The 72,089-nt window shown below is 36.8% G+C and overlaps 2 protein-coding genes across 5 annotated transcripts; one reads left to right on the top strand and one right to left on the bottom strand.

The window, feature by feature from the left end:
• Positions 1-13,084: 13,084 nt before the first annotated feature.
• LOC132267298 (uncharacterized) lies at positions 13,085-16,651 on the top strand. Of its 2 annotated transcripts, none has more exons than XM_059768435.1 (3): positions 13,085-13,344; positions 14,511-14,744; positions 16,438-16,651. In XM_059768435.1, the coding sequence occupies exons 1-3, from the start codon at positions 13,330-13,332 to the stop codon at positions 16,483-16,485; spliced, it is 297 nt and encodes a 98-aa protein (XP_059624418.1). In that variant the 5' UTR covers positions 13,085-13,329; the 3' UTR covers positions 16,486-16,651. The 2 variants fall into 2 exon arrangements, with proteins under 2 accessions (XP_059624418.1, XP_059624419.1); XM_059768436.1 differs by lacking the exon at positions 13,085-13,344 and adding an exon at positions 13,973-14,238.
• Positions 16,652-41,098: 24,447 nt separating this feature from the next.
• Positions 41,099-69,068, bottom strand: LOC132267297 (UDP-rhamnose/UDP-galactose transporter 6-like). Of its 3 annotated transcripts, XM_059768432.1 has the most exons (7): positions 68,782-69,068; positions 68,598-68,656; positions 49,576-49,743; positions 43,655-43,839; positions 43,336-43,536; positions 42,702-42,863; positions 41,099-41,621 (listed from the first exon to the last, which is right to left on the bottom strand). In XM_059768432.1, the coding sequence occupies exons 3-7, from the start codon at positions 49,703-49,705 to the stop codon at positions 41,292-41,294; spliced, it is 1,008 nt and encodes a 335-aa protein (XP_059624415.1). In that variant the 5' UTR covers positions 49,706-49,743; positions 68,598-68,656; positions 68,782-69,068; the 3' UTR covers positions 41,099-41,291. The 3 variants fall into 3 exon arrangements, with proteins under 3 accessions (XP_059624415.1, XP_059624416.1, XP_059624417.1); XM_059768433.1 differs by lacking the exon at positions 68,598-68,656; XM_059768434.1 differs by lacking the exons at positions 68,598-68,656; positions 68,782-69,068 and adding an exon at positions 64,381-68,560.
• Positions 69,069-72,089: the final 3,021 nt, after the last annotated feature.

The raw sequence follows: 72,089 nt of genomic DNA, 5'->3' as shown, positions 1-72,089 counted from the left end.
GGACATGTCATTTCAAAAAGGGGAATTGAGGTTGACAAAGCCAAAGTGGAATTAATCTCTAATCTCCCTCCTCCAAATTCAGTCCGTCAAATCTGTTCCTTCCTTGGACATACCGGCTTCTATCATCGCTTCATCAAAGATTTTAGCAAAATCTCTCGGCCCTTGTGTAATCTTCTTGCCAAGGACGTTCCATTTGATTTTGATGAAGCTTGTATAGAAGCTTTCGTGAAACTACGCACTCTTCTCTCATCCACCCCAATCATGAAACCGCCTAATTGGTCTCTTCCATTTGAAATCATGTGTGATGTATCCGATTATGCATTAGGTGCGGTTTTGGGCCAACGTGTGGAAAAACTTCCATACGTCATCTATTATGCTAGCAAGACTCCCTCCGATGCTCAGTTAAATTACACCACCACTGAGAAAGAATTACTAGCTGTGGTGTATGGCTTGGATAAATTCCGTTCCTATCTTCTTGGATCCAAGGTTATTGTCTTCTCGGATCATGCCGTTCTTCGGCATTTGGTCACTAAAAAAGAGACCAAACCCCATCTAATTCAATGGATACTCTTACTTCAAGAGTTTAACATTGAAATCCAGGACAAAAAAGGGACCGACAATGTTGTCGCAGACCATCTATCTCGTTTACTCATTAAAAAATCTTCTGAATTTGCTGCAGTCTGTGATTCCTTTCCGGATGAGCAACTTTTTCAGATTTCTCATTCCAATTTCCCTTGGTATGCGGATATTGTCAACTATCTAGCGATAGGAAAAGTTCCATCCAATTGGTCCAAACAAGAAAAAAGACCGGTTTTTCTCCCAAGTTAAGCATTTCTTTTGAGAAGATCCGGAGTTGTTCAAATATTGCTCGGATCAAATCATCCGGAGATGCATTCCCGACAATGAAACCACAAGTGTCCTATATTTCTGCCATACTCTTGCTTGTGGGGGACACTTTAGTGCCAAAAAGACTGCCGACAAAGTCCTTCAAAGCGGATTTTATTGGCCATCCTTGTTTCAAGATGCATACAATTTCTGTAAATCTTGTGAGCGATGTCAACAGCTCGGATCCATGTCCTGGAGAGACATGATGCCCCTCACTCCCATCTTAATCATAGAAATTTTTTATGTGTGGGGGATCAACTTCATGGGACCATTTCCATCTTCTTATGGCTATGAGTACATTCTTGTAGCGGTGGATTATGTTTCCAAGTGGGTTGAAGCCGAAGCTACCAAAACCAGTGATCATAAAGTACTGATCAACTTCATTCAGTCTAACATTTTTAGTCATTTTGGTATGTCCCGAGTAATCATTAGTGACGGTGGAACTTATTTCCAAAATCGTTATCTTAAATCCGTCCTCTCCAAGTACTCTGTCCTCCACAAGGTTGCCACACCTTACCATCCTCAAATGAGTGATCAAGTGGAAGTATCTAATCAGGAGATTAAGCACATCTTGGAAAAAACGGTTCGATCGGACCGCAAAGATTGGTCATTAAGACTAAACGATGCGCTTTGGGCTTATCGGACAGCTTATAAGACACCCATTGGCATGTCGCCATATCGACTTGTCTTTGGCAAAGCATGTCATCTCCCTGTTGAACTAGAGCACCGTACTTAGGCCAAAAAAAGGCTCAACTTTGATCTCAAACAAGCCAGCTCTACTCGTAAATTGCAACTCAATGAACTTGAGGAACTTTGAAATGATGCGTATGAAAGCGCCAAAATCTATAAGGCAAAGACTAAAGCTTTTCATGACAAGCACATTGTCAAAAAATCTTTTGCCCCTGGACAAAGAGTTTGGCTTTTCAATTCTAGATTGAGACTCTTTCCCGGTAAACTCCGTTCACGGTGGGATGGTCCATATGTCATCACCGCTGTCTTTCCTCATAGTACAGTTGAACTCTAAGATCCTACCAATGGATCTCTCTTCAAGGTTAATGGCCAACGGCTTAAGCCTTACATTGATGGCATAATCCATTTTTGAAAAGTTGAGAAAGTCCTATTGACGGACCCAATCTACGAGGATTAGTGAGCCATGCAATGCCTGGTTCGTCTAGCTATCGACAATAAATTTAGCACTCATGGGAAGCAATTCTTCCAATTTCCAAGCTTCCCTCCTTCAAGTTGCCTTGGCTAAAAAATTTTCGAAAATTCGCTAAGCATAGCCAAAATGTGACCTCTTACAGAATTGTCTCGAATTGCATTCCAAAAGTCACATGCGGTTTTCTTAGTCATTTTAAGGTCTCGGTGCAATTTTCGGACTTTTGCAAGGTCATTCCGGCAATTTTCTCGACGAATCCAAAGATAACGGGAGATTCGGACCTCAAGTCTAGCGTTTTTGAAAATGCACTTCAATTCCTGTTCCGCAGGTTCTACGAGGTATCACGGGTCCTTAAATACTTAAACTTCCAAATTCAGTTGTTTTTTACCCTGGCCCGGCCTTGCAAAGCCATCTTAAGCTGCACAAGGCAGCTGCAGAGAGGCCCCACGGGCGCCCGCCGTGCCACCGCGGGTGCCCGCCAAATGAGACAGTACTAAGCCAGCTTCCGCGGGGCCTCGCCAAGCCCCCGCATGCCCCCGCCATCCGTTCCGCGGGCGCCCGCCGCCTTCGCAGGTAGGGTTTTAAACGGGCTTTCAAGGCCATTTTTCCCTCTTTTTTTCTCTCTTTAACCCTTCTCCCTCTCTACTTTCGCCCCCATCCCTCTCAAACCCTCAAACCATCCCACTCTCTCTCCAAATTCCTCCCTAATCCTCTCATCCATTCATCTCACCCATCGTCATCCTCCAATCTCCATCCTCATCATCCATCATTCAAGCTTGAGGAGATTGAGTCCTACACCTTGGGTAAGTGTTTCTACCTCTCTTTTTCTTTAAATTTTTGCACTAAGGAGGACGGGATTCTTGTTCTGAAGGATTGGTGATTGTTGGGTTGTGCTTGAATCTCCATTGCAGGTTAAACTTTTGGGGTTTTTGCATCTCTAACCTTATTTTTGATCTCTTCCCAATTCTGTTGCACACCAGGTGTTCGTAGAAATTCCCGAACCAGTTTTCTTCATTCCAATGGCTCCTAGGGTTATTTCCAAGCGTGCTCGGTCATCCGAGTGCCCTTCTAATGCTCCTCCGACCCTAAATTGGGCTGAATGGCCAATTGAAACCGATGCTCGATTCGACATTGCAAATACTTTCGAGAACAATTTGGAGACCGCATGGTTCGTCCGCGAATTGAGGGCCCGTAGCCTCGCCTCTCTTTTCAAACCACGCGCTCATTCTTACTTCCCGCGTGTGGTCCGTCTGTTCTATGCCAACATGGTCCACTCATGTGAGGAACCAGACAAAATCAAAACCACCATTGATGGCTATGATTATGAATTCGACCTCGATAACCTTGCTATGGCTATGGATTGCCCCTTGGTTTCGCCGGTGGATGAGGCGGGCCTCGCCCTTTATGTTGAAGGTCCTGATCAGCTTACCTTAGTGGACATTGTGGAAGAAATTTATCATGGTCAATTCACCGGCAACAGAACCACAAGCACCAATAAATCTTTCTTACCATGCCGGCTATGGTTTCTCGATTCGGTCCTGGCCAAGAATGTCCTACCCGTGCCAGGCCATTCCGAGCAGAAGGGGAATTTTTTGAAAACCCTCTACTATGCTGAGAAGGAGTGTTGGTTTTGTGTCACACAGCTTGTCTGGGACCAATTGCTAAAAATCTACAATGAATTAATCTTGGTTCAGTCGCGCACCACCACCACCTAGGCATTCCCATTTCCATACCTTATTACAAGGTTGCTCAAAAATATGGGGTTCCAAGCTCCCCATTGTGAATAGAAAGAGAAAGATGTGTTAAACTTCAACCTTGGGGTCTGGAAGTCCAGTACAACTCAGCTTCAGACGTCCCGTCAGGCCCGCATTGGTGACGAGTTGGATTGGGGTGCTCTGGCCCCCCCTGTGGCTCCTACTTCTCCTCCTCCTGATGCCCCCGCTTCTCCAGCTGCCCCTTTTGTCCCGCCGCCGGATGTCATGACTCGCGCCGACTATCTCGCCTTGGATACTCGTCTCGATGCCTTTTCCTTACACTTTGATGTTATAGAGGGTGCCGTCCAGAAAACTCAGGAGAATTAAGAGATTCTGCAGGCTATGCTCCAGTCATTGATTGACCGTGCACCTGGCCCACCTGGTGCCTCCTCCTCTACTCCAATGGTGGAGTGATTTCATATTTTTCTTCTTATTTCCCGTTTTAGTAGTACTTTTTAGACTTATTTTGGGCCACGTTTGGCATTTGCTTTTCAATTTTTCTTTAACACTTATAACTGCATCACTTTTGCTATTTTGTATGGCTTATAGTTTTTAGTCAAATAAATTGCAATGATTTTCATTGAATTTGGATTCATATGATTCTTGCCTTGTATAGATATCTTTTGACAGGTTTTTGAAACCAAGGTTTGGGGGCATGCTCCGGGAATTTACGAGCTGGCCTATATTTGCACCGCCACTCCAATCCTATCAACTTGGCACTATTGTTCCTTTTCCCCTTTGTTCATTCTCTTTGCTTGTCCTTTATTTTCTCACATTAGGGACAATGTGACATTCAAGTTTGGGGCTGCATGTGCATGCTATTACATTTTTGGTGGATGAGCATGTTATTGCAGTTTCAATATTCTTTACTCATTTGATATTTTTGCTCATTTTTTATGCTCATAAGTTAATAAAATCATATTATTTAAAGGGAACTTTTTAAAGGTTGAAGCATGTGCTTCATACTTTGTGTCCAAGACAAATTTTTTTGAAAATAAAGAAAAACTTCGTAATCGGTTTGTATAAAAACTTCAATTAAATTTTCATCAGATTTCACACTCTGTTATGCTTCACATTGCACATTTGCACACCGGAAACCTAATTGTGAGGTATGCAACCTAAATTGACCCTGATCGGGACTCAGTGATCTGAATTAATGACCCTAATGAATGGATATCCTTGGCATAAGTAAATATATATATATATATATATATATATATATATATATATATATATATATATATATAATTCAATGACCAATCGAAGTTCGTAGCCTTTTCAACTCGAGTTATTAAGCCCTAGGAGTGTTTCTACATTTAGCACCCTAAAGCCATCTGGCTTGGGAGTTATTGGCCTAACACTTGTTACATGGGTTGGTTAGAAAACTTAAAGAACTTAGACATTGCATGGTTGTACAAAAAATAAATAAAGATGGTTTGTCGAAATTCGTAGCCTTTCCAATTCGAGTTATTAAGCCCTAGGAGTGTCTTTACACTTAGCGCCCTAAAGCCATCTAGCATGAGAGTTGTTGGCCCAACACTTGCTACATGGGTTGGTTAGAAAGCTTAATAAATTCTCGACATTGCACGACCATGGTAGCTGATTTTTTTTTTTTTTTGAGCTGATTAATAAAATTGTCAATAAACAACAAAAGTTGTTCAGTTAATAAAGTTATGCCTTAGAGACTTCATTTAGAAACAGATTTAAGGATGTGAAAATGTATTCTTGAGATTGGAAAAAGAGGGTAAAGCCACATATTAGGAAGCCGGCTCACTTTCACTGAAGTCAGAGTTCATGTTATTCAAGAGATGACAATTGAAGTGTTTACATAGACCTTGATGATTGATGCATTTAAGTTGAACTTGTTTTGCCATTTTGTGTTAAGGCTTCATATATACAAGGTAATCTGCCTAATGTCTATCTTCAAATTTTTCTGTGCACCAAATCATAGTTGAGCTTTGTCAATATTTTTATTTCATGATTGATACATGTGTTAGCATTTCATTGGTCGTCATTTGCATTAAGCTCTTTGTCTTGTTTTGCTAAGGGACTAGCAAAATATAAGTTTAGGGGTGTGATAAGCGCCGAATATTACATATTCAAGCGCCCTTTCTTGCATTAGTTAAGTCCATTATTAGAGGATAATGTACAATTTTAATTCAGTTGTGTATTTCTTTCTGATTTCAGGTATTTTTCCCAAGAATGATCAAAGAAGCGGTTTTGACAACTTTCCGTTGAAATACGTACGCCGTGTCGGGGAGTTATCTTCGGGACCTAACCTTTTCAGTCGTCATTTTTGTGAAGTTCATGGCTTAGTGTTCATAGTGGAAGCCGCATCAGTGCTCTGGCTCGGAAAGGCTTACGAGAAACTTTAGTTTGAAGTGCAGGTGCAAGGCCCCCCGGGCGCCGCTACGCCACCGCGGGCGCCCGCCAATTCCCTCATCTCTCTGCCCCATTTTGCGGGGCCTTGCTGAGCCCCCGCGGGAGCCCCTACGCACCACTGTGGGCGCCCACCAAACACTCCAGTCCCCTGCAAGCCACCGCGGGCGGGCGCCCACCGACCTGCAGCAGGCAGCTCAACTGCCCCTGAATTTCAGCATCTTAGTTCCCTTATCCTTCTTTTGTGTGGTCTAGCTTCATGCAGAGGGGGGAGCTCAGGATTTTCAGTATGGGGAGTAGGGATTCTTAAGCTTAAGGTGTGGAAATGGAGAGGGATTCTTCATCTTCTCCTTCATCCTTTGTCTTCATGGGTAACTAACTCCCTATCTAGGGAGGTGATGAAGCCCCATTTTGTAAGCATTGCTGTGTTTTGATTTATATTTGGGGTATAATGTATATATGTAACTCTTCCATGAACTAGAGCACTTCATATGATGTAATGAATCTCTTTATCTATAAATGATCATTTTGAGTCAAATATCTTGTCTTAGATTATTTTTCTCTCATGATTATATTGCTACATTTTCATAGTGATAATGGGGATGAGTTCATGGAAGTGTTTTTATTGGCATGATATTTAAGAATTTTGATAATCTATTGCTTAGGGCTTTCCTTTAATAGATTCTTCTTGATTTCTATTTCATGTGCTCCTATTATGAGATTAAGGGCTTGATGATCTATGGCTTGGTGATCATGTCTAAGGTTGCATCCTAGCTTAGGTGACCAAAGCATGTAGTGCCTTAATAGGTTATTCTTGTATCTTGTTTTTATATATTTCTTGAAGATAATGTATCAATGCTATGTTGTTGCATTCCATGGTTATATATATACATTTCCCCAAGTAAATCATGTCCTGGTATGCTTATGGATGGGTAGTGGATTCACTTCCCTAGTTCCCATTTTAATTGTCTTTGCCTCTTTACTTCTTAACATTAATGTTTAATGCACTTTTCAATTCATAATCTTAGTGACAATCCAACAAATCCTTTATAACCCCCTTTATCAATCTAAAAATGACTCTAGACACCTAAGTTGCCATAAACTAACAGTCCCAGTGGTTCAACTTACCCGACCAATAGCCCTATTTTACAATGATTTGTGCTATTGCAAAGGATGATGTATAATTGACAACCGATCAAGAGTCTTAGGGTTAGGATTCACCAATAAGCCCATGCAATTAACCATATGCTTTCAATTAATGGGGAATTCATTAGTGTAATTATAGATGTGGTCACATTATCATCACAAAACACAATTGTAAGCATAGATTATCAACATCAAGAATGAATTGTCTACCTAATGACAATTAAACTAAAGTGTAGAACCCATTCAAGACTACGTCATAACCCACCATACACATTCACAAATGTATCCGATAAGAGCACAAATCAATCAAGAGGATAATACTAATTGTAATTAGAAGTATGGATTAACATAATCAAGCACAAATTGCCTACTTTACTACAATTACCTAATAACAATAAGCTAATTTGTAGAACAACCCATCAAGATTAAGCCTTTATCCATCAAATTAATTAACAATTGTATCAACTAAGTCTCATGCTATGGCCATCACTAAACACAACTAAAGAAGTATCTAGTGTAGAGTATAATTCTAAATCAATCACACACAGACATGCAATTTTCTTATAGAATCAATGGAAGAATTAACTTTCAATCATCTAATGAAGAATAAAATCCCTAATTAATCATATATAGACATACAATCAACTTGGAGATTTTAATGGAAGAATTAATCAATACAAGCCCTAATTTGTCAAATCAATCATGTATATATAAATAAATCACAAGGCCATATATTTAATTACAACATAATAATTCCCCAAGAAAAGAAAAACAAAGGTTTAGGTTACATGAACTTAGGGCTCATCCAAGCCTTAAGTGAAGAACTAGCTCATGGAGAAGATGATCATGGTGTCAATAAGCTCCATCTCCATCTTTTGGCTCCTTCTTCTTCTTCCTTCAATTGTAGACAAAGCCTCTGTAAAATATTCTTCCAACCCTAGCTTTCTCCTTTTTCCAAAGAGAACGTCATATCACGGTATAGAAAATAAAACTTAATAATGATAAAAATAAAACTCCTTAAACTAATAAAAAAACTAACCCTAAAAATAATGGGCTTATTTCCCTTAAGTAACAAACTCTAATTAAGTCCAATAAAACCAAAAAAAAAAAATAAACCCAAAAGACAAAATCCCGTAATGCTGTTAGGACCTGGGGGATCGATCCCCCAGCCTTAGGGATCGATCCACAGGGGGTATTTTTTTTTTGCACCTTTCTGCCAATAGTAGGGGATCGATCCCACAGTGCTAGAAATCTCTTTTAAGCCCCGTTTAACTCCATTTAGCCCCCAGGCTAATCGGTTTGCTTTTTGATCATTGGGAACATCATCAAAGGCCTGGAAAAAAGGTAGAATTGACCGCTTTTGAAGGATGAGCGCACTATACGAACAATGGGCTGCGGCCTCTTTTTGACATTTTCTAAGCTTTATCCAATTGTCTTTGCTTGACTCCAAAAAGGTTTTAATGGACCGTTCTTAGCTCATTTTAACTTTATTGCCCTGAAATACTCATAAACATAAATTAAGACTAAAACATGAAATTAAGATAGATGCAAAGATTGAAATACCCTAACTTAGGTGCTGAAATGTGTAACATTTAAGCACTTATCAGTTTCAAACCGAAACCTTAAGAGGCAAGTTCTATTTCTTGCTCTTTCCCTTTGACCTTTGTTTTGTGCATGCCTAGATAATCTCCAGGAATTTAATCAGACTTTAAAACGGTTATTGTATGCATGTTAATTCAGACTCTAAACTATTTTATGTATTGATTTATTGAGCAAATTGTTTCGGTATATGTTTTAATTCTTGTTAACGATGCATACTGGATTGTTTATGGATTTCTGGATGATTTGGGACATGGTCGGACATCTAGGAACTTAAACTAAGACATTACAGAGTGTTTTTAGCATCGTCGGAGGCGAAGACAACAATAGGAAGTAAGGACAGAGCCGGCTCCCAAGGGGATGGAGCCGACTCCCTAAGATTTTTGGCCATGGCTCTCTGTAAGAGAGAGAGCCGGCTCCATGGATTGAGGGAGTTGGCTCCCTAAGTCACAGAGCCAGCTCCCAAGGTAGGGGAGCCAGCTCCCATTGGTTAAGAGCTGGCTCTCAACTTTTGAGAGCAAGCTCTCATACTTAAAGATGTACTGGATGTGGTTTTGGGTACGGTTTTGATACTTTTGGGGTTCCTGGACTGTTCTGGGTTATTATTAAGGATTCTAAACATTGTTTTACAATATATTAAAACTCATATTGCATAATTAACATCTGTATGCTAGTGGATTTAATAGTATGGAATTTTAAACAATTTTGCATGTTGTTAACGGATGTAAATGATTTAATTGTCTAGTTTTCTTTTAGCAGTTTAAATGACTGGAACATGGATTTTAAATCTGTATTGGATATATAATAGGGTCATATACTTCTTAGATTTTATTATGCTTATTTTGGATTTTAATTGATGAACTATTAAATTTAGTTCGGTCAATTACGTATATGTTATCTTGAATTTTAATTGATGAACTGCTTATTCTGTTTTGTCAATTATTGGATTTGTTTTGTGGCTTATATACACCGGTATGGGACGGTGGCATATTAGGTATGAATTAGATCAAAACGCTAACTCCTACCTATTTTGGAATAGGGATTAGATTAACTATAAAGGTTAAGTCCTACCTATATTCATGTCAAGTCAACTAAAACAGTTGAATGACATATTGGATGTTTGTTTTTATATTCTGCATTAGGAAGGATATTATATATATGATTATGGTACCATGATATGAGCTTGAGTCTTAGAATTATGGTTAGGATGTGTATATCGCCTAGGATGGATAATTGAACATAGTTGATGTTCCCTGGTAGGTTTAGGCATACATGCCCACGTGATATGCGATTTGCATGTTACCTTCTATTTAGGCTGAGACAGAACTATTGGGCTAGCGAGTGTCCTATAGTGTGTGTATATATATACATATATGGACTATTTAGCTATTGTTGGGGTTATCTAGGATGTATCTACGTATCGGGTCTTTACTTGGACTATAGTAGAGTAAAACTTGTTTGTGGGCCTGACCCACCATCATTTTTCAGGTATTCGTCAAGAGTAGGGATTGTTCATGCTGAGCAGGGATTATCTACTTCACTCTTCCGAATTATTTACTTAGGAAGCATTTATGTTTCAATTTTCTGATGTAGACAGTTATTGCTGTCATTTGATTAGTTTTGGTTTTCCAGGGGTCCACAGAGTATGGATTCCCGAGTTGTATAAATTGGAGGATTACTTATATCAGAAGAATTTGTTAATGAAAATTTATTCTGAGGTTTTATTAAAGGATTATCATTTTAGTTTCTTTCAGTCTTTTATTTATTCTTATTTGTCATATTTGTATTCTGTGTTTGATTATTGCCGATTCGTTTTGATATAATCGGATAATCGGGCGTGGGCCTGGCCAACCCGCATCCAAAAATTCAGGGGTATCACATGGTCCGAGAAGACGGCGCCGTTCTGGACGAGGACTTTGTGGCGAGCGAGTGGTTGCCGACGAAGATGGTTGGCCGAGACCCTATATGTAGAGTGATGATGGGACCGTACTTTTGCCGAAGGTCTTTGAGGACGGGTTCAATCTCCGAAAATGACTTCCGTAGCCATAGAAAGTTTCCGATGATCAAAAAAATAGATGGTCCCGGCGCTTCTTTTTGTTGTTGGAAGAAGAAGAAGAAGACAAGAGGAGGTTGAAGAAAGATTTGATCAGTGCTGAGATATATAGTGAGACGAGGATGATGAACTAGGTCTCCATGATTATTATCTTCTACCCAAATGTGATGTGCAAAAGCAAAAAGAAAATGTAAAATGTTAGTTGGGTCAAACCCGAATAGTTGGGTAATACCCAATTTAAATCCAAGATACTTGTCATGCACTGATTGGGCCATGTACCCAGGTTGAATGAACTTCGTCCAACCTGGGTTGGACACAAGTGTTGTCCAAAAAACAATCACAAATAACTTATAAGAAAATATTTATAGTATTTATTAGGTCAACTATTCTATAGGGTAAGAATGTTAAGATGAATAGTAGGAGAACGACATTCTAAAAAAATGAATTTGGAGTAACATAAGATCCTAATTTGTTAGAGCATCTCCAGTAGTCTGTTAAAATACTCTTCTGTGTAAAATATATACACTGTCACGTATGATGTGTAATTTTATTTTATTTTATTATTTTTTTTTCTTTTTTTACCTCCAGCAGTCTATTAAGATATAGTAACACGTCATCAATATGTAAAATTGTTGTGTATTTTATACAACCTTTTTACACAGTCATATCAGCATATTTCCTTTCTCCTCCCTCTTTCTCATTCCATTAACAAATCAACCATATATTAAGTAGGTTTATAAAAATTATGTGGGGTCCAAGCATGATACTGGTTGATTGTTATTGGGAATATATTTTTACACAAAAGGTATATAACAACCTTCGGAGCGAACAAGGATCCTCTAAGTTAAAAGCCCTCTACATTATCATAAGTTGAATTACTTACACACTGACACGTGGCATTTTAAGTAAATCTATGGCTAAAATTACACCACATCAACTTATTTAATAAAACTTCAAATACTATGTCATTTAGGGCTACGGGAAGAAACCGTTGTTAATGAAAACTCCTTATTGAATTATGTGTTGAATCACATAACACGTTCAGGCAGAAATACCATTAGTAAAAAGTGTTTAATTCATCGAACCCTTAAAAGAAAATGTAGATCTTCGTGAAAATCCTAACAGGGAAAACCATAATGCTCAGGGTCGAGTCGAAGGATAACATCAACCTATGAAATATTGCTGTAATACTTCAAATATTCTCTTCCTTTCTTTCTTATAATCTAATCCATTAGATTTAATGTTTTTAATTGTTTTGATATTCTTAGTTGTTGTAATCTTCTGATTTTCCATGATTTACTTAAAATGTCATGTGTCAGTGTATAAGTGATTCAACTTATAATAATGTAGAAGGCTTTTAACTTAGAGGATGCTTGTCCTCTAAAGCTAAAAAAAATAATCCAAAATAAATTTTTGTGTAAATATATTATGATACATCAGATTTACACAAAAAAATATATATAAACACAACGATTGGAGATGCTCTTAGAAGAGAATAACTAGTCATTAACGTAACAACTAATCAAAGGGAGTAATCTAGTGTTACATTCTCACATTTTAAAGCATAATGCTGCATTTGGTGATTTGTTATAAAGGGAGATTTGTCCCATATTGGATCCGAATGGAAGAATGATTGGGAATAAATGGGTGGGTATGTAACATTACCCAACAATTTAAATTTTTTAATAAATGGGTAAGCGCTCACTCATTACAGTTGGTATCAGAGTCAGACCCGATCCTTGATCCGATACCATGCCAAGTGCCCGTTCCAAAAGACGTCCGAGTGAACGACTCGGGTAGACATGATGGCCCGATCACAACGAGATTCGAGTGAGGGAGAATATTACAAGTAGAGATTTATCCCACACATCCCATTCGGATGGAAGAAAAAAATACAATGTCCAATATATATTTCAAATTAAAACTAGTTTCCAATATTTTCAAATTGAATAAGATCCGTAATACAATTAAAAATCTAGAAATTAGAAAGGCACAACCACAAGTACTTTTTATCTCATTTAAGGCACAGAAGATCCTGACCATAATTATATACGCGATGCCAACACGGCTCCTATCCAGTGCTGTCATCGTGCTGTGAGCCCTTTCCTCCGCCACACGCAGAGTCAGTCGTATTAGTCCTTTTAAGACAGACCAGACCGCCTCTCTATATATTATACATACATACGCATACTAATATTTCTGTATCTGTATCTGTATCTGTATCTATATATATGTATCGCCTCACCTCAGCTTAATTTGACACTTTCTTCTACTACTACGTATTAGTGATTACATAAACCATCTCCAGAGGAAGCTTTAGATATATTTCTCTTCGAAACAGAAGATCTGATCATATGGAAGATCGCAAGGTCCATTCTCTCTCTCTCTCTCTCTCTCTCTAAACTCCCTTTCTCTCATTTCAAACTCTGTACTACTTCTACTCTTTCCTTCTTTGATCATGAAAATTGTATAATGACAAGCAAATCATTATTTGTTTGGATTAAAATCAAATTAGGAGAGTTTAATCGAACCTAAAGGTTTGGATTTACTTTTTCAGAGGTCATATATGCTCTTGCTAGACTAGTATTATCTATCTCTGTGCGTGTGTATGTGTTTTAATTGTTGTTTGATTGTAGTTTTAGGCTTTAAGCTTGCTTTAATCTTTGATTTCCCCCCAGATATGTTGATTATTTATCTGGTTGAAGTTCTTGGGTTTGCAGAGAATTGGGTTTTTTTTTTTTTTGGTCAAATCTTTTAATTGATTTTGTCAATAGCAATCATCATCACACTTGCCTAAATTGAGAAAGAATTTAGGCAAACTCAAGAAAGAAAAAAAAAAAAAAAATTCTTTTATTTTGAGTTTGGCTTTTTTGAGTTGAAATTATGTGGATGTCATGATGAGCCTCTGTTCATATCCTTATGCTTTGAAATTTTATACATGGTAAAGTGGTGTGTGGTCCCTGTGTCCAAATTTGAAAATTTTCAATCCTTGAATGGAGAATTTTCTTAAATATAATTTGAAAAAAAAAAAAGGAAGATATAAAAAGCAGAAAATTAAGTGGAATACAAGTTATACAACTGGGAAGCCTCATTTTTCTTAGGAGGATAAGCAATATTAGTCATGCAATGTGTACTGAACTGAGACAATATATATATATTCAACTCAAAGAATTTCTGGGCATGTCTACTTTCTTGTAGAATATAATAAGGGAGTATTGAACATTTAAAAGTTTTGAGGGTTAAAAAGATGTAAACTTCTCATGGTAGGTCATCAACAAAATTTTAAAAATGAAATATATAAAATTACTTCTTGAATTTTTCCAAAAAACATATACTTCTTCAAGGTTCCATGAAAACACAAACACACACGCACAAATGTTTCTAAGAAAATAGTTGTTTTTTTCTTTCCAAGAATGCATCTTCTTTGTAAGTTTTATCTATGAAAAATGCATCTTCAAGACTTTTCTTTATTGAGAATTGGAAGAAGTATTGATTCTTTTGGTGGTGATCAACTGTAATTTCCTATTTTGTGCAGAGGAACGAACCATGGCTATCAGTGCCCCAATTTGGGGACTGGGACCAAAAGGGAGAAGTGCCGGACTACTCTCTCGATTTCTCGAAAATCAGAGAAATGAGGAAACAGAACAAGAGGGATGTATCTAGAGCCAGTATGGGAAACGAAGAAGAGCTCATTGCCTCCTCAACCACCACCGATACAAATACGAGCCACAGTGATGATCACAATTACCATCAAAACCACTCTCCAACTGTAAGTTTTCTAAGCTTGACCTTATAGCTTTAGCAGATTTATGTTTTCAGTATGAACCATGCTATTCAGACCTAAAACCGAAATGGATGGCCGAACCCCACTTCACTGCATCAAGGGCAAGAAAATGAAGTTCGGACAACCATTTCGGCTGCCCTTTTAGCTATTTTTATCAATTTTCTTTTAAAACTATATGGATAGTTTTTTTTTTTCTTTTCTAAATCAGTATTTGATATAGTGTTGAATATTTAAATAAGGGCAGCAGTTGTTAGTTACTAATAAATATAGGACATATTAAATAACATTTATGATAGTGGTAGACTTGTGGTAGGACGGCAGGGGACAATTGCTAAGTTTTCAAACACAATTCATGTACCTCATACCATATAATAATGGACCTCCATGAAAACAACAGATGTTTTGCTTTTAATTTTGAAGGAATGTTATCCTTGTAATTGTTGTTACAATAATGGACGGGTCGAGAGGCTTACTATAACTTACCTAAGTCACATAAAGCGGGAGCGAAAGTAAGAGCGAATTTGAGAGTGGGAGAGCAAAAAGGGCAAAATTTAAGTTACATATAGTGAGAAAGGGAGCAAGAACTTACGGAGAGTGAGAGAAAGACTGTTGAGAAGGATTGTGTGACTTAGCTACTGACTTTACACATAATGTTGTCATTGATTTTCTCGATATGATACTTTATACATAATCTCTAGCACAATGAGAATGGGTTCCTTGGATTAGGTACCATAGCAAATAAAATTATTTTGTAAAAAAAATATTTTCATTAGGTGGGCATGACAACAATTGGCATCGCAATTTCCTTTTCTTTGGGAGAAGGTGGGGATGGTTTCATCTTACCTTGGACACACGCTAGTGGTGCACATGTAACCGATGTTACAGGCCACAGATTATTTGGTTGTGATGGAATTTGTTTTGGTATTCAACTTTAAATAAAAACATTTCTTTTTCCAGAAAAAGAAAACACTTTGGGTTGGGGAATAGCTATGGATGCGATTGTCAGACCAGACAAAATCTGCTGGCCAATTGAAAGGAAACAAGTGGGCATTGCTTAGTTGGTAGATGGCCTAACTCCCCCCGAGGTTATGCCTATTTTTCAGTCGCCTCCCCCTAGTTTGCCAAGAAAAAAAAAATTTTGAAAGGAAACAATTAATTCTTGAAATGACTTCTCAGTAAGATATGCTAGTAGATTGAATGAATGGGTATCTCTTGGATAAACTGTTTCATTTTAATTTCTGTTGGATACATAATATATATGTATATATATATATATATATATATGTATATATATATATATATATATATATATATTTTCACTTCTGAATGGAGGCACAAAACAAAAAATGGGACCACCACTTTGAAACATTCAAGTAGGCAAAATACGAGAGAGATACAGGTGAGTTCATTTATTGAAATGCAGAAAATGATCTTTTATGTTATATATATACAACTGGGGTGGGAATTGAAAAATTCTATAAAAAAACTGAATATAGCTGTCATGTTTGCTTGTGTGTCGGGTTAAAAATTGGCAGCCCGGACCGTATAATAATATCTCTTGAGAATTCACTAGCTTTTAGTGAAGCTAATTTATTACTGTAATTATCTAATTCTGAAAAGTGAATGTTGTGTTGAGTTGATTTGATTCTGATGAGATGTTTTTATTTTTGTTTGACAGACACGGAGGAGTATTTTCAGCTATTTCAATTGTTGTGCAAAAGCGTGACTCATGGAGTGGAGTTAGTAACTTATATGTAATGATAGGATGTGGAATGTGTATTGATTGCAAGAGACTATTTCTATTGTATTTGTTGCTCTTTCTTGAGATAAGTAGAATTTTGTGATGATTTTGATGTGTATGTGAATCTAATGGACTGGTTTTGCTTCTTCCACTTGGTTTGTTTGGTTAACTTTGTATGTGAAATATTTGGTATAGCAAATTAAAAAAATTCCAAAAATAAAAAAAATTGTATTGATAAGATAAGATCACGGGGATCTATTTTGATGAATCAATTTGTCATTTTGCTTTTGTGTTGTTTTCTAATAACTGTCCACTTGAGGTATACACGGCTGAGTGACGTTGAATACATGGGCACTGTCTTGCAAGTTGCATGCTGCTCCATGAGGTGAGAAGGTTTGACGTGCTACCGAAGGGTCATAATCTAGTGATATTTTTTTTATTTTTTAAAGAAAAAGATGGTTAACGAAGGTAATGCGGATATGTAAATTTCCTGTTAAAAAATGAGGACTAAAATGTTACGGGGAGTTGAAAGAATTTTAAATGCTCTACCGACGAGGTGTAACGGATGGGTGCTTGTCTATTTACCTAAAAGTTCGAACTATTGGGTAGTATTGCATATTCACCCATTTATACTTATGTCACTTCCCATCCAGATCCGATGTGGGACAAGTCTCCCTTTGTAACATTCTCCCCCACCCGAACTTGCAACGCCCTCGTTGCGATCGGGCCACCCTGCCTACCCGGGGTGACTCACCCGGACGCCTTCCGGGCCGGGCGCTCGGCGTGGCACCGGATCAAGGAGTGGGTTTGGCTCTGATACCAACTGTAACGGGTGGGCGCTTATCCATTTACCCAAAAGTTCGAATTATTGAGTAGTGCTGCATATCCACCCATTTATACCCATGTCACTTCCCATCCGGATTCGATGTAGGACAAGTCTCCCCTTGTAACACTAGGCCATTAGGTAAAACACCCTTCTTCTAACAAGTTAAAACAGCTTATCCTTGCATACAATATCTTCGAATTTGCAATTTTGAGCGGGTGTGTCTATGTTTGAGTCTTATTCTCCACCTAAAAAAAAAATTAATTTCATTGACACTCCCTTCAGGTTTGGACAAACATTACACTGAAATATCTTTAAAAAATAACTATCCTTCAGACCCCAAATTATTTTTCCGTCAATGACACCGTTAAAAACATACACAATTTTACTCCTAAATTTTTAATACTTCTTATTTCGAATAGACGATGGTGGACGATGGTGATGGTTGTGGGCCTGTAACACTGAGGTGAATAGTGAACAAAGGGTTGTGGGTTTGATAAACAGTAAACAACATAGGGTTTGATGAACAATGCAAAATGCTTGGACCTCTACTACTGGCTTGACACCATCCTCGCCGACGAGGTCTACAACATCTCCGCCCTGTCCCACTTCCATGCCCGACAGTATATCTTCTTCCAATTTCTCATCCAAAATTAGGGTTTTTTTTTTTTTTTTTAATTTTAATTTGTTGAAATCCCTTTGTTTCAGTCATCTCCATTTGAACTAGTTTGTTAATATATATATATATATATATAGATGTCTATCTATATATTCTTGATATATAAATGTATGTAATTGAAATCCTTTTGTTTCAGTTTGTAATTGAAATTCCTTTGTTTTAGATTATATCCAATTGAACTTGATTGTTATATATATATATATATGAAAAATGATAAGAGAACCGAACCAAACAACCGAATAAAAGATCGAATTTAACGTGGCTCAACCACGTCAGATTATTTTCTAAAAACATAACTCATACCTCTTCCCTTCTCTCTCCTCTCTTCCTCTAATTCTCGATTTTTCTTTTGTATTCAATCTTATCTTTGATTTTGTTTTTGTCTCTCTTTTGATTTCGTAAAATTGAAGATAAAATAAAAAAAATTAAATTTCTTCATGTTTTGCAAATACAGAATCACAAAACCAAAACAAAACAAAAAAGAAAAAGAAAAAGAAAATAAAAGCTACAACTGTTGTTTCTCTCCTTCAGATTTTGTATCCATAAAAATCAAATAGAAACTTTGAGAAGATTCATCCGTTTTTCTTCTCTGGATTAATGATAACTCTTGTGTGGATATTTACTTACTCAAAAAAAAAAAAAAATTCTACATAGTTTTCATTTGGAATTGGAAAGATTTATTCTTGGAAGATTTATGAATAAAGAAAAGTAGATAATCTTGAAAAAGAAGCTGAGGAAAAAGAATTTTGGATCTTGTCTCTAGAATACTTTCGAAATGTGTATCTTAAGAGAGGAGATGTATAAGAAGAATTGGTGAAGAACCAGACACAGAGAGGAGAAAGAACGAAGAGGAAAAGAGAGAAAAAGGAAAAACTTGGAAAGAAAAGATCGATGATAAGGAGTTAGGTAATGAAATTATTTGACATGGACAAAGCCACGTAAGATTCGATGTTTATTTCGGTAGAAACGTTCGGTTTCTCTATTTCTATATATATATATATATATATATATATATATATATATATATATATATATTATTGATATATAAACATATGTAATTCCGTATGCATTAGAATAACCATAAAGGGCTTAAGGTTCCATCAATTGTCATATCAATTCTTATTCAAATTATTGATTGTAACCGGATGAAATTTGGTAGTTCAACATGCAAAGAACTCAACAATGGTATTACATGATAAAATAAGAAAGACAACCATAAATATAAATTATTTTGGATGGTCTGATGAGTCAATTTGGGAAAAAAATATGGGTATTTTGGTCTTTTAAATGATTTTTAAGGGTTAAAGTGGATTTTGACAAAGTTAAAGGGTTACAATGTCATTTTACAAGTCAAAAGTGTTGAAAAATTATATCCTTGACATTTAAAATATAGCTAACCTTATACTAATATGCCATGAAATAATTAATAATATGTTAAAAATAATTAATTAAATATGCAACTCGATATTTAATTAAATATTTAAATCAAAATAATAATAATAAATAAAGAATCTGGACCAAGGCTAGTATTAAATACTATGTTCTTAAGACAATTTACGGTCGGAATGGTGTTGGCAGACTCTGTGGCGCTTGTCTCCCAAGATACAACGGTCTACATTCACCAGTAGCAGCACTATAAACTCGTGGATATGGCGAATCTCCTCCGTGTAATAATCTCTCCAACTCAAAAATGCATATATAATATATAAATGTTGAATTGGGTGCAATCCGAACCAAATGGTTCGGAACAATCTTAATATGGTTTGATGAAATTAGATTAGGGTTTAATTTGCTAGGACCACTTAACCTATGGTTTGAACACCACTTGGATTGGGTTCAAGTCTAAAGAGGGAGAGAGAGAAGAAAATGAATTGAACGAAATGCAAATGGCAGCCCAAGGGGGTATTTATAGAAAAAGAAGTGCCTTTTTCGAATTGAGTGTGTCTCTTCATCATTGGACACAATCATTTATATGTGTTTCTTCATCACTGGACACAACCATTTATATGTGTCTCTTCATCACTGGACATAACCATTTTATATGTGTCTATTCATCACTGGACACACCCACTACAATAGGTTGCAATGGTTCACATTGAATAAGTTATATCTGTTAGTTTTGAGTTGCATCTTTTCATCCCACAACCAACCAATGATCACACGTGTTCAGTCAAAGGTATCTGTTGATGATTGATGAAACAATTTTCATTCAAAAATTCTAACGATCCCCCATATGAATGGAAATTGGTTGTTTAAATGCAAAGATTTAGCATGCAGACACTAGAGAGAATATAGTCGGAAAGTTACCGCATTAGGATAGGTAGCTTTTGGCTTTGAACCTTCCCTAGTGTATTACTATTGGATTTATTGGCTAACCAATGAACGTGATGTCTTGAACTGTTTAACCGTTGATGTAAACCAAGACAATAGCAAACACACAGTTCCCTTCCTCACAGAGTTGGTTCTCATTGTTTTGTTCATTTTGGCCCTGAACAACTCCTGGTATTCAATGAGTGCTCCAGAAAACGTAGCCTTTATAGTTCTCATAGAAGCAGCCACACTTCATACTCATATAGGTGACTTCTTATTAAGAGTATCCTACCATACCCCACTTGAATTTTTAAGGTATAAGAGTTATTAAAAATATAGCTTATCCTAACCCTCGTTGTAGGCAGCACTGTCTCATCATAGAAATGGGTAGAAGATTTATATCTTCCCAGTGCTTCTGGTGAGTCACTCAGAAATTCTATTGTCCCTTTGAACCTGGATCTTGGGATCTCCAGTCAGCTAGGTTGGGTTTCTATTAAGGTGACTCATTAGCTTTCTGCTTTAACCCCATTTCCCTCGATGATCTGTACAATTGCTCTCTAATACAACCCTCAATTTTATATGTGGCCAAAAAGTTGTGTTTAGAAATATTACACTCTACAGAGATTTCTCCAGTTGAGAACATATATATACTTTGTGCCCAAAATTGCTTATTAGCAATATCATTTTCTTTAGTGGCACAGGTGTAGACTTACTAATAAGTGCTTAAATGTTGCACATTTTAGCACCTAAGCTAGGGTATTTTAGTCCATTCATCTATCTTACTTTCTCGTTTTAATTAATTCTTGTTTTTGTCTATTTCAGGTTAATAAGATTCAAACGGGCTAAAAAGAGCCTATTAGCTCCTTTTTGGAGTTAAGAAGAGAATCCGGAAAAAGTCAGAAAAAGTGCACTGGAGTACCTTCGAACGATCAAAGATTCAACCACGATCCATCGAAGCCTTGTCGATCCATCGAAGCCATGTCAGCATGGCAACTCAGCAAAGGATAAGGTCAACAGAATATATTTTCTTGCCACATCATCTACGATCAATCGAAGTATCCTTCAATCGATCGAAGTCCCTATTGGCAATGAGCTGTTTAATTCCCGAGCGTGCCCGAACTCCACCTAACTTATGGATGCGGGATTAGACCATGAAATGCCTATTTTCTGACTTGTTGCCTACATAAAGAGGCTTGTATTTAAATCAAATTGGACCATTTTTGTAAGGTTACCAACTTTTAGCTAAAATTGTTCAAAGTTTAGAAATAATTCTCTCTCTCTAGATTAAGATTTTTGGAGCAAAAGAAGAGGCAAGAAAGGAGAAGAAGATGAACTCAACCATAAAGATAGCCCTTGAGGGTTGGATAACAATAATTATGAGTGGCTAGATCATCCTCTTGGAGCTAAAGATAGCCCTAGACTTGCCTTCTAAACTCTAGTATTTTGTTATTTTTAGGGGATTCTTGTTGTAAATGATGTTTTGACCTATGATTATATATAGATCTTTAGTTTCTACATGATTTGTATGGATCAATTCTTTCAATTAATCTTTTATTTTATTCATATGTCTATATTTGATGGAATGGATGATTACGTCTTTACATCAGATTCTACAAATTTGATGCATATCTATATGTATTAGAATTGTGAATTTAGTGATGGTTAAGGCATGGGGCTTATTGGTTACTCTTGCGATTTGTTTGATGGATTATACTTATGTTTGATGGGTTGTTCTATATCATTAGCTTAATTAGTTTAATTTATTTGTCATTAGTATAATTGTAGTGTAGTAGTCTTTAAATTCCTAGATAGGTAAACAATCCATACTTGTGTTTGATAATCCATACTTGTTATTGCAAGTAATACATTTCTCTAGATTTTTGTGTGCATCAAATATGAGTTTATTGAATGGTTAATGGCTTAGCTTGATGAGTTGTGCTACACACTAGCTTAGGTAGACAATTTATGCTTGTTTTGTCATCTATACTTATTATTTCAATTGTTAGCACGCGCGCGCGCGCACGCATAAACACATACACACACACTTGTTTTACAACATTGAATCCCCTTAAATTGATAAATGCTAGATGTTTAGAAAGGTGGATCTTAGTAGTGAACTCTAAGCCCTAAGACCTCTCTCACATTCTTTACACCCTAATACTTTTAGCTTGTTTACTTTACATGTTTTTAATTGAATTGTAGTTTAATTCAACCAACCAAACTTCTCTTTGATCATTCGACGTACCCGAATTAGATTTCAAAATACCTTGCAAATCCCTTGGGACGATCCCTACTCACTTCATACTACCTAATATAAGTGTTTAATGGTTTTTATAAATTTTTAAATGTGGTGGCCACTTCACACATTCATACTTTTTACACTATTTTGAGCACGAGGCTTGGGACACACCACGTTTTTGGCGCCGTTGCCGGGGATTAGCAATATAAAAATTCTTGAAGTTGTTTAAGGACCTTTGTGAGCATTTCTTAACTCTTTTACTTAATTGATCATCGGCCTGTGTGGAGGCCTTGTTATTAGTGTTAAATCATCGGCCCGTGTGGAGGCCAATTTATTTCTTGCATTGTTTAAAGCATGGGAGTATGGGAACAATGTATGTGGAGGCTTGTTGTTGATTGATTTGTTGTGGTGAAGGAGAAGTACTTGCTTGTTGTTGATTGATTTGTTGTTGAGGACTTGTTTTGTGCATGCATGGTTGTAGGTCTTTAAATCTTCCTTTTGTTCCTTTGAATTTTAATCTTGAATCCATTGTGCGTAATTCAAATGGTAGAGGTAATTCTAGTGCAAATCTTTCCATTCTTGATCATTCCATTTCATCAATGGATGATAACATTGAAGACCTTGTTTATGTAGACCAACAAGTCATGTTCCATCCCAATATGCAATAACATGATAATATGCACGATCCACAACCACCTCTTGTTCCATAACCACCAATTGGCCAAGTTCCACTTAGAATGCCAAGGCCACTCTTCGCACCACCTCCCATCGTTCAAGTTAATCATAAAGCTCATGTAGAGCAACCAATTCTAAATCCTCCCATGGTTTTAAAAGATCACTATGTGCCCAATGAATACAAGTGCCCACATGCATTTGGTTTCCCTCATTTAGAGCACGTCATTATGAAATTAAGCCACAAACCATCAAAATGCTTCCGAACTTTTATGGCTTAAGCAATGAGGAACCATACAAGCATTTAGATGAGTTTCTTGAGGTGTGTTCCACCGTGAAATACATGTACATACTGTAATGACCCGGTTATTTTTTCTTCCATTCCTTTTTCCTCAAATTTTACGGATTTTTTTTTTTCGTTGTCTTCTCTTTTTTGAGTTTGGTTTTTCGTCTCTTGGTGTCGTCTCAAGTGCTCAAAAATGGTTTCTGAGACTCTTTTCTTGAAATTGACAACTTCCTTTGAGGACCGAGTCATTTTCACATTTTCACTTTTGTGACACTCTCACATTTCGTCTTTTTCCCGTTTATTGTTTTTCTTTGCATAACCTCACTTTTTGTGCTCGGATATGATTCTGGCTTTGCACGCACCCATAGTATTTAGTTTCCATAATATCTATATTCTCACTTTTGTAGAAAAGCATGCTAAGTGTTTACTATTCTTGTAAAGGGTATGGATGCATAACTTTTTTGTAATATTCTTAACTTGTAGAGTTTTATTGTAATTAAATAAAGTAATTATTTTTCATCTTGGGGACCATTTTGTAATTTAATTTAGAAGATATTTTGGAAAAAGACCTTTTTGTAATTTTAGGAAAGTGTGACAAGTGTCACACACTCATTGGTCCACTTGTTGACATTTGTGTAGGGACACTTTGATGCCTTGGATCATGACATGTGGAGGGTGGAGATTGAACCACTTGTTGACCTACGATAGGTGCACTTGTTGGCCTGGATGGTTGACAAGTGTAGACTTAGGATTAAGCCTACAATGGATGCTTGGATGAGTGACAAGTGTATGCTCCAAATTAAGTCTTGTAATTAATTTTGGACCACTTTGGGATTATGATTTTTAAAGAGGGGTTTTTGTGCAATTGACCAAGACTTGTGTGTGTTGACCTTGGTGTAAGACCACATAGTGAGTGGAGGATTTCTATTTCTTCTACTCACATTCTATCACACTTAATTTCTTTCTCCTCCCTCTCTTGTAAAGAAAACCCTAGCCTCCATGGATGGAACTTGAAGCCTTAAGCTTTGACCTTGATTTTGAGGGCCTTCTATTGATTTCCAAGCTTGACCTTGGGAATACTTTTTGTTACCCTCATCTTCCTCTTCATAACCCTAGAAGGGTTTACCATTTTGTGCTTGCTAGCCTTGTATTTAAGAGGAACAATCCTCTTATGAGGTAGGGGGTGTTATAATTTATTTTCTAAGTGGCTTTATTTGTTTTTGTATGAATATATAAGTTATAAGTATGTTCTTTTGTCAATTTGAGAAATAAATGACGTATCATAGTTGCTTATAACTCATTTTAGACTTGGTTTATGGCATAACCATAGCTTGATCTTTAGTATATATTAAATTGGGATGATTTAAATGAGTTTTCAAATATAGAGATTAAATAGATTTAATTTGATTTAAATTCTAGTAAATTGTGTTTTGCTTGTATTCCATTTTAGACTATATCTATGGTATGACCATGACTCAGTGCTTGATATATATTAATTTGGGATCATTTGAACAACTTTTGAAAATTAGAGATTTAATTAATTTAAATTATTTAAATTCTATATGATGATGTCTTGCTTATTTTGCTCTTTTGATTTGATTTATGTAATGAGCATGCTATGTTGTTTAACATATATTAATTTGAGGTTATTTGAAATTGATTTGAAATCTAGAGAATTTAATTATTTTTGTTTAATTAAATTCTATCTAATAGCTCCATGGATCTAAGTGTGTTTTAGAAATTGTTTCTATATTTAAATCATGGACTTGAACTTGTTGTATATTCATTTGGTTATGTTTTAAGCATAGGATAACATTGTTGTTATGTTTTAAGCATAGGATAACATTGTTGTTATGTTTATATTCATGGGAGCATGTTTTCTTTATGGGATATATTGTTGCCTTGTGTCATGAGTTGCACACCTTGCATTTGACATCTTTCATCCCATATTAGTTGTGGACTTAGAGCATGTATTGTATGTGTTTCCAAATTTGGTTGTGCATGGTAGATAGTTGATTATCTTTTATATACATGTTACTATATACGTCACTTGTTGATTTTGGAAACTTGGGGATATCGTTGTTTAACTACGGCTAAGACATGGTTCTAGTACGGGGGAATGTCCTCCTATAGTCTAGTGCGCACATAGGGCGGTTACCCGTGGGCTAGTAACCCTAAAGTAACTTTGGTGTCGGTCTGATCTGGCGTGATGTCCAAGTATACACCTTGTTGATTTTGCAATTCATTTCAAGTTGATAACTAGATGATGTTGTAACTTGTTGTTCCTTATATGATTTCCTATTTTAAGTTACAAGATGTTAACTTTGAGAATTCGTGCCTTATACGTTGTATTGGAAGTTCTAATGTTAGTTAAATTGCATCGGTATTGTGATTTGTATTTTGTTGTTCTAATGTAGCCTAGGACGATTCCTTAGACTCATTTGAAACATAGATGCTTGGTGGCATGAACCATCTTAGTTGATTCGTATTTTAGATTTCAAGTTGATGGCTTTGAGAATCTATATTTTGTTGCTTTGAATAGCATGTTCTTATATTGTTTGGAATTGCATGAAGGATGTGATTTATGCTAGAAATACTCTAAGGTAGCTTAGGATGCTCCCTGAGTCTCACTTCGACATAGACGTTAGGTGGCAGACCCTTTTGTATTGTTCAAGTTAATGTAAAAATCTATAAAGAAATCGAGTCGATGCATGCTCATTCCCTACTAGTAAACTTGTTTACTCATCTCAAAGTTACTGGGGGTTTTGTTCAGGTACGAAGACTTGGTTCGTCATGTTTATCATTGCTTGGATGATTGTAGACTTGAAGGTTCTAATTTTTGTAAAGGTTGGCTTGAAATGCAACTTGTAGCCTTATTTTTCAAAATATGTATATTTGATTCCATTTATGTAATGTGTACATAAGTACACTCTATGCAATGTATTTGACTTGTATGTAATGAGGCCAAGGGCCAAAGACACTTATGTGATATGTATGTAAATTTTTAACTTCATTGTTGCTTATGGAAGTTAGGAGATTTCATGCATTGAAGGGTCATATTTTACATACAACATGCCATGAGGTCGTAGGCCATTGTAGTACGTCTACTTTATCATATTACATATGCTTGCATGTTCACTTTGGCACACAATACCCTTTTTGATGAAACAAAAATTTAAGGTTGCATTTTTTTGAGTTTTTACCTATTCTGTTCCAGGGGCATTTTGGTTATTTCAAAATGTGTTTTTTTCATTTTCGCCAGTGATATCGGGTAGAAAACTCGATTTCGGAGGGGGTTTCTTCTTTGTATTTTTCCAGAAAACATCATCTTGGCCCTCAAAAACCTATTGTTTTCCGAAAAATCCTTGCTGCCAGGTTTTTGTTGAATTTTAATACAACTGTACTTGGTACTATTCATCGACTTATTTTTGAAAAGTGTGATGACCGATCCAAAACTTCCGGGGGTCTTATGGGTGTATTTTAAGATTGAATTTTCAATTTAGGCAATTTAAAAACCTCCCGAAGCCCCATTTCCTTTTCTTAGGCAATAGCTAGGACTGATTTTCACCCTCTTGACCTGATTTTCTTAGGAGCATTCTGGGCATTTTGCAATGTTTTTTTGTTTCTGTCCATGCTTCCGGGTAGAAAACTTAATTTTAGGGGGGGTTTCTTCTTTGAGTTTTTCCAAAAAAGTCCGTTTAGATGCCCGTTTTTACTCTCAGTTGTAGCAGTAGTGGGTCGGCAGCACTGTAGCTGTCGTGACCCTCTTCTTGTTTTTGACCTTTCTCCCTCGTCCGAACTCCAAATCAAGTGAATTTATTTTTGAACTTGACTATTTTTTTTGCTGTATTTCCAAAAATGTGCTTGGTTTTACTTGGATCTTCTTGGATAATTATCAGTTTACCTTTTTGCTTTGTATGTTCATTTTTCGTTGTTTTGCCGTTTCTCCTTTGTCCGGATTCCGAATCATGCGATTCTTGAGTCCATCTTGATTGGTTTTTTTTTTATTGTCTCTCCAGCGGTGTGCTCAGTAGTATCTGAATCCATATTTTCAGAGATGACCATTTTGCCCCTAGGTTCATTCTTATTCGTTTTTGAGACGTCGTTTCTGCATTCGTTTTCATTGGGTTTCGTGACCTCATTGAGGATCACATTGGTGTTTTATAAATGTGTAGTATTCCTAGAGATCATTGTTACACCTTTTGCTTCCGCATTATGGATTCATCATTGGATTTACGTTAGATTTATCTTAGGATGCACTGGCCTAAAAACCAGGGCCGTCACACATACCGAAAGAGTTTCTAAGGTTGAAATTCTTCTCATTTACTCTTAAAGATAAGGCTAAGTATTGGTTTGCCAACTTAAGGCTTCTTTCCATAAATTCGTGGATAGAAATGCAACAAGAGGTTTTGAAAAAGTATTTTTCCGCCTCTAAAACCAACTCCATATGAACTTTAATTCATAAATTTGCACATGGGGATGGGGAGCTTCTTCATATGGCTTGAGAAAGATTAAATGGGAAGTGTCCTCATTATGACATTCCTAAGTGGCAAATTATTCAACATTTTTATGAAAGTTTATCGGAGACCCACAAAGGTATGGTAGATGCTTCAATGGGAAGGTCTTACTTGGATAAGCATGAGGATGATGTTTGGCGATTATTTGAAAGCATGAGTGAAAACTCTATGCATTGATCATTATCCTCTCGCAATGGTATAAATTCCATAGGAGGAAAGAAGAGCTCTCACTTATGTCAAGTGGAGAGTTTTAATGACATTTTCGCCAAGGTAAAGACTTTAACTCAAAGATTTGACCAGTTCTTAGCCAATCAAAATTTAGCTCATCAAGCACCTTCCTCTCCTCATCATCATTATCATTTTAGTGAGTCTTACATGACACGTTCAAGTGTGCTTCATACTACTTCCAATTGTCCCCATGGACATGAGCAAATTTTTTTTTTTTGATAAGTAAAAATATATTAGAAAAACGTTCAAAAAGGGAACGCGTCCCTAATACACAAAAATGAAATAGCAAAAGCCAAACCTACGGACCAACAGAGTCCAAAAGAACAAAAAAGTCACAATCGAGGAGCAAGCGCTGCCTCTAACATAACAGAAAAGAGAGCGTAGAATAAAAGACTTAAGGTTTACAAAAGATGATTCCAAACCTTCAAAGTTTCTGTTATTTCTCTCTTTCCAAATACACCACAAAACACAATGTGGGGCGACCCTCCAAAAATCACGAGCATGACCAGAAACAGGGCATCTTCTCTAAGCATTAATTAATTGGAAAGAGTGCTTAGGCATTACCCACTGAACGCCAAAAATGCTAAATATGAGATTCCAGCAATCAGATGCAACAGGATAATGCATAAGAAGATGGTCCACAGACTCACCATCATTTTTACAAAGACAGCACCAATTAACAATGGTATTACCTCTCTTACGCAGATTATCCAATGTTAGAATTTTTCCCCAGGTATTAGTCCAAACAAAGAAGGCAACTCTAAGAGGAGCTTTAGAGCGCCAAATACACTTCCATGGGAAATCATATCCAATAAAATTAGACAAATACAAGAACATGGATCGAACTTCGAATCTACCATGAAGAGAGGGAGTCCAAAAAATATCATCACAACCACTGCCAACATCCTTCTGTCTATACAACAGGTCCAAAAAAACGCAAACTTCAGCTATCTCCCAATCCTGAAAGGAATGCCTAAAACGCACATTCCACGTAACTCCACTGTTATCAAGATGATAACAGTTAATTACATAAGCATACTTATTCTCGGCAATGCTAAAGAAATGAGGAAAAGAAAGAGACAACAACTGATCACCACACCATAAGTCTTCCCAAAATCTAACATACATACCATTATGAACCTTGAACCAAATATGGGTGGAAAACACATCCCAACCTTTCTGAATGAACTTCCAAACACCAACGCCCTCGGTAATAGAAACAGGACGAGAGGACCAACCTCTACTCTCCTCCCCAAAACGACACAAGATAACTCTTCTCCATTGTCGATGACGCTCTTTACCGAATCTCCATAACCACTTCCCCAATAAGGCTCTATTGAAAAGGACTAACTTCCGGATACCTAAACCGCCAAACTTCAACGGTTTGCAAACCTGCTCCCAATTAACAAGATGATACTTAAACTCCTCTCCTTTTCCACCCCAAAGAAAATCTCTCTGAATTTTTTCGATTCGTTCAGCAACAGAACACGGGATTTGAAACAGAGATAAGAAATATGTGGGAAGGGACGAGAGGGTGCTCTTAACAAGAGTGACCTTCCCCCCTTTCGAGAGATATTATTTTTTCCATCCCACCAATCTTTTTTCATACCTATTAATCACCGGATCCCAAGTCCCCACTCTCCTGGAGGAGATTCCCAAAGGGAAGCCCAGATAAGGGAGTGGAAAAGCACCCACTCCACACCCAAGAGTAGCAGCTGAAGTGGAAATATTAGAGACCTTCTCCACTGGGACAAACACGCTCTTTCCAACATTAATCTTTAGACTAGACACTGCTTGGAAGCATGTAAGAATGCACCTCAAATACCTAAGTTGGGAAACATCAGCATCATAGAAAACCAGGGTATCATCTGCAAACAACAAATGGGATATCTCAATCTGGTCAGCAACATCGCTGCCAACAGTGAACCCCCTTATGTAACCCAGATTCTTTGCCTTTTTCATTAATTTACTTAATCCCTCCATGACAATAAGGAAAAGAAAAGAAGACAAAGGATCTCCTTGTCTCAAACCACGCGAACTCGAAAAAAAACCAACAGGAGAGCCGTTCACAAGCACAGAAGACATAACTGATGAGATGCAGGATTCAATCCATTTTACCCATCAATCCCCGAACCCCATTCTCCGAAGCAAGTAAAGAAGAAATTTCCAATTCACATGATCATAAGCTTTCTCGATATCCAATTTGCATAAAACACTAGGAACTTCCTCTTCAACCTGGAATCGACATATTCTCCTGCAATAAGAATAGAATCTAAAATCTGTCTACCACCAACAAAAGCATTTTGTGACTCTGAGATGATTCCATCCAAAACATTCCGCATTCTAAGAACAAGGACCTTCGCAATAAGCTTATACATACACCCCACTAAACTGATTGGCCGAAAGTCCTTAATGTCAGAGGCGTTGCTCTTCTTAGGAATAAGAGCAATAAAAGATGCATTTAATGATTTCTCGAATGTGCCATGAGAATAAAATTCCTGAAAAGTGCCCATTACCTCATTACGCACCACCTCCCAACTCTCTTTAAGAAACCGCATAGTGAATCCGTCTGGACCTGGAGCTTTATCACCATTACAACTGGATAACGCCTTAAGAACTTCCTCTTCAGAGAAAGAAACCTCAAGCATATCACTATCCAGCGTAGAAATAACATCGAAGTGCAAACCATCAAGTTTTGGTCTCCATTCCAAAGTCTCATTATAGAGCTGCTGATAAAAAGAAATAATACCCCCACGCACCTCATCTTCTTTCCACAACTCTGAACCATTCACACGAATATGCCCAATATTATTCTATCTTCTATGAGCGTTACTAGTCTGTGAAAGAATTTAGTATTACGGTCACCTTCTTTAAGCCACAAAGCTCGAGATTTTTGACGCCACGATATCTCCTCCATAGTAGCAATCTCAGAAAAAGTCTCCTGACAAGACGCTCTTCTAGAGCGTAGAGAATCCGTATCTTGCCCTGTCTCATTAAGACGATCAAAATCAGCTATATCAGCCAGGACTCTATTTTTCTTCCATTTAAGATTCCCAAACACTTCTTTATTCCATTTCTTAAGGTTAGATTTGAGAATCTGAAACTTCTTAGCAAGCACATAGCTAGTAGAGCCAGTAAGCATTATTTTTTCCCACCAGGACTGGACTTTTCCTTGGAAGTCCTCAGCTCTCAGCCACATATTTTCGAAACGAAATGGAGTCCGACTAGATCTCATGCCTCCACAATCAAGAACTAAGGGCACATGATCAGACGTGACTCTAACCAAAGCTGACTGAGTGACATCCGAAAACTTCTCCTCCTAATCTCCAGAAATCAGGAATCTATCAAGCCTCGATAAAGTAACTGGGTCTCTGCCACTAGACCAAGTGAAAGTTGCCCCTTCCAAAGGCAAGTCAATAAGAAGGTGACCATCAATAAAGTCAAAGAACTGAGTCATCTCTGAAGACCACCTCCCCCTATGGATCTTTCAAATGGAGACCGAACAGAATTGAAATCCCCGCCAAAGCACCAAGGCAACGGCCACAATTCCTTAATGTAGTTGAGTTCTTGCCAAAGAGCAGGTCTAACACAATCAATAATGGGTCCATAAACTCCAAAAAATACCCAACTAAAGTTATCATCTTCCATCTGAAACATGCAAGACAAAGAAAATAGCCCTTTCCAGATATTCGTTCTGGACATCCATCTACGATCCCACATAATAAGAATGCCGCCTGATGTACCATAAGCATTCAAGGCTTCCCAATCCACAAACCTACTTCCCCAAAGGCTTTTAACCACGGCATCAGAAATAGAAGCCAACTTGGTTTCTTGCAAACAAATAACATGGGCATTCCACTTCTTCAAAGTAACTTTAACCACCTTTCTTTTGTCCGGATCATTTAATCCACGGACGTCCCATGTAATAATTCGTATCATCATTGAGAACCAAAGATAATTAGTGCCCTTCCTCCCTGCTTCCCACTTCTAGTCCTTCCCCTTTCTTTATTCACCCCATCCTTCCCTTCGTAATTGATATTGGAAATAAGGTTCTTAACCTCCTGATCACCTTTCTGATGTGCATTTTTCTTATTTTTAACAACTTTTGTGCTTTTAAAGGTCTCTGCATTATTGTTTCCTGCCACAATACCATGAAGAATGGTTTGTGTTCGATCACCATCTCCTTCCGAGGAGACACCCAAAGCTTTACTGACCTCGCCAATATTATCCAACACCCAGTCCATACCCATATCATTAACCATCTCTAAGCAATCAGGGTGCACAGTTGCTAAGGGTTCCATAATGTCCAAATCAGATTGATCAACATCCCAAGCAAGAGGACAAATCTATTGAGATTGATCATTAAAGTCCTCCCCTTTGCTTTCAGCACTGTTCTGATACAAGTTTCATTGCAGATTCAACTCTGTTCCAATGTCATCTATAAAATTTGTCATTAAATCATGGGTAGAATTGGTCCCAGTCACGGAGGGTAGACCATTTAAGCCTTTTGGAGCAACACAGAGCTTAAGTTCATTAAGTAAAGTCACGGCTAAATCATCTTTTAGCTTAAAATGAAGGTCTTGACCAACACAAACTGTCACCCCATTGGAACAGTCAATACTTCCTAACTTGGACATTAAAGACAGTGATTCTGCATCCCGTGGTACAATAGCTTCAGAAAAACCTCTCTTTTGATCCAAACGACCCTCCACTCCACCTTTACCATTTTCCAGCACCTTACTTAAAGAAGGGGTAGAAGATGAGCTATTAGGATGAGAGACAGGGGTCAAACCTGGAGAAGGAGAAGGAGAGCGTGCTACCCATTTCTGTTTTTCAGTACGAGTCCATCGAGTACCTTGTTGACTAGCTGAAACGACCAGCCGTCTCCACTTTTCTTTCTCAGTCTGACACTGAAATGAAGAAGAGGAGAGAGTTTGATTTTGGGCTTGAGTTTTAACCTAGGCTTTCCTTGGATATGGGTCATTAAGAACTGAAACAGAAAATGAGGTTGGTCCTCTAATAACCCGTCTTTTAGTATGGGCTGGCTTAGGCCCAAAATCAGGCTTGAACCTTAACGTTTTAGTTTGCCCATAACCCCTCCGGCCCGAATCAACTTTAGGCCAATTTGTGTGGCCCAACCCAGTTTCCTCACCAACCCTTATAGATAAGGATAATGTGGAATCTGGAAATGAACCTCTATGAGCGCCACGTGTAGAATAATTATTGGCAGCTGTAACGCGCGTGACCGGCGCGTGTCGTTGACTTAATCTTCCTCACACCCATCCTTCCTCCGGCATATGATTAGGCTCGTCGTCGCCTTCAATACTCTCTATTGAGGGAACCAACGTTGGCGTAATTTCTTCCCAAATCACCACCTTGTAGCAGAAAGTGTCATCATTAATAAACACAAATTGCGGACAGGTTGATCCTATTCTCACTGTAATACGAACACTCTCGGCATCCCTGGTTTCATCAGCAACAGCTCCCACAAATCCACCGCATACCTCCCCTACTTGAACAAATAAAGCATGACACCATAGATGAAGGGGGAGTCTAAACATCCGGATTTATTTGAGACCTTTTTCTCTAAGGACGCCACAACATCCAACCCTAAAAGACCACACATCGATCCGTAGAGTTGCAGATCCCCAATGACGCTGTCCTTTCTTTAACACGCGTTGGGCTTTAGCTTGAGAAGGAAACCTAAAAAGGAGCATCGAATCAGATAATGGAGTAACCCCCACACCACAGGACGTATTCCATGCTTTCGCCGCCCATTCCTCCACACGATCACATCCCCCAACTTCCTTATCAAAACGACCAACCAAGCAAGATGAGAGTACTGATTTCCTTCCTCCGACGGACTTCCCATCGATATACAAAGACGGTCCTCGATGCGGAACAGCCGACTTCACATCCCCAGTTAATGAAATTCTTAGAATCCATGCAGTTTCTAAGTAAGATTTCATCGTAGACGAAAACAAAAAAAAAATAAATAAATAAATAAAAAGACAAAGTCTCTATCGCTGTGAAATCGCCCATAGTGATGTCTGGACATGAGCAAAATGAGCAACATGAACAAATCAGTGCCGCTTTTGTGAATCAAAGGAACAGTCCATATAGTAATCATTATAATCCCGGGTGGAGAAATCACCTAAACTTTTCTTGGAAAAGCCAAGGAGAAGGTGGAAACCCTCCCCAAGGTGTTTCCAAGCTAAGTATGTTCCTCCCCACATGCAAAATCAAAATGTTCAAGGCTTTTGTCCATCTTACCCTTCAAATGTGAATCAATATTTAAATTCCCAAGGTTCTAATTAACCATCCTATTCTCAAGGTCCTCCTAAAAGTCCCGCTTTTGAAGAAAAAGTTTTATCGGCTTTGGGAAGTTTGGAGGCCAATACTCAATTGCTCCAGTCTCATTCCCAATCTATTGCCAAGCTAGAAACCCAAGTAGGGCAAATAGCTAGCACATTCAATGCAAGAGAGAAGGGGAAAATGCCTCTTAATCCCACACCTAAGCAACAATTTGTGGTGGATATAACTCCCTCATCGGGATGTCCTCCCCAACATGAACAAGTTAATGCGGTGACCACTTTGAGAATTGGAAGGGTGATTGATAATCAAGTGCATGTTCCAAGTGAAGAGAGTGAACTTATGCAACCTAGCGTTGACACCCGTCCTGTTCCTAATTCTACTTCTCCTTCACTTAGGTAAGAGGATCCCATTGTGGAGAAGTCTTCATCAAATGTTTTTGAAAAACCTTTTGAGCCCAAGGCTCCATTTCCGGATGGTTTGAAAGCTTCCACAACTTTTAAAAACAACAAGGGAAAGTAAATGAAATGATTGAAGTGTTTCGGCAAGTCAAAATCAATCTTCCTTTCTTAGATGCCATTAGACAAATTCCGACTTATGCAAAGTTTTTGAAAGACTTATACACTATTAAACGAAAGAACAAGAGCCAAGCACTTAAGAAAGTTGTTATCACCGAACAAGTAAGCTCAATTTTGCAACACTACACACTACCTAAGTTCAAGGACTCCAGTTCACCCACTACATCTTGCACCATAGGTGACCACATCATTAATTGGACTTTTTTGGATTTAGGGACGAGTGTGAACCTTCTTCCATACTCGGTGTATGTCCAATTGGGTTAGAGCAATTTAAAGCCAACGTCGGTAGTTTTATAACTAACTGACCGATCTATAAAAAATCCCCAGGGTATAATTGAATATGTCTTGATAAAAATTGATAAATTCTTCTTCCTAGTTGATTTTGTGGTAATTGACACAGAGCCGGTTGCCAATCTAAAAAGCCAAATCCCCGTTATCCTTGGCCATCCTTTCTTGGCTACCGCTAATGCCAACATAAATTGTAGGACGGGGGTAATGAAGATTTCCTTTGACCATATGAAAGTGAAGTTGAATATATTCAATCCAACCCCTAATTCAATTGACAAGCATAATGGTCATAATAGGTCAAAATAAGCCATAATGGTCATTTAAACCCATGTGGCAAGATTTTATATGCAAGAATGATGATTTTACACAATTGCCCCCTTCGGTTTTGAGGATTCCCGGAGTTGTCTGCACTCAAATGGCCATAACTCTTTTTAGGATTTGAATCTAAGAGTGTAATTGATACAATTGGAAATCTGATTCAAAATCCTTGAATTTAAACACAAATTTGACCTAATTTGGAGTTGGAATGAGGGAGATATGGTGGTTTGAAGTTAGGGGTTCAATGTTGCCCCTGAGTTACATCGACAGGCCAAAATGGCTATACCGGTCGACCGAAATGACCTATTGGTTGACCAAATGTGGCTACTATGTACTCTTAAAAGATACCGGTCGACCGGTTGAGGTTACTAGTCGACCAAAATGGCCCAGAAATGCATTTTTTTTTTCCCTGTTTAAGTGCTCTAAGGACTTGACATCCTAGTAGCTTCACTTGTGATCTTAAATATAGTCAAAACCTACCCCAAGACATTCATAAACATTCATGCATTGATAATATGGCGTATCATGCTTAATCAATTTCATCAGTCGTTGCTCCATTTCAATACAGAATTATTACAAATTTCAAATGTATTACCAAATATAACTCATATAACCAATAAGGGTTTCATTTACACCATTTGAGATATAAATCAATACATGCTTTGAAATATATATTAAAAAATGATTACATGATCTAAATCTATAGTGCAACAAATTAATTTCTTCAATGCTCCCACGACAAGTTATTGAATCTCATTTGATTCCTTTGCATGGACCTGAAAAATGTTAATGGAAAGGGTGAGCACGAAGGCTCAGTAGGCGTCAACTTTGGACTCCCTTGAGTCACACAACACATAATGGGACAAAAGAGGTACTTAGCACATTTATAGTATGAAAGCAAGTTCATCAATATCAATCTCATAACTCAAATGCAATTGTGTAAGAAATGAAATGAAATGCACAATGCTCCCCGACCTTTGTCTCTACCGACCCAAACTCACACTGAAAACCGCTAACCGACTTTACCGAAGCGAGATTGATAACAATCCCTGGTTCCAAATCCAAAAACCATTTGGGGCCTAGTATCACCCTTTTCACGTCCCACACTGGACCATACTCCCTCTAGGTCAAGTTTGCATCGGACTCACTAAATCCGGCTCCTTTTATAAAAACTTTCTTTCAAACTCTTTCTCATTCTCTTTTCCGCCATGCAATGCAAATGCATCTTCTCAGATCAACATAGCCTCAATTCCATTTATATAACAATGATAGCATTGGCATGGCATTCATAATGCAAAAGCTATAAACATGGCATCTTACATAATTTAGCTAAAAGCATGGTATTTATAGCTAATCAACTATAATCAAGGCATTTCTACCTCACTCAACAACAAGTATGCTTATTCATACAACTCTTATCATTTCAATCATGCCAGCATCTTTCATATAGCATAGAAAATCACTTATTCATTTCATGTAAGCATGCTTAGAACATAATATCATGCCATCATTATCCAACTAGTAACAAGTCATAACCTTGCATTTAAAACATAAATTTTCCTAGATGAACAACCAATATACTCAATGAGAAGCAAAGTATAAAACATTAAGAAAACCCCTACCTCAAAGAAGTTAGCCAAACAAGGCCTTAGGAATCCCTAATTTTCGAGTCTCTCCAGTAGTAAGATTGGTCTCAAAAGATGGCCCTCGTTGAGTGTAATGGAAGTCTCTTCTTGGCCTTCTCCAAAATCCCATTCTAACCCTCTTATTTATGGCTTACAAGCTTGAAGGATATAGATATAGAAAGAGAAAATGAGAGTGTATAGAGAAAGGGGGGTTCTACTGAGGAGAAGAAGAAGGAAATATATGGTTTGAACAACATTTGACTTGTGGTCCATAACTTGACACTTGTCACCATGTGGATGACTACTACTTTTGGTTGGTTTACCCTTTTGCCCATCTATAACCATCGAAACTCCATCTATGTAAATATCTTCAACAATGCCTTCACTTAAAATGGATATAGGTGTATGTATATATGTTTAAAAGACCACAATGCCCTTCACTTAAAATGACAAAACCGGGAGAAGTTCCCGAGCCCGGAAATCGTCCTGACTTCTGAAAAATTCTAAAAGTGGTTCCGTTAACTTTAGTTGACTTAAAATTAAAAAAAAAAAAAAAAAATGCATTTCTAAAACCCTTGACTCGAAAAATGACCAAAACAGCCTTCGGGACCCGCATGGCACGTAAAACGATGCATAAAAATAATTCAAAAAAAAAATTCAAAAAAAAAATCCAAAAAATCGAGGACATTACAAGGATTCTCATATATGCCATGGTCTATACCAGACAAGACATCCGCTACACTATAGGGATAGTCAGTAGATATCAGTCCAATCCCGAACTTGATAACTGGTCTACTGTGAAAAAAAAATCATAAAGTACCTTAGGAGAACCAATGATCTCATGCTCATTTATGGATGTGATAATGTGGTCCTACATAGGTATGTTGATTATAATTTTCAATCAAATGTAGATACTATGAGGTCCATGACTTGGTGTATGTTCACTCAATAAAAGGGAAATCAGTTGATAGAGTGTAAAGCAGATTTCGACTACTGACTCAACCATGAGTACATTGCAGCCTTAAAGACAGCAAAGGAAGCCTTTTGGTTTGATCTCATTGATTTAGAGGTTGTGGAGCATACTAGTCTGCCTATCAAGCTATACTGTAACAATAGTGCAAAAATAGCCCAAACCAATCACCCAAGGCTCCATAGAGAAACAAAGTAAATTGAGAGGAAGTATCATGTCCTACATGATATTGTCCAACAAAAAAATATACTCATGGCTAAGAATATTGCATCGGAACACAACTTTGTTGATCCATTCACAAATGTGTCATCGATCAATAGTTTTGATCATCACCTGGATAACATGGGAGTTAGATGTGATTTGAATTGGCTATGAGGGCAAATGGGAGATTGTTAAGATTTATATGTCTTGGCATAGCGAATTTCTATTTGAATTAAAGTAACATATATAATTATGAAAAAAAAAAAGTAACATATATTCCTAGTAAATATGAAATGATATATTTATGCTTTATACAATTGGTGAATTCAATGTATTATGTTTCGATTCATTATAGAATTGATAGTGTCCACTTGATTACAAGAGATATTTATATATATGTCGTAACGATCAATGCATGAACATAAATAGTAATTATAAATAGTTCATAGTCGGTAATTATGGATGAATTCTTAATTAATTAAAGCTTGAACCAGATCCGCTTTAGGTTGAAATATATTGCGAGAGCCGTCGTATGCAATTGTTTTCTATCACTGACATGGCATTTGATTCTTAAGCATGAGAGAAGTATAGACTCTTTTGTTAATTAGTAAATTACTTTGATTTGTGCAGTGGATTCTTCGGAATCCAAATACCGACACTTTAGGTAGTTATGTAATTAAATATTTGTATCATTGCTACTTATATTTATTTTGTATTGATTCTGCTTTATCACAAAGTAAATTCGAAGGCCTTCGTGTGTTTTAGACAAAATGATTTTCTATGTATTTATTTACTAAATTATTATTTTTGTCAAACAAATATTTATTGTGATCAAACCAGAAATAATCAAAGGTACCAAAATAAATATATTAATTTAGTAGTTGGATTGATGGCTTTATTTATTCGATAACTAATTATGCATAGAGGGATCAAAATGCAACATTGACTTAGAGGTTATTTACTATTTAATTGGAGTTCAATTAATTTATTTTAGTGGAGTATAAATTGATTTATGAATTAATTGAATTGGGTCCATGGTATAATGGACCCGACCAATTATTAATTCATTGTAGCCAATAAAATAGTAAGCCCAAGAAATTCTCACAAATAGCCCAACTTGATATTGGAGGCCCATTATATTTGAGATATCACGTAAATTTTAGAGACCGAGAAATATATTGTCTTCATTTTTATTTTGACTAAATATACATGGGGTCCATGTATTTTTTTTGAGGTTAGTCCCTTGTGCATAATTTTGGAAGACAGTGCATAATTTTAGAAGACAAAAAAAATATTATTTTTATGGTTAGTGTTCTCATTGATGAGGCTCCCACAAACTTTGTCCCCAAGGTCATTCATGGAGGTTTATGGGTGATTCCTAAAGGCAATATCACTACCAAAATGATGGAAATCCAAAGAAAATGCATCCAGTTAAGGGATTTACAATAAGTGAAAATATTTATTTTAAATGATAGATTTAAGGTTTCCTCAAACCTTGATGTAAATTTATTAACTCTAAATGAATGGATTATCATCTTCTTCATGCATAAAACTTATCTCTATACATAAATCAAAATCTTTATTTGAAAATTCCTCTAAAAAATTTTATAACTTCTATTTCCCTAACAGGATGACATATCATTTTTCTTTTTTCTATTACAAATCTACTTCTAAGATAAAAATGTTCAATTCAACTTAAATGGATTTGGATCATTTCCAACCATTTCATGAGAATTACTCCATCTCAAATGCAATTTGGACGTGGGACAATTAGTCGACTACCAACGCATTTATATATTACAAAACCCCAACAAAAATCAAATAAGAAGGAAAAATACCCAATATCAAAACTAATCACTAATTCACAATTAGTTGCTTTCATTGTTCCATGCTCGGCTTGCCTAACTTTTTTGCCTCTGCAACACTCAGCCACTACACCACAATACACACAATGAACAAGACAATGTATAGGACAACAGTCCCAACCTTTATTATATATAATATATAGACGAGTCTATGCAGGCTACACACACACACACACACCGTATATTAGAGTCTAAAGCTCTAAATGCATATATTTGTAGATCTAGAGAATGAAGAAAACAATTTGAGTTGGAGAAAGATTCAAGTCTAGAGAGAGATTTTACATGTGAGAAGGCTACAAACTAGCAGGAGAAAATAAGAAGTTAGATGGATGCCATTTTGGTTCTTGAAAAGAAGTGCACTGTTTTTTCTTTTTCTTTTTTTTTCATGCTTCCTAATTCATTCACTTCAAGACTGGTAAAACAGCACAGCAATATGGTTTTGTTTTGAAATCCTTATTGCTTTCCTCTCATTTTTCCTTAAACTGAAGTGCAAGTACGGGAAAGTTGGGCTTTTGGTAATATATGGCACACGTGTTGGGTAAACTAGTAATTGTCCCATTCCATAATTCATATAGTTGGAAACACATAATAAGATATTCAAATCTGGGAAGAGGACCACAAACTAGGGTCCCTTACCCGACGAGCACATCATGCTCAAGTGCCAAATTCCATAGGTAACTTGCACCATATTCAACAGTATTTATTTACTCAAATAATTCAAGAACTGATATTTACAACTTTGAATGATATAAAATTGTAAATAAAGAAACAATAGTTTGAGCTTTAACATATAATGAATCTGACCTTTCATTGTATAGGGGCTTCTCAAATTATCTGAACTGAATGCTCCTCTTTTGCTATATTTCTATATTACAGTAAATTAGACTTTTTCGTCAAGCTCACTGGATTCGGATAATCCATTCTGTTTCAGAGGTTTGTTGATTGGAGTCGAATAGTTCAAACGTTCTTTTCCTCCGGGCTTAGATGAAACATTCCCATACCAAATCATTCCTGCTATTGCAATGATCATACCTAGAACTAATTGCAGATTAAGACCCTCTTTCCCGAAGAAAATGAATCCTAAAATCAGGACAAGAACAGTCTTCATATGGCCAAGCACTTGGAAGGATACTGCCGTGAATCTTCCAATGCAGATGAATTGGCTGAGATTGGTCCCAATAGCAATGGTGCATGATATGACCATGAGCAACTGCACAGAACAACGAAACCCAAATCATTAGCAGCAGTCAACAAACAAGAAATAACATGGATACCAAGTAAAAAGTACCTAGATATATATACAAGTACAGATAAGTTTGTTCTGTGCATCTTCGTGCTTTACATATAATGGCGTCATGCATGTGAACTTTTGATGAGAAAATGGATACCAATTACCAAGGCATCATTACTTGATACATGGCATCCGTTTGAAAAAGTAAAACACTTCTGAGGGTGTTTCTTTTTTTCTCACTTTTTTTTTCTTATTCCACTGTGATTGAAATTATGCTCCGGTTGTCAAGCATGAGAACGAGAATTCAAGTCTAAGAGCAACATGTTTGCGTAGATAATGTCAAATGTTACGACTATATACCCTCAATTAACGAGATCTCAATATGTAATATCCCATTTACGAAGGCAATTGACTGCGTCATCTAGGAGGGTGGGACCTAATTGTCAAAAAAAAAAAAAAAAAAAGATCTAGGAGAGTAGGATCATGAGTACATAGAAGAATCGCCAATAAAAAATCCACCTTAGCTATTAAAAGCTTCAAAAAGTTCAATTTTTTTATAGAAAAATACAATTTATTAAGAAAAAATAATATTCTCATGGTCTCAAAAAATATATATTTAATTAAAGAAACGCAAAAATAGTGCACGCTAGAGCAGAATGGCAAGGTGTACAGTTGGTAAACGATTCTTTACACAAAAAACAAATAAACGCTGTACACTGGATCATTTCCCTATCATATATCATATTGTACACTTGAAACATGAATTATATTGCACAATGTGTATTGCAACATGCCAAAAACAGTGATGCAAGGATGAAAGTGAAATATAATCATGGGCATGATCAGAAGCCTATTAGTGCATGCATCACCACAAGAAAATGTAATGATTTGTGATATAAGAATATGCATGAAAAAAACACAAGGTAATCGAAAGAAATGTGCCATGTTGGAATGCATGTGATCCTAAATGTGCGAGCTCAAACTTTCCCATACTATATAAAGCTAATAAAGTGTACTTCATTATGTCAACTTGGATTTTCATACAACCAATATACTTACCACAGATACGAAACTATATTCATAGGCATCAACCCTTTTATTTGTCAACCAATAGTCCAGAAAGGGCCCTAGTAGCAGCAGGGATGCAGCCTGTATTGGAGCAGTATGCCCTAATAAGTTGAAAGATCCTAGTGAATACTTTCGTTGAAGCATATGTACATACTGCACACAGAAATGAAGGGAAGTACAATCAGAAAAGCGTGACAGTCGACAATTACAGAAGAATCATTGTATGATCTATATCTTCATCCTGACAAAGGGATTTTACAGAGGTTTACTTAACAATACTGGTACAAGGAAACCCTAAACATTTTCAGGTTTAAAAAAAATTGCAGATTCCGAGACAAAAGAAACCCGATTACATTCTATCCCATTATGAATTGGAGCAAGATGGAGTTTCTCACCAGATGAATATACCAACAAGTACATAAAAATAAAATTAAACTAGCAAAATATGCTTAACCTTCCCCAAACCCTAAACAAGCTTAAAATAATTGACCCAAAACTGGCCCAGCCTAATTATTCAAAATGCCTACACCTTTACCATTAGGACCATGACACAGCATCTTACTCAGTTAATATTTCCCACCGACATCCCTAGGTAAGAGCATAGGTCCACTGAAAGATAACTTACATATTGCTGCAGAGAAGTGCTCCAAACTGCCACAAGGGCAGCAATAAAACCCTTGGCATTGACGCTCACATCAGTAACAGTGCAGACTGCAACACCAAGGAGAACTAATGTTATGCTAAGCTTAGTGTCCCTCGAGTATCGCATCTTATCCAAAACAACTTCCAGGACACAAGATACAGGAATCATGCTCAGCTTCGCAATCTGACAAGAAATTCCCAAAGGAAAAGATAAATAATAACTCGACACTTTATTTTTCAAAAGGAAAACTCTGGACATCTCTATGACAGCAAGAGAGCAACTATAATTCTCCGAAACTGACCTGATAAAATCCCACAGAATTCCACATTAAACTCACATTCATTCCCACGATAGAGAAGTTTGCGAACAAAACAAATTTCAGAAGCTCAGTTAATGGTAGATGGGAAGGTTGAATATAACCCAGCCATCTAAGAACAACAGTCATCAAGGTGGTTGTGGCAAAATGCAGACCGGTTAAAGTTGTAGCTGCAGTTCAACAAAATGAAATAACATTGTGTCAACATATTTAACGGCATATTAATTTGCCATCTAAGACTGGTAATTTCTAAACACAATGTGATTCAAGATCTAATTCAGCAGCAAAAAATAAGATAAGAACAAAAACACAAATTTGCATCCCTAAATTTGGACTGTCATCATTGTTGATATTATATGATTGATACCATTTAAATCGATGAGTTTTTATGGACATTCTTTAGTTTGGAAGTGATGACATTCAAAAATGACAACGATAGACTTCCCTGAGAGCTAGGGAAACTACCAAAAGTAATTCTACAATTACAAGGGACAAAACCCCCTCGTTGATCCTTGAAGGTTCATTTTGGATCAGATATCATGGTTAGGTAAAAATAATTGGACTTAATTTAGGCTCAATCACATCTTTTGATTTGATTTTATTTTTTTGAAAAAAAACACTGGAATGGTTAATTTAAAATAATTAAAGGGGTGGCATGATTTCTTCAATGTTCTTTGTACCTTTGTTGACTTACATTCTGGTGTGCTTATACTATGTTCTCAGTTAAATTTAACTTCACATTACTTTATATTTTATATAATCCTGGAATTGCGCCATGTGATGGTTTATTGGCTAATAGAAAAAATTGCCAACACATCTTTTGCACTAATAAGAATGGTAACTCATTGTTCCAAGCATTGGTGCTCATATTTTAAGATTTTTTTCCTTTTCTTGACAGCAAACACAAAACTTCTAATAGGGAGACAGAGATACACAAGAAAGATAAGGCATCCTTCAATGAGCAAGAATCATTGTTCCAAGTGTGGGTGCTCTTATATAACCATTTTTCCTTTTCCTGACAGAAAATAAAATAAGAAATTATTAGGGAGAAAGAGATATATGAGGAGGACATAAGGCTTCCTATAATAAGAAACAAGAAAGACAGAAAGAGGAGAGCATGAGATGGCCCTCTTCTCAATGGAGGTTTGATGTGCACTCTTCTATAGAGCCCTTTCGGATGCCCCAAGGCATGCTTTCCTGTGGAAAGCAGTTTGGCGCACAAAGGCCACCTTGCCACCTTTTTCTCTTGGATAGCAGTTCTGGGGAGGATTCTGACTCTCGACAACCTGAGGAGGAGGAGACAGATTGTTGTCAATTGGTGTTGCATGTGTAAGAAGGCTGAATAGTCGGTTGATCATCTCCTGTTACATTGCCCTGCGGCTAGGCTGCTAGGGATAGTTGGGGACTGATTTTGGCATTGTTTGGAGTTCAGTGGGTTATGCCCCGGTCATCGATAGACATTATTGAGGCTTGGAGGGGGTGTATAGTGAGTCCCACGCCCCGTGAATTTTGGAGGGCGGCGCCCTTGTGTGTTCGGGGGTGTTTGTGGAGGGAACAGAATAGGAGACCCTTTGATGGGAAGGAGACTCCTGTTGGGGCACTGAAATTCTCTATTATTAGTTCTCCTTTTTGTTGGGTCTTTGGAAGAAATTGTAAATCTGTGGGGGAGATACTTGATTTTTTGGACACATTGAGAGGCTAAGGGCCCTATTTGGTCCTCGTTTGTTTTTGTGGGCTGTGTTCCCTTTTGAACACTTTCTAATACAACCCAAAAAAAAAATTCTGGAGCATGAGATGGCTCAAGAGTACAGAAGAACTAAGCTCTAGCCACCCCTAATGTGGGTAAAAGTGGCCTCTAAACTGTAGGTGAGTTATAACTCCTATTTTAGGGAGACAACTTCCCAGTTTTACCACCCTAAGAACCCATCTAATTCTAGTTCCAAAATCATAGATTTCTGAACGAAGCAACCCTAAAGCCAAGTCCCTAAGAAGCTACTTCTCATCCAACCTATAAGAACCATCAATCTCCATCACCTATCACGATTTTTTGAACCCATGCATTGAGCTTCGTGAAGGTCTTCTAAAGCTACAATTTCAGCCTTAATAGCTAAACCAGATTCCAAGAGTAAACCGGAACAAACCATCAAAACAACTTCAAAAAAATTGCATGAGATACAAATGTTCTGGCTCACCGGGCAGTGCAAGCAGTACTTCGATTTTTTTTTTTTTTTTTTTTTTTTTTCTTCGATGCAGTACTAACAATACCCAGTATGTGTACATGCCCGGTAAAGAGACTCTTTTAAGGATCTAAAGCAAATGGATTGGGCCACAATTAGAAAAGGAATAATAGTTCCACGTATACCGAGCATCCATCTCTTGCAGATAGAAACGCATCAATTTTCAGAATTCCAGCAACTTGACATGTGCGCATGTAATAGGAAGAATTATGTTTTCCTTTCCTCCAAATATGATAACAATGCAGTAGTTGTCACCATGAAAAAATAAATAACTTGGAAGGAAGGCCATTGTATATGGCTATTACCGCATGTCAAAAAGCACTATGCAAACATCAAGTTGTGTAAATCTCAAGTAAGGGCATCCTCAAGTGCAATCCCATTACAATATATGAGAAACCAAGGATGGAGCCATGTGGGACTTAGTGGGGGCAGTTGCCCCAATCAATTTCTTTTTATTTTAATTTTGCACATATATTTTCATTAAACCCCCCTTACCTCTTTAGTCTTTACCGTTGTTATTGTTTTTTCAGCTTCCAGTCTAAAAGGTAATAGCCACCCGAGGCTCTTTTCAGTGTATAGTCATTTAAAACCAAAACCCCATAACTCAAATCCAATATTAACCCTAAATAACGAAAAATTAGGGTTCTTTATAACAGACGCCAGTGAATTAGCAAGGAAAATTTGCATTTGTGACCGTGCAAAATTCTCCTTCTAGCTCATCAAAAATAGCACCCTCTGGAGTAAATTTTTAATTACATCACTGACAGCAACAAAGGATATAAAGCATTACGCCCTTGCATGGGGTGGACAACGTAATTCGATTTCACATTCAACTTTATCTAGACATTCATCTTATCATAAGCCTCATGTCTCTTCTCACAATCTTGACACAATGGTATCAACCTTACTCTTATAATTCTGACCTCCACTTGATTCATTACTGGGATCATTGCCTGGTGCATTGATAAAATGCTCAGATTGTCAAGCGTGACAACATAGGTTTAAATCCTCAGAGCAGACACTTTGTGCAAAAAATGTCAAATGTTAGGGGTCTGTATTCAATCTGTCCCACCAATAGCCTCGATTAATAGGGACCAAAGTGGGTAATGATCCTTCTTTAAACTTAATTCATTATCCTTAAAACTGTGGTCTGATATTCATCACATTGACCAACCAATCTTATGCGAATACCATGTCCTCAACATGTCCTACCTCAACCTTCTCACAAGTATAAAATCTTTTTCTTTACACGCACACGTTAACTCGTCCATCTCAACATCAACAGGTTTCTAATCTGCCCAGCATTTTGTTCCACAAACTATCAACTTTTGTTTCTCTATCAGGTATTATGAAATCATACAACATCTGCTTAATTCATGCAACCTTAGTTTTATACACTACATCCGCTTCAATCTCTCTATCCTCATGGACATTCATCCAATATAACAAAAAACACAAAAGCAGTCACAAAAAATGAGTTTGTAGGGACCTTTTTAACTCTAGTAAGACTTAGATTTCCATTTTAGAATCTTCAGTATTAACTGGAAAATTTAGTACATGCAGATGATTAGTTTTTGTTAACAGATGATTGGGAGGAAAATTTCCCACTGTTGCCAAATAAGAACATCCATGAAACAATTATAATTGGTGTCCCATTTAATCTTCACTTTAGGTCCAACTCTTTTTAAACTTTACACTTCAATTCCACATCATTGTGTTACCATGTGCATGGATATATAAGTTCTCCAACATAAGTAATTATACGAGTACATGACTTCATTATGCATCTGTATGGTCTTGTATCATATACATCAGCAATTCAAGAAAAAGGAAAAAGATAATTTCTTTTGCATTTTTCAAAGTATTTCCATTTGTAGGCAGACCCTAAGAAGCACGGACATGGATACGGGACACGGATACGACACGACACGGACACGGTGACACGGCAAATCCAAAAAAATTAGGACACGGACACGGCGAATAGTATATATATATATATATATCAGCATTAATAATTTTAAAAAAAAAAACACTGATATGTTTAGGTTGGAATATATATATATATATATCACTGATATGTTAGTATATATATATATCAGCATCTTTAGGACACGGACACGGCGAATTGTGGCATCTTTAGGTTAGTATATATATATATCAGCATCTTTAGGACACGGACACGGCGAATTGTGGCATCTTTAGGTTAGTATATATATATATCAGCATCTTTAGGGTAGTACAAAACAAAAAATAGAACATATCAGCATTAAAAAATTTAAAAAAAAAAAAAAATTTAACATATCAGCATTAAAAATTTAAAAAAAAAAAAAAAAAATTCCAGAAAAGTGTGTCCGAGCCGTGTCTGAGCCGTGTCCGAGCCGTGTCCGAGCTGTCTGAGCCGTGTCCGAGCTGTTTGAGCCGTGTCCGTGCCGTGTCCGAGCCGTGTCTGAAAATTAAAAAAAACAAAAAAATTCCAGACACGTTTTTTGGCGTGTCCGACACGTGTCGGGGCGTGTCCGACGCGTGTCCGTGTCCGACACGTGTCGGACACGGATTCTTTGCCCATTTTGGAGTGTCCGTGCCTCCTAGGGCAGACCTATACATGCTATAGAACCAATGTTTAGAACCTTGTAAGCTATAGAAGGGAAGTAGTGGAAGCACCTAAGAGGAACTATTATATGTGAGATGGACTCTTTTAAATGCATCAAGTACTAGTATAGAATATGAGATGATAAGGTAATGCGCAAGGGATGTGTCCGGCATGTCTAGTATATGCATCCGACAAGCTTAATATGTAATTATAATTACAATTTTCTTACTGTGCCTATATTGGTTGCTTCAAAGTGAGTGAAATGCTTATGTTTGACACCATATTATGTAGTATACCATAATATTAAACAATTTGAATAATTAGCAGACGTCTAGACACATAACAGAAACCAACATCCATCTCAAGTCAATGTAACATAGGAAGTGAGTCCAACATAAGCTGATTGATTACTGTTTCATTGACATATTTAGCTACAAAACTCAGCAGGAATGATTGGTTTAGATTTTAGAACCCTAATCAGAGAATGCATTCTTGGATTAAAATGCCTTAGAACGGAAGAAGTCAAGCAAGTCTTTGAATTAGACAGGAGTAAGGATCCTAGCTAAGATGGTTTCTAGAAGTTTCTTAAAATTGAGCAAACACTACAGAAAAATAATTGGTTAGTGTTTAAAAAGGTCCACTTGATTGGTATGTGAATATGTGATTAGTCGATGAACCAATGCAACTTTAGTTGCCTTCGCTAAAGTTTCGAGCAAAAGTTGGATTAAGGGCTTTTTCTCTTCTTACGAACTTCTTAATCCTCATCAATGGAACTATTAAAGGCCGTAACTAGTAAGCATACATCTAAACTTCTTTTCCAATTGAGTTCTCTATTTCTCTTTGTATCACTGTAGGACATGGTCTGAGTAACCTCATCCAATTGAGTTCTCTATCCCTTTCTGCAAACAGTTTGGAAGAACACAGACCACTGAATTGCATAAAACGAACAATATCACAAAAAATATATACATAAAATAAAATAAAATAAAAAATAAGACAGAACGTGTAATGTGTTAGACAAACAAAAAATGACAGGAATTAAACAATTATTTTGAATAGGAGTGTCATAAGTAGCGTACCAAAACTGAAACCATATGTAGCCATTAAGGCTTTATTGACCATAATAATTCCAACAGAAGTAACGACATTGAACAACCATGCGGCTGAATCAATAACCGCCTTCTGATCTGCCTTGTCCGAAAAAGTCATATTAATCTAGAGCTTCCAATTCATCACCAGAATCTTCACTGTGCATTTTTCAACAAAGAAAATGTCATGCTTGAATATCAAAAATGAAAGCTTCATCTATTATAGAAAACAATTTCCTTAAAATAAACTAGATCAGAATAATATAAAATAAAATAAAGGATATATTCTCAGGTAGGGGGACATTTTTTTTTCTTTTTGCTGATAAAAGAGTGATTTCGAAAAAGAGCATTTTGAGGAATATCTTTCCAGAAGACATATAATAAAGAAACAAAATATTAAGAGCACAAAACAACCTTATTTATTTACATAAAGATAAATTTTCAAGATTTCACCAGGAAAATTAAAAATTGTGACAAGAAGCAAAATTATATATTAAGCGAGTTTGAAACTGTAAATGTATGGTAAATAATATATAGCCAAACGTCAAAAGTAACACATCCAATAAAGATAAAAACATAACAACGATAACAGGACAAATCATTTATCATAATTATGATGCGACTCAAAAGGATTACAAATTAGTAGCAGAAGACATATCATGCCAAACATCTACATTAAACTGATCAACAATGTTTTAAAAGGTAATAAAAAGGTTTGCAATTTAATGAGTCAAACTCAAAAGGCTTGTCTCTTTGTCCAGGCAAACTTTTGATGTATGATTTGGCAGTGATAACGCTGGGGATATGCCTCATAAGGCAAGGATTAGCCAAATGTGAGTATTTCATGCCTTTCTACAGCTCAACTCAAGCAGTTTACAAGACTCAAAATCTTCCTTCAATTTTAAAATTTAGGCTAGTTTCTTTTATCATGTGGTTATATAACATGTTTCTGTGTGTCCAAACATAATTTAATACTAACAATAATAACCATGTTTGATTCCCGAGCCACGTCTTGTGTCATTTGCATCTCTATGTACAATCTTCACATGATCAAATTTCTAACGGAGTGTTACTAGTGTTTCTACTTTGACTATGGTAGTACGTTCTTGAAAGTTCTAAAATTAATGAAATTTTTTTGTTTAGATTATGTATCATCTCTCTTTCGCATTACCACTTTCAGTGTTTTGTATAAAATAAAAATAAAGGATGTATTCTCAGGTAGGGGGACATTTTTTTTTTTTTTTTTCTTTTTTGCTGATAGAAGAGTGATTCGAAAAAGGGCATTTTGAGGAATATCATTCCAGAAGACATAAAATAAAGAAACAATATATTAAGAGCACAAAACAACCTTAATTATTTACATAAAGATAAATTTTCAAGATTTCACCAGGACAAAATAAAAATTGTGACAAGAAGCAAAATTATTTATTAAGCGAGTTTGAAACTGTAAATGTATGGTAAATAATATATAGCCAAACCTCAAAAGTAACACATCCAATAAAGATAAAAACATAACAACGACAACAGGACAAATTCATTTATCATAATTATGATGTGACTCAAAAGGATTACAAATTAGTAGCAAAAGACATATCATGCCAAACATCTATATTAAACTGATCAACAAGGTTTTAAAAGGTAATAAAAAGGTTTGCAATTTAATGAGTCAAACTCAAAAGGCTTGTCTCTTTGTCCAGGCAAACTTTTGATGTATGATTTGGCAGTGATAATGCTAGGGATATGCCTCATAAGGCAAGGATTAGCCAAACGCGAGTACTTCGTGCCTTTCTACAGCTCAACTCAAGCAGTCTACAAGACTCATAATCTTCCTTCAATTTTAAAATTTAGGCTAGTTTCTTTTATCATGTGGTTATATAACATGTTTCTCTTTGTCCAAACAAAATTTAATACTAACAATAATAACCATGTTTGATTCCCGAGCCACGTCTTGTGTCATTTGCATCTCTATGTACAATCTTCACATGATCAAATTTCTATCGAAGTGTTACTAGTGTTTCTACTTTGACTATGGTAGTATGTTAGTGAAAGTTCTAAAATTAATGAAATTTTTTTGCTTAGATTATGTATCATCTCTCTTTCGCATTACCACTTTCAGTGTTGTATAAAATAAAATAAAGGATATATTCTAAGGTAGGGAGACATTTTTTTTTTTTTTTTTTCTTTTTGCTGATAGAAGAGTGATTTCGAAAAAGAGCATTTTAAGGAATATCTTTCCAGAAGATATATAATAAAGAAACAAAATATTAAGAGCACAAAACAACCTTAATTATTTACATAAAGATAAATTTTCAAGATTTCACCAGGAAAAATAAAAATTGTGACAACAAGCAAAATTATTTATTAAGCGAGTTTGAAACTGTAAATGTATGGTAAATGATATATAGCCAAACCTCAAAAGTAACACATCCAATAAAGATAAAAACATAACGACGACAACAGGACAAATTCATATATCATAATTATGATGTGACTCAAAAGGATTACAAATTAGTAGCAAAAGACATATCATGCCAAACATCTGCATTAAACTGATCAACAAGGTTTTAAAAGGTAATAAAAAGGTTTGCAGTTTAATGAGTCAGACTCAAAAGGCTTGTCTCTTTGTCCAGGCAAACTTTTGATGTATGATTTGGCACTGATAATGCTAGGGATATGCTTCATAAGGCAAGGATAAGCCAAACGTGAGTATTTCGCGGCTTTCTACAGCTCAACTCAAGTGGTTTACAAGACTCATAATCTTCCTTCACTAGTGTTTCTACTTTGACTACGGTAGTATGTTCTTGAAAGTTCAGTGTTCAGTGTTTTTTTGTTTAGATTATGTATCATCTCTCTTTCGCATTACCACTTTCAGTGTTTTATATAAAATAAAATAAAGGATATATTCTCGCCCGCGCGGGCCGGGGGGGGGGGGGGGGGGGGAGATTAATTTAAAATATATATATATATAGATTGTAATATATATAAGAGTGTGTGTGTTTATAATAAAAGTCTTAATTCTTAATGCAATGAAAATTTTAAATAAGATCATTTATAAATTAAAAGCATTTCAAAATCCATTAAATACATACAAAGTTACAGACATATGTCTATCTAATTCAAGCAAAAATGTGCACAAAATAGATTAAAAAAAAAACTAATTCTGTCATATATCTAGTCTAGTATGACATAGATTTGTATAAAAACTGAACAAAAGGATCAAACACCTACTATCAAAGTTGTGCTCGACACCTTTTAGAGAATGTGACTGACGCACTACAAGTAACCAGAAAGAAAGAAAGGGATGAGAAAATAGAAGAATAGATAGACTAGAAGAAGGGATGAGAAAATAGACGAAAGGGGAGAGAACGGAGTGAATAGATAGGCAGGATAGACTGAATGGGTGAGAAAAGCAAGAACAGAAATGAGAGAAACAATAGAATACAGAGAGAGACTCAAAGAAAACGATAATCAATATTCTCCAAAAAGGCAACGATTACAGGTTCTTCCAGTTTTGTGTTAGCTAGGAAGCTAAGGGCTCTCAAAATCGAGCTTAAGAGGTGGAATAAGGAGGTGTTCGGGAATCTTGAATGGAGGAAGAATAGAGTCCTAGCTGGTTTTTCTGAGATTGATCGTCTTGAAGAGGCTGGTCAGGATGTGGAGTCTCTACGCTCTAAGAGAGCTTCTTGCCAGGCGGTTTTTGCTGAGATTGCTAGTATGGAGGAGATCTCGTAGCACTAGAAATCTCGGGCCTTATGGCTTAAAGAGGGAGATCATAATACGAAATTTTTCCATAGGCTTGCTAATGCCCACAGAAGGAGTAATCACATAAGGCGAATCCAGGTGGATGGTCTGGAGTTGTGGAGGGAGGAAGAGATGCACAGTGGGATCGTCTCCTTTTACTAGAAGCTATACACCGAGCCATTAGGATGGGAGACCTAGGCTTGAAGACCTTCATTTTGATGCTATTGCTAAGTTGGATAGAGATGGGCTTGAGGTCCCTTTCTCCGAAGAAGAAGTGCTAAAAGCTTTATCGAGTTGCAATGGTGACAAAGCTCCGAGGCCAGATGGGTTTACTATGCGGTTTCTGATGGAAAGTTGGGAGGTGGTGAGAAACGAGGTGATGGGTACCTTCCAGGAGTTTCATTCTCATAGCATCTTCGAGAATTCGTTAAATGCCTCTTTCATTGCCCTCATCCCTAAGAAGGGTGGTGCTTCTGATATTAAAAACTTTAGACCAATTAGCTCAGTAGGCTGCATTTACAAGCTCATTGCCAAGGTTCTTGCTCTTAGGATGAGGGATATTCTGGATAAGATTATTTAGGATTCTCAGAATGCTTTTGTCGGAGGACGGTATATCCTAGATTCAGTTCTTATTGCAAGCGTATGTGTGGACTCCAGGTTGAGAAGCGGTGTCCCTGGAGTTTTATGCAAACTTGGCATTGAAGAAGCTTATGATCACGTTAATTGGAATTTCCTGCTGTACTTAATTCAGAGAATGGGGTTTGGAAGTAAATGGAAGAAATTGATAGACATGTCTTTCATCCGCAAAGTTCTCTGTTCTCATGAATGGGTCTCCTACTGGTTTCTTCAGGTGTTCTCAGGGTTTGAGACAAGGAAATCCCTTGTCGTCTTTCCTTTTTCTCATCGTCATGGAGGGCTTGAGTAGACTTATGAGGAGGGCAGAGGATCTCGATCTTATCAAGGGCTTTAGGGTGGGCAGAGATCTAGCTCATCAAATAGAGATCTCGCATTTACTGTTCACAGATGATACCTTGGTCTTTTGTGATGCTGACGTGTCTCAACTTAGATATTTGAGGTGCATTCTGGTTTGTTTTCAGGCGGTTTCTGGGCTGAAGGTCAATGTAGCCAAGAGCGTGCTTGTACCGGTTGGGGATGTCCAGGATATTTCCTCCTTAGTCGCAGTTATTGGGTGTGGGGTGGGCTCTTTCCCTATTCCTTATTTGGGTTTGCCTTTGGGGGTCTCCTCTATTATGAGGGTGGGGAGTTGGGATCCTGTGATCGATAGATATGTGAAGAGATTGGCAAGGTGGAAGAAGCAATATCTATCAAAGGGGGGGAAAGTTACTCTCATAAAGAGCACTCTCAAGACTTCCTAATTATTTCTTACCTGTGTTCCAAATCCCATGCTCTGTTGCCGAAAGGATTGAAAAGATCCAAAGGGATTTCCTCTGGGGCGGAAGGGGCGAGGAGTTTAAGTACCATCTCGTCAGGTGGAAGCAAGTTTGCAAGCCCATGAAGTCGGGTGGTCTAGGTATCCGGAGGATGATACCCTTTAATCGAGCACTCTTGGGCAAATGGTTATGGTGATTCGGCAGGGAAAGGCATCACCCTTAGAGAATGATTGTTTCATGTCGTTTTGGGGAGGAGAGTGGTCTGCTCATCTAGTCTCTATTGCGGGAGGAGTTGGTGTGTGGAAATTCATTCGGAAGGGTTGGGATGTCTTCTCTTCCCTTATCAGATTCAAAGTTTGTGATGGTAGATGTGTTCGATTTTGAGAGGTTTATGGTGGTGACCCGTTATCTTGCACCTTTCCCAGATTGTATAGTATTGCCGCCGATAGACATGTCTACGTAGCTAACTATTATCGGCTTGATAACAGTGGGATTACTTGGGACATGCATTTTAGGCGTTCTTTTTAGGATTGGGAGAAGGACGAGGTATGTGTTCTTTTGGATATATTGTATCAGCAGGAGGCAGTTGGCAAAGGTAGTGATGATCTTTTGTGGGTCCCCTCACCCGTGGTAGATTCGATGTCCGGTCCATATTTCTATGCCTCTCCAACTTCATTTGCCTTGATTTTCCATGGAAGACCATATGGCGCTCTAAGGCTCCACTTAGAGTGGCATTCTTTGTATGGACTGCCATATGGGGTAAGATTTTGACGCTTAACAACTTGAGGAAGAGAGGCAACAATATTGTTAATTGGTGTAGCCTTTGCAAACGAGATGGTGAGTCTGTGGATCATATCCTCCTACATTGTCCCGTGGCGTACGACTGTTGGAACCTTATATTTAGCTTATTTGGTATGCTTTGGATAATGCCTCGATCTTCTAAGGGTCTGATTAATTATTGGAAATTGTGTCTCAAATTCCTATTCTAATTAGGATTCTTTTTTAGAGTTGTATTCTATTAGGTAATTTCTTATTTGGAAAGTTTTGGCCTTTAAGGAATTATGTTTGTAACTCTATAAATAGGCACATTTGTTACTTATCCCAAAATATATATATATATAGGTACATATGTTGTGGGTTGAGACTTAAGAGATTGAGGGAGAGAGACTCTGGAATTCGTACAAGAACAGAGTGGGGCTGAAATCTTGTAATCTCCGATTTTACACACAGTGAAAACTTTCGCCGGATCTCGACTGTGGACGTAGGTTGTTGCCGAACCACATAGATTATGCAGGATGATACACGAAAGATCCTTTTTTGGCTCTCTCTTTAGCCCTATGTCTCTTCTATCGTGATTCTTGATTCAACTTGGGTTCGTTGCGTTTGTCATAACAAACTAGTATCAGAGCTTTCGATTCGAAGCAGGGATATCGTCCAAGTTTCTGGAAATCGAGAAGTTTAACGGCAGAAACGATTGCAACCTGTTATGGGTTAGGAAGCAGGCTTTGTTGGTTCAACAAGGGTTATCCAAGGAGCTGAAAGGGAATAATGCACTGCCAGAAAAGATCAAGGACAAAGATGGGGTTACAGAGAAAGCAAACAGTACGATTTTTATGTGCTTGAGTAAAGAGGTTCTGTGAGAGGTTGCTGGAGAGACTACAGCGGATGGGTTGTGGCAGAAGTTGGAGTCCCGGTATATGACGAAATCTCCTGCAAATTGCTTATATTTAAAGAAACGGTTGTTCACTCTTCAGATTCACGAAGGTTCGTCTCTAAAAGACCATCTTGACGAGGTAAATAGTATCATCATGGACTTAAATAATATCGATGTCAAGATAGAGGATGAAGATCAGGCTATTATTCTGTTGTGGTCTCTACCACCCTCGTATGAGAACTTTGTCGATACAATGATGTATGGCAGAATTGCCTTGTCCATGGAAGACGTGAAGGCAGCTTTGAATTCTAAGGAGTTGCAGGAAAGAACGTTTAAGGGCAATACAGAAAGTTCGTCAGAGGGGTTATTTGTTAGAGGGAGAACGAATCAGAAGGGAGGGTTTAGCAGCAAAGGTCGTTTTAAGTCTAAGAACAAAACAAAGGTGTTGAGATGCTTCATATGTCACAAGGAAGGGCACTTCAAAAAGGATTGTCCGGAGCGTAAGAAGGGAAAGGTAAAATCCTTTGAAATTGAAAGTGTGGATGTTGCAGAGGGTAATGATTCAGATGGTGGTAATGTTCTCACAATTTTAGTCGGCAGCTCTTGCGATAAGTGGATTCTTGATTCGGGTTGCTTGTTTCATGCTTGTCTAAACAGGGATTGGTTTACCTCTTATCGATCTATTGATGGAGTGGAAATTCTGATGGGGAATGATGCGGCGTGCAAGGTTGTAGGTATCGGTATAGTTCGAATCAAGATGTATGATAGCATAGTGAGAACACTGACTGATGTCAAGCATGTACCAGGATTGAGAAAGAATTTGATTTCCTAGGGTACGCTGGATTCCATCGGGTGCACTTATAAGGCTGAAGGTGGAGTCATTCAGGTTTCCAAGGGTGCTCTTATGGTGATGAAGGGACAGAAGAAGCATGGTTTAAATGCTCTACAGGGTAGCACAATCACGGGTTCAATTGTTGTATCGTCCTCGGATTTGGATTCAGATACTACCAGATTGTGGCATATGCGGCTTAGTCATATAAGTGAGAGGGGGATGGATGCTCTGAGTAAGCAGGGTTTGTTAGTGGTCAGAAAACTGGGAAGCAGGATTTCTGTGAGCATTGTGTCTTCGGGAAGCAGTGTAGAGTGAAGTTCAGTACAGGATTTCACAAGACCAATGGTACGGTGGATTATATTCATTCTGATGTTTGGAGTCCCTCTCAGGTTACTTCACATGGTGGTGGTAGATATATGATGACGCTGATTGATGACTTTTCTCGAAAAGTTTGGGTTTATATTCTGAAGCAAAAGAATGAGGCTCAAGGAAGACCTTGATTGAGAAGCAGACAGGAAAACAGGTTAAGCGCTTGAGGACAGACAATGGCTTAGAATTTTGTGATGGAGAATTTAATGAGTTCTGCAAGATTCACGGGATTATGAGACACCACAAAGTGAGGAAGACTCCGCAGCAGAATGGAGTTGCAAAATGGATGAACAGAATGCTATTGGAGAGGGCACGGTGTATGTTGTCCAATGCAAGGTTAGACAAAGCGTTTTGGGCTGAAGCTGTTTCTACAGCTAGTTAGTTGGTGAACCGGTCTCCATCGACTGCTATCGACTGTAAGACTCCAGAGAAGGTATGGTCTAGTTCTCCTGCTAGTTACAAGAATCTGATAATATTTGGGTGTCTAGCATATGCTCATGTGAATGAGGGGAAGCTTGAATTGAGGGCTAAGAAATGCATATTTCTTGGTTATCAATCTGGGGTCAAGGGATACAGATTATGGTGCCCAGAGGCTTCGGGAAAGAAGATACTTGTTAGCAGTGATGTGTCCTTTCATGAGTCTGCGGTGTTTACTCCGCAGAAGGAGGTAGTTGATCCAGGGAAAGCTCGGGGTGTCAGTGAGCAGGTGGAGCATGTAGAGGTTCAGTTAGAGGATAGTCCTGTTCGGTCGACTCACAAGCAAGTGCAATTTCGGGCTGAGGGAGATGCACAGTTGCAGCAATATAGAGTGGCTAGAGAAAGGCCTAAGAGGGATATTAGGCTACCTGAGAACTGTGTTACCTGTACTCTCCATAATTGGTGGGAGTGTCCGTGTCGACACAACACGATACGGACATGGGACTCGTGTCGGACACTCTATTTTTGAATCGGACACTCTGCAAAGCTCCCTGGTTCTCTGGTTTGAAGTCCTGGTTATCTCTGGTTTGAAGTTTACAAAGGTTGAAGACGGATCTGTGGAAGACAGGGAAATTTGTGCCTTAATTTTTTATTCATATAATATATGTATATACATTTTTTAATACTCCCGTGCTCACTGTTTTTTAAGCTAGGATCATCATTGTAATATTATATTATTATAGGTATATTACAGCTGTGGGTATCAGTCATTACAATATTATATAGTACTTTATTACAGCAATAATTACAGTATAATATTATATTACTACTTCCAAGAAAGTGGTTTGGGGGGCCCATTCTCTTTTATAACCCATCAACAATCAAGTCTGACAAGTCCGTTAACATACCAGTGGCTTTACAACTGGAGGAGGCTTGCATGTACCATCATTATAATATTATATTATTATACATATTACAGCTGTGGGTTACGGCTGTAACCCACATCCATTTCACACATACAAATTCATTGGGCTAGGCTATTTGGGTGTTTGAATTATTGTTGGGCCTCTATTATTTTGGACTGACTTTCGGGCCTTCCCAGCTCCTTTGTACAATATATATGAAGTGTCCAAGTACCCGTGTCCGAATTTTGGACACTTATATTCCGTATCCCCGTATCCTATAATTTGATAGATAGATGGATCCGACCTCTAGACACGTACCTGTGTCCGACATCTGCACCTGAGCCAAAGGCTGCTTAAGCACTTAGTGTAGCAGAGGATATTGATGAGCCATGTACTTGTCATGAGGTCATCATAGGTGGAGAGTCAGCACAATGGTCTGTCGCCATGACTGAGGAGATTGAGTCTCTTCATAAGGACCAGACTTAGGAGCTAGTTAAGAAGCCTAAGGGCCAGAAAATTGTGGGTTGTAAATGGGTCTTCAAGAAGAAGGAAGGAATTCCAAAGGTGAAAGATGCGAGATACAAGGCACGCTTAGTGGCGAAGGGTTATACATAGAGAGAAGGGGTGGACTTCAATGAAGTGTTTTCTCCTGTGATGAAGCATAGCTCAATCCGGGTGTTACTTGTTATGGTTGCTTTGTATGACTTGGAGCTTGAGCAACTTGATGTCAAGACTGCTTTCTTGCATGGTGAGTTGGAAGAGCAGATTTATATGCATCAACCTGAGGCATAGTTGTTAAAGGCTCAAGGCGCACTAAGGCGCCAAAGGCCTTCTGGAGCCTAAGTGCAAGGCGTAGTATAAGGCGCGAGCCTGATCAAAGTAAGGCGCGTGTGTATAATAATGCATATTTAAACATATGTTATATGTATTCATAATGAAGTACTAATTGCAGCTAATGAAAGTAGTGAATCATAAATTTATGAATTTTACTAAATATTTCATAAGGTTAAACAATATGACATATGATATAGAACCTTTTAATTTAGTGGTCATTAAGTAAAAATGAAAATGATATGAATAAATGATTAAAAAATACAAGGCGCCTTTTTTAAGCCTGAGGCCTACTAAAAAGCGTGAGCCTGAGGGCTTTATGTGAGCCTGATTGAAGGGGCCTGGCCTGTAGTAGGTTGAGGCGCTCTAACTGAGCCTTGACGAGCCTGGGGCTTTTTTGGAGCCTAGGCGCACTTTTACCTACTATGGCCTAAGGGGTTTGAGATTATGGGAAAGGAAGATCATGTTTGCCTACTGAAGAAGTCCTTATATGGGCTGAAGCAATCTCCTAGACAGTGGTACAAGCGATTTGACACCTTTATGGTTGGGAATGGCTACTGTAGGATTAAGTTTGACAGTTGTGTGTATCACAAGAAGCGTTCAGATGGTTCATATTTGTACTTCTTGTTGTATGTTGATGACATGTTGATAGCTTGCAAGAACATGTCTAAAATCAACATGTTGAAGGCTCAGCTTAGTGGTGAATTTGAGATGAAAGATCTTAGTGCTGCAAAGAGGATATTGGGAATGGAAATTCACAAGGACAGAGGAGCGGGCATATTGTATTTGTCACAGAAGAAATACATTGGGTAGGTGCTAAAACGCTTCGGTATGCAGGCATCAAAACCTGTGAATACTCTATTGGCTACCCACTTTAGACTTTCAACACGATTGTCACCACAGACCGAGGAGGAGGTGGAGCACGTCTCATGTTCCTTATGCTAGTGCAGTTGGTAGCCTTATGTATGCTATGGTGTGCACTAGGCCAAACATTTCACATACAGTTAGTGTAGTGAGCAGATACATGGATAGACCTGGGAAGCTCCATTGACAAGCTGTGAAGTGGATATTACGATACTTGCAAGGCATTGCAGATGTTGGGTTAGTCTATGACAGAGGCAACGACACGTGTTTGAGTGTTGCTGGATATGTTGATTCGGGTTATACTGGTGATCTTGATAGGAGGAGGTCTATGTTTTCACTCTTTGCGGGAGTGTCGTCAGTTGGAAGGCGACTTTGCAGCCATGTTGATTCGGGTTATACTGGAGATCTTGATAGGAGGAGGTCTATGTTTTCACTCTTTGTGGGAGTGTCGTCAGTTGGAAGGCGACTTTGCAGCCCATAGTTGCATTGTCTACTATTGAGGCTGAGTAAATGGCAGCTACAGAGGCAGTGAAGGAAGTTATATGGTTGAGAGGCTTGGTTGATGATTTGGGCTTGCAACAGGATGATTTAACTGTGTTTTGCGACAGCCAGAGTGCCATACATTTGATTAAAAATCAGATGTTCCATGAGAGGACCAAGCACATTAATGTCTGGTTTCACTTCATCAGAGATGCGGTTGCACAGGGTACTATTGCAGTGAGGAAGATTGGCCAGCAGATAATTCGGCAGATATGATGACTAAGGTCATTCCTACACTCAAGTTCAGACACTGTCTGGACTTGATTGGTACATGCAGTCGCTGAGGCCCTTAGGGGCATGTGGAGGCGACGAAAGGAGTAGCTGGATGGAATTTGAGCCAAAGTGGAGATTGTTGGAAATTGTGTCTCAAATTCCTATTCTAATTAGGATTATATTTTAGAGTTGTATTCTATTAGGTAATTTGTTATTTGGCAAGTCTTGGCCTCTAAGGAATTGTAATCCTTGTCAAACAAGGAATTATGTTTGTAACTCTATAAATAGGTACATATGTTGTGGGTTGAGACTTAAGAGATTAAGGGAGAGAGACTCTGGAATTCATACAGAAACAGAGTGAGGAGCAGAAATCTTGTAAACTCCGATTTTACACATAGTGAAAACTTTCACCAGATCCCAACCGTGGACGTAGGTTGTTGCCGAACCACGTACAAATCTTTGAGTTCTTTATGTGGTGTGTTTACTTTTCTGTCGTGATTCTTTATTCAACTTGGGTTCGTTGCGTTTGTCATAACATTAACGCATGGAGGGGATGCCACGTGAGAAGCAACGTACGCAACTAATGAAGGGCAGTACCACATTGCGTTTGGTGGTGCATTTTGTAGGAGAGAAATAGCAGAATGTTCGAAGGGAATGAGTCGTCCATGGCAACGCTAAACTTCACATTATTCGCTCTATCTTTAGTTACGTGAAGAGGAGTTCTTGCTCCTCTTCTGCTGACTTAGTTAATCTATTGGACTCTTTGGGTCCTTAGATCCCGATTCCGCTTTTGTAAGGGACGCGTTTCCCTTTTAAACGTTTTTTTTTTTATCGATTATTACTTAACAAAAAAAAAAAAAAAGGCAAATTATTAAGCAAACCCTAAAACATAAAAATACCAATGTAACCCTAAATTCAAACATTATCAAAATAACAATAAGCATAAATAAAACCCTAAATCACTAAAATCCCTAATTTTATTTCTCTTTCCCTCTTCTCCAAAAGTAATGTTGAAGCATGTGCAACTCATGTATTCGAATCATATCCTGTTCCCCATCAATTCTCCTCAGCTGAGAAGAACTCTTCTCCGAAGAGTAAAGCGGGTCAAAATAACCTGGATCAAAGTGGCAAGACTCGTCTGAAGATGTAAAAGCACAAGCTAACACAAGAGGCTCAAAGGTACCTCGGTTAGGCATCAAATACTCCACATTAAAAATTGGACAAATACAATTATCTATTGACAAGTCAAATAAATATGCATTAGGTCCAAATTTATTAGCAGTGTGGAAATGTTGAATGCCTTGGGCTTCAAGTGAATTGAAGGAGCTATGAGGATAAGGTGGTTGTGGTGAACAAATTATAAGATAATCACCTTCCAAAAATTTATGATTCCTATGATGAGTATATGCAATAAATTTATAATTTATATTACTCAAAACAATTTGTGATCTTATATCGACATAAAGCTCATGGACATACTCAACAAAGGAATCAGAGATTTTAAATGAACAATGATGTGGAGGCGGCAAAATAAAGTCAATGGGTTGGCGAAGGAAAATCCCATATATAATCCCAAAAGAGTAGCCAAGTATTATATGCAAACTCCATGACAGATAACAAAAAATCCAAAGTGTTTAAGGGAACCCTTACAAGATAATTAACCAACTTTCCTAGACCATGATTAACAACCTCAATTTTTATGTCAATTTGAGGACAAAATGCAAAGGAAAATTTCAAACTAGTGCCCAAAGATGCCCAAAGTATATTCCAAAATTGACTTTTGTATTTAACATCCCTATCTGAAACAATGGAAGTGTGTGTGTCATTAATGCTAACATCCTCTACATGATTATCTAAAATGGGATGATGTGGGACATTAGATTTAGGTGGTTGACATTTAAACATATTTTCAGATGGAACCTGAAAAATTCCTTTTGCCATTTTTCTTATTAACATGAGTTCATCTTCACAAGGCTGAAGAGAGGGCCTATATTGTGCCTTAGAGCCCCTTTCTAATGGCTTTGTGGGATTTAAATTGATATTTTTGCCATTATATTTGAAGCTATAGGTGTTCTCTCTACAACAATGAGTTACACTTAAATCACAAATCCATGGGTGACCAAGTACTATATGGGCTACTTCCGTAGGTAGGACGCCACACCATATTTTATCGAAATAGTCACCCATTTGAATAGGGACCAAACATCTTTCTAAGACTGTCAAAGAAGTCTCACTTACCCAGTCTATCTTATATGGATGCGGGTGAGGCTCGGGTTGAAGTCTCATTCTAAGAACACCTGATTTAGACACAGCATTTATCGAACTTCCTTTGTCAATGATGATTTGACAAACTTTTTCCCTACATTTAAGAAATGTGCAAAATATGCTGGCATGCTTTCAATCATTTTGCCCTAGAAGAAGAGATGTAATGCTTAGGCTTCTGGATGATTTTGGACTAAAGAAAATGTCATGGTGGTGGTCCATGGACTTGACATGATTATTCCTAGTGTCATGTCTAAGTTTTGAAGAAACAGATCTGTCACCCCTAGTATATATATATATATATATATGCCAAGTTCTCACGGAGTTGGATGAGTGAATCATTTATATCACTCATGACATGCTCTAATCTGTGGATTGTCAATTCCATTGAGAGTGGGGCCTTGGACACATCTTAAATGACCATGGTGATCTCAAGGGGACAACAATGTGGGTATGACATTTGTTAGGAAAGAATTGCCAATATATGATCCAAATTAAATTAAGTAAACCAAATTATGAATTATTGTAATGCTCGCACAAGAACAGAAATACAAATAAGGATGAATATGACAAACTAGTTCACGAGAACTGATGCAAAAGGTGGAAAGGTGGAATTTGGGTGCAATATGGGTGATGGTAAAGCTAGAGAGTGGTGTAGCACAAGATTATTCAACAAGCAAATGATGATTTTATGTTTAAGCCGAGACCTTTTGCAAATTTATAGACTTCCAAATAAACAAAAGTACTAGTTTCAATTTTCAAGTGAAGTGTGTGTACCTTTACCAAAGTATGAAGTAGCTACCCCAACAAAGATGGCTCCAAAGTTGCTCCAAAGACTGAAGTATGGACAGATTCTACTCTTTTCTGGTTCTGAAACTGAGCTGGGCTTGCAATTGTATCCAAACAGGGCTGAACTGATTTAAATAGCTGCTGGGCTCTGATCTGGTTTTGGGTTAAAATACCAGGTTGGATTGAACTTGGGTTGGGCCAAAAATAATCAGTTTGGATCCAGACCCTGGGCTGCTGCCTTTTTTTTTTTTTGTTAGTCCAGTTGTAAGTTGAATCTTTTTGTAAATACCCCAAATCTGGACTTTCCAAACCTTGGATAATCTAAAGTTGACTTTCCAAAATCAGTAGCGCTGAAATTTTGGTGACAATATTGCAATAATCCAAAGTTGACTTTCCAAAATCAGTGGCGCTGAAATTTTGGTGCCAATAACGATCTCAAAGATTGCAATAATCCAAAGTTGACTTTCCAAAATGGCGAAGATGAGCTAAATTAAATTATACTTCCCAAAATCAAACACTGAATTCTGACCGGCAGCAATGATCAGAAAGTCTCGGTGATGATGAGGCGACGAAATTGACGGCAAACTCTGTTGAAGACTGTTTGGTGATCGACTGGCAGGAAGATGCGACAATCGTTGGCAATGAGAAATCCAACGATGATGCAAAGTTGCAAACCAGACAACAAGAAATGCCGGCGACAAGGGAAAACTCCAGCAACGACTATCTGTGATGTTTTCGAACGATGTGGCTATTGAAGTACCAAACTGATACAGACACGATTCCGGTGACAACTAGTTCCCCTAATGATCTTCTTCTCTTTTCATCTTTTTTTCCTGTTTTTGTTAGGCGAATGGTTGAGGTTTGGGTTTCCGGCGATGGTTGCTTCTCTGATTTCAGGTTTTGGCGAGATTGGGTTTTGAGTCTTCGATTGATGGTTTTGGTCTGGTGGGGTAAGGGTGGCGGTTGGTGGTTTGGTGTCAATCTATCGGATGATGGGTTTGGGGTTGTGAGTTGATGAACAGTAATGTATGGGTATTGTTAGGGTATGGGTAGGCTGATGTTTTGTTCCTGGTTCACAGTACAGTGGGTTGGCTGTAATTGGTTGTATGATGAAATGTGTGTTTTGGTTTGTGAACAGAATGCTAGGACCACTTAGATCTGTGGTTAGATTCTTTTGCTTTAACTCGGATCTTTCGCTCTGAACTAAACTTGATCGTTTTGCTCTAATATCAATTGACGCAGGACAAGTAACCAGAAAGAAAGAAAGGGATGAGAAAATAGAAGAATAGATAGACTAGAAGAAGGGGATGAGAAAATAGACGAAAGGGGGTGAGAACAGAGTGAATAGATAGGCAGGATAGATTGAATGGGTGAGAAAAGCAAGAACATAAATGAGAGAAACAATAGAATACAGAGAGAGACTCAAAGAAAACGATAATCAATATTATCCAAAATTTGAGTTCTCAAATTACAAAGGACCCTTTAAATAAGCAAATTATAAAGCAAACCCTAAAACATAAAAATGCCAAAGTAACCCTAAACTTCAAACATTATCAAAATAACAGTAAGCATAAATAAAACCCTAAATCACTAAAATCCCCAATTTTAGTTCTCTTTCCCTCTTCTCCAAAAGTAATGTTGAAGCATGTGCAACTCATGTATTCGAATCATATCCCGTTCCCCATCATTTACACAAAACATATCAAATAAAAAACATCAACCTAATTCAAAAAATTTACACGATGCGCATGGCATCAAGAATTTATCAATGAATAAAAGCACGTCATAAGGAATTAATTAAGAAAAGGACGTTTGGAAAATTTGACACAAGCTAAACTAAGAAGTTCAGATAAATCGATCTAACACGAGCTAAGCTGAGAAAAATCAGAACATGCATATAAAAGAAAGTGGTCTTGTGACTTATCAGAAAAATAAATAAATAAATAAAATAAAAAATGTGGTCTTGTGGTTTGGAAAAAAAATTAAATTAAGAAACAAATTATTGATTTCAGTGCTAGAAAGTACGGACACACCTAAAAGGGCAAAGAATCCATGTCGGACACGCGCCAGACATGCCCCGACACGTGTCGGACATGCCAAAATACATGTCCGAATATTTTATATTCTTTCGAATATTCGGACACGCTTCTGACACGCCATGGATACGTGTCCAACACGCGTGTCCCACTCTTTGGGGATTTTTAAGAAAGTTTTAGAACAATGTTGAGTTGGAGTGTAAATATTAGGAGTTGTTTAATTACATAATTACTTTAAAACTTATTGTTTCATAAAACAACTTTATATTCAAACAATTAGATATTTATTCTTATATTTTAGTTCAAAGGTTCGAACCCTTGCACGATCATCTTTGACTCTCTTGTTGTCCCACCAACCAAGCTTCGCTACCGGTGAATGGTCTCTCTATCTCTTTCTCCTCTTTTTTCTCTTATTATTCGTCCTCCTCCTTTCTTTCTTCTTGTTCTTCACAAACCCTAAATACTTCTTCTTTTCCTTTCATAATAAATTTCTTTTTGTCTCTCTTTCCTTTTTCCTCTATTCCCCGCGAACTTTTTTTCTCTTCTATGGATTCTTACCTTTATTTTTAACTAAGGCCTAATTCATTTTTTAAAAAAAAAACCGTAATCCTCTTTGTCTCTTTGTTTTTTTTTTTTTTTTTTTCTCTTTCTTAACCCTCTTTCTATCATTCTTTCTTAAAAACACAAATTTTTTTTTCATTATAAGATTGTAAAAAATAATATTACTCTTAATTTCTTAAAGTACAACATCATATATATAGAAAATATATTTTTTATTTGTCGTGTCCTCGCTGTATCCGTGTCCTAATTGTTTAGGATTTGTCATGTCGCCGTATCCGTGTCATGTTGTTTCCGTGTTCCGTATCCGTGCTTCTTAGCTTAAGGGTAACAAATATGAAAAGATCGAGAAAAATGACCAATTAAGCAATGTATTCACAAAACATAAAGATAAAATAAAAATGCACATACTAATATATATAGGTTTTGATATTGTGTATATCAGATATGATGCATTGGAAATTAGTTGATATAAATTGAGGTTTAATAGTATGTATATAAAGTATGGAAGATATATTTAAATAGGTTTGAGGCCACGTGTTACGAGAGTTCTGTCACCATCTAGGCTATTATTATGTGGGTTTGGTTTAGGGGACCAGATTTCAAACATTCAAAATTAAACACTTAATTTAGGGTACTTAACAAAATCTTTTAAAATTTTGAGGGGCCAGATTTCAAATATTCAAAACTCAAGACTAAATTAGAGGCACTTAACAAAATCATTTAATAGTCCCTTCATTGGTCCGCCCCTGTTGAGTATGAGTAACAGTGATCATAGTTCCCCCAGCCAGCCTGAACTCCACAAGGAATAAACTTTTTTTTTTATTTATTTGTAACCTCACACCTAAGAAACCTAGGTTGTCAAGATTTATTCTGATTTCAATCAGTATTATAAGAGAGCATCAAAACTCACTTCTATCACTCAATCACCTAAACTTTGTACATGAATCAGATGAATAGAGTAACTTCATATAACAACATTTGGATTTATTAAAAGATAAATAAACCTCTCTCTCTCTCCCTCTCTCTCTCTCTCTCTCTCTCACTCTCATACACAAACTGACACACACACACACAAAAGTAACATTGCTTCTCTCAATGTTTAGATGTTGTAATCAATCCCCCTTGTAGTGCTGTAGTAGTTCCTTCAGATTTTATTAATATATTAATCATACACTAATAGCTACACTATATATTCATCGTCTTGTAAAAAATTCATCTTAATCAACTCACTCATGCTGTAATAGCGCAGACATGAGTCTCCTTCCCATGGTAGTGAAATAATGATCCTAACCCAATTGAATGGTAAAACAAGATTCTGGTAACCAACTCCAAATGGATGATAGTGTGGCTACTAGAGTATAATTCTGTAATACACCAATGCTCTAGTTTTTAATTTCTGTTTTGCATCAATTCAACAATTCCATCATATTTCATCTTTAATAGTAAACGCAATCAATTTAAACCCTATATCTCGACTACTCGTACTAAGTCAGCAATCTTACAACAAATTAGTCATCAAATCACTAAGTACAACTACGTAATTAAGAAAATAAAAAAGAAAACAATTTCACATGCCCCAAAATACACAGTAATTAAGTGAAATTCTACCTCTCCTAAGCAGATCCACCACTTACAACAGCTTTCCAACAAAATCGCACAATTAAAACCTAAAATTCAGTACAAAATCAGCAAAAAATGCAAAGTACAAGAGAAAGATAACACAGTTTAATCAATCAAAACCCATATCTAAACAACAATAAGTTTTACGAAATTCGAAGTTTAGAATACTTACAAATAGAGAGATGAGACAGATTACGAATAACAGGAATCTGTTCTGGCGTTATGTAGGTAGAAGACAGAGAGTGTTGCAGATATATACAGTGAAGATATATACAGTGAGAGTATTGCAGATATATATGTGTGTATATATGGATATATATCTAAGCATATGCATAATATCAGCTACTATTTCAGATGACGGACGTGAGGGGTGTTTCGTTTTCGCCATTAAAGAAAGACATAGACTTCAGCGTGTGCGACTCTGACACACTGTGTATGCTCAATTTTGTCCATTCCTTGACAAGCACAAAAAGAAAGGGAGAAAATAAGGTATTTTTTTTTTATTTTGTCAAGAGGGGTAACTCATAATTTTTTATGATTCCGTCAAAATAAATAATTTATTGTATGCTCAATTTTGTCCATTCCTTGATAAGTACAAAAAGAAAGGGAGAAAATTATTGCTTAATTTATGGGTTTTTTTTTTAAGGTATTTTTTTTTAATTTTGTCAAAAGGGGTAACTCATAATTTTTTATGATTCCGTCAAAATAAATAATTTATTTAATAAATTATTTATAGATAATTTATTCAAAATTTATTCAATATAATTTATTCAAAATTTTCAATAAAGATATTTTTTTAGGATTTTTTTTCCTATCAAAATAGATTTTTTTTTTTAATGGGTACTCTTTTTTTTTCATTGAGTTAAAAGAAGCAATTTATTTGACACACATACATATATATATATATATATATATATATATATATATATATATTTTGGATTTTTTTTTTTGGATCCTATAAAAAAATAATTCAATTTTTTGTATTTTTAGTCTTTGTCAAAAGAGAACCATTAAATATTAGAATTAAAGAGAAAAAATTTAAAACGGTATTTGTACTATTTAAAAAGTAATAACTATTTATTTATAAAGTTAATATTAAAATTGTCATTTCTATTAAATTTATACTGAATATGTGAAAGAGTGACAACTGAATATTGTCTTCCTTAATTTATTATCGAATCATAACGCATTGTAATGTAGTTCATCTAAATGTATTCGGTAATTACGGGTATCTTTATAATCAAATTGATTAATTTTTAAATATTTTTATCATTATAGTTAAATGTCTCTATCATAATTTATTAGTGAATATTTTTTCTCTTAATAATTGTACCACCCATCAACCTCGATCGTGATCTCTAATGGAACATTCCATTTCATGTCTTCTTCGATTGAACACAAGAAGAAAAGTTAAAATAAATTTCTTGATAAAGGAATTCGTGGTTGGTGGCATAGCCAACGACGTGGCAGCTGTCCCCTTTACTCAAAGAAATTTACATCAATTTGGTATGTATATTTTATTGTAATGTTATATATGCACTCTCTAAATTTGTAAAATTATTTTTAACTCTTAAAAGCCCAAATACAAAAGTCTTGCTTTACATAATTATAAGAAAAATGATAAATAGGCCCACTAGTTTAGCTGATTTGTTAAACCGCAACATAGCCACACATCAAAAGCGTCACTACTTCTTGCATTCTTTTCTTTTTCCTCCTCCTCTTTACTATCTTTCAGCTTTATTCTAACTAAGATTTCATCTCCGGTCTCCAACTCTCTCTCTCTCTAGTGGTGGAGCCACATTAGGACCAGTGGGGGCAAGCAATTGCCCCATTATTTGTATTCTTTATACATAAGTTTTGATAATTGTAAAAGTGCCCCCACTAAACTTTAAAAATATTCATAAAAGGCCTTAAGAAAAACTTGCAAAAGTCAAAAAGATCCCTCATTTTATAACTCATTTGCCTAACAAGTTTTTCAAAATTCAAAAAAGACCTTTGTTTAAGAATCAATATTTAGAAAAGACTCTTCATTTGTCATTGAAAATCTATTGTTTGTATTTTCTATTTGTAAATTTTGACATTTATAGAAGTTACCTAGATTGAGCTCCTAAAAAATTCACATAAAACCCTATAAAAAAAACATCCAAAATTATCGAAGACCTCTCATTTTCAAACTAATTTGCCCAACAAATTTTTCAAAATTCAAAAAGACCTACGTTTTTTCTCCTCCCACAGGCTTCGCAAAATTTTAAGAATCAAAATTCAGAAAAAAAAAAAAAAAAAAAAAAAAAAAAAAAAAAAAACCCTTCTGTTGCTGTTTATTATTTTGGTTCGAAATTTCTTTTTGCAATAGCATCGCATGGCTTTGTTGGGAAATGGGATTTCAATTATGCATAGTGTTTTTCATTATATGAACTTATATGATGATGATGATGATGATATATATATATATATATATATATATATATATATATATATATATATAATTATATATATTGATATTATAATTCTCACCAAGAGACTTTAGAAAATCTCAAATTCTCACCCAGCTTGCTCTTTGTAATACCCCTATTTTTAAAAGAATAGTCTCGGCATTTTAATTATTGTTTTATTGCATTTTAAATTGCTTATTTGGTTATTTGCATATTTCTTTAATTCTTGTTTTGTTTTTACTTGAATTGTTTGTTTAATTGTTATTTAATTGAATTGTTTGTTTAATGGTTTATTTAATTGATTTATTTGTTTAATTGTTTATAATTAATTGAGTTTTGTTTTAGTTATTTATTTTTCTATAATATACGCTTATGTGTGGATAATTAGTTGTTTTTAATTATTAATGTAAAACTAAGGTTTATTCTTTTATATCACGTTTTGGCTGACTAGGGTTTAGTTAGGTTTGCCGTCTCTTTTCTAACTAGAATTAGGTTTAGAGAAGCCTATAAATACATCATTAGGGGTCTGCCAAGGGGTTTTAGAACCCTATTCCCGTAACAGTGGAGGCAAAGAGAGAACAGAGGAAGGCTTTACAGTAATCGGAATTTGTCGAAAAAACTTAGGAATACGGCGTCAAGATTTTGAACCGAAATCTCACAGGCAAGTTTTATAACTATCTCTCTCTCTTTGACCTGTGTTCTTTACATACCTAATACAATTCCAAGACGAAATAAAGGTTAAATTAATCTGGTTGTATGTTATTCGATTAAAAATAGTATGTGTTCTTGAATTTGTATTTTGCTTGTTTTTAAACTATCATGCATAATTCTTGTTCTAATTGATGTTAATTAATGAATATTGAATTTAAATAATTCTGGAACACACTGGGGCTTAGTATTAACCAGTAGGAAACTTGGATTGGAGGAACAGAGTAGCCGAACACCACCAGAGTTAAAGAAGACGATGGAACAGGGGGAGAGCCAGCTCCCTTTTGAAGGGAGCAGTCTCCCTTAAGCAAAGAGCAGGCTCCCCTTTGTGGGGAGTCGG

This window comes from Cornus florida, unplaced genomic scaffold (assembly GCF_030987335.1).
Source record: "Cornus florida cultivar Cherokee Brave unplaced genomic scaffold, ASM3098733v1 CherokeeBrave_3.0.0_Hap2_Chr07, whole genome shotgun sequence".
Lineage (NCBI taxonomy): Eukaryota > Viridiplantae > Streptophyta > Magnoliopsida > Cornales > Cornaceae > Cornus > Cornus florida.
This window is presented reverse-complemented; position numbering and strand designations above follow the sequence as displayed.

Bases quoted from the DNA above. Each gene is read 5' to 3' on its own strand.
- LOC132267298 (XM_059768435.1), top strand. The intron at 14,745-16,437 runs GTAAGTTTTCTA...TTTGTTTGACAG, and splicing joins ATCAAAACCACTCTCCAACT to ACACGGAGGAGTATTTTCAG.
- LOC132267297 (XM_059768432.1), bottom strand. From the start codon at position 49,705: ATGACTTTTTCGGACAAGGCAGATCAGAAGGCGGTTATTGATTCAGCC. The intron at 43,537-43,654 runs GTCAGTTTCGGA...ATTTCTTGTCAG, and splicing joins ATTCTGTGGGATTTTATCAG to ATTGCGAAGCTGAGCATGAT. The intron at 41,622-42,701 runs GTAAGTATATTG...TGTTCTGTGCAG, and splicing joins AATATAGTTTCGTATCTGTG to TTGCTCATGGTCATATCATG.